This window comes from Moschus berezovskii, chromosome Y (genome assembly GCF_049115385.1).
Source record: "Moschus berezovskii isolate FMDL1 chromosome Y, NW_MosBer_1.0, whole genome shotgun sequence".
Taxonomy (NCBI): Eukaryota; Metazoa; Chordata; class Mammalia; order Artiodactyla; family Moschidae; genus Moschus; species Moschus berezovskii.
Window position 1 is genome coordinate 34,157,280 of NC_142489.1, and position 72,089 is coordinate 34,229,368.

The 72,089-nt window shown below is 39.5% G+C and overlaps 1 pseudogene; it reads left to right on the forward strand.

Annotated features, from left to right (window-relative positions):
• The first annotated feature begins 18,269 nt into the window (after positions 1-18,269).
• Positions 18,270-20,042, forward strand: LOC148773098 (serine/threonine-protein phosphatase 2A 65 kDa regulatory subunit A beta isoform pseudogene; annotated as a pseudogene).
• Positions 20,043-72,089: the final 52,047 nt, after the last annotated feature.

The window sequence follows — 72,089 nt, forward strand, 5'->3', positions numbered from 1 at the left end:
CTGTCCATCACCAACTCCTGGAGTACACTCAAACTCATGTCCATAGAGTAGGTGATGCCATCCAGTCATCTCATTCTCTGTCGTCCCCTTCTCCTCCCGCCCCCAACCTTTCCCAGCATCAGAGTCTTTTCCAGTGAGTCAACTCGTCGCATGAGGTGGCCAAAGTATTGCAGTTTCAGCTTTAGCATCAGTCCTTCCAGTGGCCATAGGACTGTAAAACATCAGTCTTCATTCTAATCCCACAGAAAGCCAATGCCAAAGAATGCTCTAACTACTGCACAATTGCACTCATCTCACACGCTAGTAAAGTCATGCTCAAAATTCTCCAAGCCAGGCTTCAGCAATACGTGAACTGTGAACTCCCAGATGTTCAAGCAGGTTTTAGAAAAGGCAGAGGCACCAGAGATCAAATTGCCAACATCCGCTGCATCATGGAGAAAGCAAGAGAGTTCCAGAAATCATCTATTTCTGCTTCATTGACTATGCCAAAGCCTTTGACTGTGTTGATCACAATAAACTGTGGAACATTCTGAAAGAGATGGGAATCCCAGACCACCTGACCTGCCTCTTGAGAAACCTGTATGCAGGTCAGGAAGCAACTGTTAGAACTGGACATGGAACAACAGACTGGTTCCAAATAGGAAAAGGTGTACGTCAAGGTTGTATATTGTCACCTTGCTTATTTAACTTATATGCAGAGTACATCATGAGGAATGCTGGGCTGGAAGAAGCACAAGCTGGAATCAAGATTGCTGGGAGAAATATCAATAACCTCAGATATGCAGATGACACTACCCTTATGGAAGAAAGTGCAGAGGAACTCAAAAGCCTCTTGATGAAAGTGAAAGAGGAGAGTGAAAAGGTTGGCTTGAAGCTCAACATTCAGAAAACAAAGATCATGGCATCTGGTCCCATCACTTCATGGGAAATAGATGGGGAAACAGTGTCAAACTTTATTTTCTTTATTTTTTTGGGCTCCAAAATCACTGCAGATGCTGATTGCAGCCATGAAATTAAAAGACGCTTGCTCCTTGGAAGGAAAGTTATGACCAACCTAGATAGTATGTTAAAAAGCAGAGACATTACTTTGCCAACCAAGGTCCGTCTAGTCAAGGCAATGGTTTTTCCCGTGGTCATGTATGGATGTGAGAGTTGGACTGTGAAGAAGGCTGATCGCCAAAGAATCGATGCTTTTGAACTGTGGTGCTGGAGAAGACTCTTGAGAGTCCCTTATACTGCAAGGAGATCCAACCAGTCCATTCTAAAGGAGATCAATCCTAGATGTTCATTGGAGGGACTGATGCTAAAGCTGAAACTGCAATATTTTGGCCACCTCATGCGACGAGTTGACTCACTGGAAAAGACTCTGATGCTGGGAAAGGTTGGGGGCGGGAGGAGAAGGGGACGACAGAGAATGAGATGGCTGGATGTCATCGCCGACTCTGTGGACATGAGTTTGAGTGTACTCCGGGAGTTGGTGATGGACAGGGAGGCCTGGCGTGCTGTGATTCATGGGGTTGCGGAGAGTCGGACACGACTGAGCGACTGATCTGATCTGATCTGAATACTCCATTGTGTATATGTACCAAGGCTTTCTTATCCATTCATCTGCAGATGGACATCTAGGTTGCTTCCATGTCAAGCCTGCTTTGGTATTTCAAATTACAAGACAAATGGATGAGTCTCAAAAATTGAAAGTATTTCGCCAGTAACCAAGTGACTCCACCCTAAGATACTTAAAATATATGGCACTGTCAAAATCAACCCACCAAAAGTTGAGAGGGGCCTTTGAAGTCTGCGATGCCTGGAAATAACAAAAACACCCACCTACTAATTGGGCAATACCAGTGAAGCTAAGTAGATGCTTGGAGTTTCAACCAGGCCTTCGTATAATAGGATACTATCTTCCTATAGGAGGTGGCACACTCACGAATATGAATAACATTCTTAGGGATCAAAGAAACTAATGATGAAGTCTGTAATTCCATTCCTACATGGTAGAAGTGGCCTTCCCCCTTCAAAAGGGTATCAGTTAAAGTAGACAATTAAATAGAAGGAAGTGATAACATGGTCCACATACTTCTTAGATAAAATCTTCAATATCCAAGCCCTACCACACTGATAAGATGATGACTATACAGGAATTCTGGTTTCAGCTCTTTGTGGCAATCATCATATAATGGTATTGAAACTGGCAAGGAATCGCCAATCCATGTTTGATGCATGATATAAGATGCTCAGGCTGGTGTACTGAGATGAATCAGAGATATGGAATGGGGAGGGAGGTGGGAACTGGGTTCAAAATAGGGAACCCATGTATACCCGGGGCAGATTCAGGTCAATGTATGACAAAATGTATACAATAGTGCAAAGTAATTAGCCTCCAATTAAAATAAATTTTAAAAAAATATGTATACTTAAGAGGCACTGATAGTGCAAATCTATTAAGGCAAAAGTCTTGAGATCTGATTCAAAGAGGAAGACTGTGTATTCCCTGTCTTCACTTTTATGGGACTTCACATGCATTCACACAGTTCCACAATCCTTAAATTCATCTGAAGACAAAAAATGTGACATTAAGAAAAGAAGAATGGTCTATTTACAGAGAAGGCAAGTAGCAAAGTTTAAATAGATAAATTCTCCTACCTACATCCATGCTTCTTAATGTAACCCCATGTAAACCTTCCTAAGGGCAACTAGGATACACAAGTCAAAGATGCTTCTCCCAGGATTACAGAGTTTGGTTGAGAAGATATAAGTTTACTTAACTCTCACCTCATCCTTAAAATCAAATATCAGTATTTTAACACATCAGAAGATGGGAAGCTCTAGCAGATACTTTTACAGACAATACCTCCTTCTGCCTAAGACCCAGGTTGTAGATACAAGTGGCAGGTGGAATGAGGTTTCCATCTTAGGATACCACATGACTCCACAGGAGTTCTCCTTTCCTGGGAAGCTATCCAAAAACATTGTGAGAAGTACAATGTGAGGGAGGAATAGAAGGAAACTGACAAGAGCTTTGTTCTTTCTAAATGTCCTGAATATCACTTATCATCACAGGTAAAATGACAGGCATAATATGCTATCTAAACTATCTCCCAGCACTGCCAAGACTCATTTTTTGATGTAGTTCAGTCACTCAGTCTTGTCTGACTCTTTCTGACTACATGTACAGCAAGAACCCTGGGCTCACCTACCCTTCAAACCTCCTAGAGCTTTCTGAAATTCTTGAGCTTTGAGTCAGTGATGCTTTGAGGCCATCTGGCCCTCTGCCGTTCCCTTCTTGTCCTGTGCCCACTCTTTCCCAGCATCGGTTTCTTCCCAGTGATTTTGCTCTAGGACTCATGTGGCCAATATATTGGCTCTTCATGTTCAACATTGGTCCTTCTGAGACAGTCAGAGATGGTTTCCTTCACGCTTTTCCAGTTTGAACTCCACGCTCACCACGGAACTCTCACACATCTTCTCCAGGCGTTGTTGAAAAGCATCAATGTTATGGCACTCAGTTCTTGTGGTTTTGTTCATTACTCCACTCGTTCCCCCTGAAAATCAACGTTGACTAGTCAGGTCTTTTTCAGTAATCTCTCAGCTTTTTAACATGGTGTCTAGATTGGTCACAGCTTTTCATCAAAGTGCAAGTTCCTTTAAATTTCATGGCTGCAGTCAATTCAACAGTGATATCGGAGGTCAAGAAAGGGAAACCTGTCACTAATTCAATCGAATCCCATCAATATATCTCAAAATGATGGGACCAAATTCCATGAGCTTATTTTTTGTGAGTGTTTGTTTTTTATATTGAGTTTTAATCCAGCTTTTCCACTCTCCCCTTTCACCTTCATCAGAAGACTCTTTACTTCATGGCGTATTTCAGCCATTTATGTGTTGTCATCTTATAAATCAGGTTATTCATTCTTCTCACAGTAATTTTGTTTCCAGCTTCAGATTCTTTCAGCAAATTACTTTCCATGATGCACTCTGCACAGAAGTCAAATGAGCTGGGTGACAATATATAGCCTTGATGTTTTTCTTTCCCTATTATGTACCAGTTCATGGTTCCTTTTGCAATTTCCACTGCTGTGTCTTCACCTGCATGCACTTTCCCAGGAAACCGGTAAGGTGGTCCTGTATTCTTCTCTCTTTAAGAATGTTCCACAATTTGTTATGACCCACACAGTCGAAGGGCTTCCCTGGTGGCTGAGATGCTAAAGTATCTGCCTGCAATGGGGCAGACCCAGTTTTAATCTCTGGGTCTAGAAGATCCCCAGGAAAAGAAAATGGTAGGTTTCAGTCCATGAGGTCACATAGAGTCAGACAGTACTGAATGACCTCATTTTCACATGCAGTCTATGCCAGTAAAAGAGATAATAAAGTAAATGTAGATAACTTTATGAAATCCCCTTGCTTCTAAGATTCAAACTCCAATTAAGGTTTACCTTTAGATTAAATGACTAACTTCACCTGCCTGTTTTGCTTTGTTTTGTTTTACACCATTTTTTTTCTCTGTGTCTCCATTTCAAGCTATCATCTACCAGTTGTTACATTCCTGGGCCCTTGCATCTACCTATACAAGAATTAAATTATGCCCATGCCACTCTCTGACCTTTGACACCCACTTAAAATAGTTAAGTTTCCAGAGCTGAAATAAGGAATCTCTGTTCTGTGAAAATGTCATGACAGTTTGACAAATAGCTAGATATTTTCAAGGAGTGAATTTTTGAGCTGAATTAATGTAGCACCTCTTATCTGGGAAAGAACTATAGTTCCTCAAGCTGATGAAAATTCTTAATTAGCAGAAATTTGAGGAAACATAAATGTGCTTATTTGCATGTCCACAATCAATGAATTACGTATGTATGTATGTAACCTATCCCATCAAACTGATTAATTCATGTCAACTAAAGTTTGTTCCTTAACCGGCATGCTTAAAGGAATTATAGAGCTAGCCTAGAAATAAGAACAGAAGTTTGATTTCGCAAAAATAAGAGGACATTGAGTGAAAATCTCTTCATGGAGGCATTACAAATAATCCTTCTATAAAGACATACTTCCTCCAGAGCATCAAATGAATATTAACAGAAAACCTTGCTCAACAGTGAGGTTTATATGGAAACTAGACATAACTGGGAAGAATGGAGGGAAGATGGGAAGAGGATGAGAGGAATAAAACCAAGTCTGTGTTTTGGGGTGTGAGATGGAGAAGCAGGGAATAGATTGAGGATTCAGGCAAGTCACCTGACTAAACTTAATTTAATTTTGACTGAAAGGAAGCAAGGTGAAGAAGCTGATGAAATATAGTTTGCCTAGAGTGAAAATCGAACAGAGAATGTGTGATGTGGTCCTGCATGCCCCATATGGCAGTGCAGGTCAACTAGTGTAAAAGGGCCTGGAAGATCAAACATGGGGTTAGAAAGACAACCTGGGAAGGAAGTGCTTTTGACTGTGGAGATGGAGGTATGCATCTGGGATGATAAATTGTGTAGAAAGGAATGCATTTTGAAAAATCCCAAACTGACAAAGAAGTGGGAACTTAGGGCTCAGTCAAACAGAGGAGGTGGTGACAGCATTAAATTTCCCCCTCATACCACATGCTAAGACTTACTATCAGGCAAGAGAAAAAGACTAGCTAGAACTATCATGCATGCTTCTGCCACCACAGGCTAGAAACCTATCCCATTAGGGTCATGATTTTATTGCCCATGGTCGCTGGCTTCTCTGAAAAACTGATACCACCAGGGTTTCTAAAGTCCCAGCAGCTGTACCTCTTGCTCCTGTGCTCATCAAGGCAGGCCCAAGTGTTCCACAAGGGTCTTGAGGGTAGCCTTCTCTGGTGACCACACAAAGAGGTTGTTATCAAACTACATCTGAGACTCAGGATCAGGGAAATGAAGGAAAAGGATTGAAAACTTTCCCACCAGCTGAGCAAGCCGCAGATTAAATACATGCAATCAACTCTGCAGATGCTTTCTCTATGGGATAAAAAAGGACAATAGATTTCCAACGAATGAAAATACCCAGGCTCTTGCAGCTCTCAGAACCAATAGGAGTTATCCCAGTTTAGAGTCTGACCTGTCCTTACTGAAGATCCAGAGTTAAGTTCTGCCCACATTTGGGTGAGTTTTCTAGAGAGGTGGATTTGTGCTGTGGCTCATGTTCAGGACCAGAACCCTGACAGCAGGGACCCGAGGTATCATTCATTGTACTTACTGTTTTGCTATGTCGTGTGGTGGTTCACTCTTTGTCTCACTTGAAAGCTTTCTTATTATTCTTGCTTAATTGGTGTTTTAAAATGGGAGGCCTGGCGTGCTGTGATTCATGGGGTCGTGGAGAGTCGGACACGACTGAGCGACTGAACTGAACTGAACTGAATATCCTGTATATTTTTTGGTATGTATCTATTTGGCACTTTCTTTTCGTGCTTTCTGTGCCTTTTGTTGATGTTGTTTCTTCTCAATTTTGTGTTAACAAATATATATTTCCATATTAACTGTGATTTTCTCTTGTTCTGTGGGAAAGCTCTTATCATTTTGTCAGAGTTTTTTTTTTTTTTCTCCTTTATTCTTCAGGTGTCACTCAGCTCTGGTGTTGATTTATGTCTTACAAGTTATTTATTTAGTTCTATTGTTGATTCTGTGTTCTTCCCTATTGTCATTACTGCTTCTGTTATATTACCTGTGGTTTGATTTTTATTTCTTACCATTTGCCTGTCTTCAGTTGTTCCCTCTGTCTAATCTTTTACTATGTGATCTTGGTTCTCTGACCGGAAGTTGGGCCTGATCATCGAGGGCTTCAGCATTGTATCATAGACCACTAAAATATTTCCAGCTCAAATTAATATTAATTAGTGAGAGTCTCTAAGAAGACCTCCATCTGAAACGAAGAACCATTCCACCCAAAAGCCTATACTATCCAGAGCTGCTGACTCACACCACACAAAATGCAAGACAGAAACACAATCCAAATCGTTCCCAGATGGACTGTCTAAAGTACACTAAATCCATACACACCTGCAAAAGACCCCTCTGACACGGTCCCACCATGAAAGAGAGAGAAACATCATCAGTGGCAAATGTAATTGCCAGTCCCTCCTCCTCCAAGGACACACAAACCACTTGACCAAGCTATCCACTCATGGTACAGACTGGAAGCAAATACTACCATCCTGCACCCTGGGAAGAAAAGACCAGTTACATAGTAAGCTAAACAAATCTGAAAACAGTAAAGTATTTTGCAGGCAATGAAACAAGGTAAAAACACATAAGACATAATTAAAGAGGAAATAGAAATTGTTGCAGAAAAATAATTCAGAGTAACGATATTGAAGATGATCAAACCTCTCAGGAAATAAATGGAGATCATGCAAGAAATATTTAAGAAGGGCATGGAACAACTAAACAACAAGAAATGTATGATAGCACAATAACCGCCATATGTCTACTGTAGGCTGTTCCATTCCTTTGGAAAGCAGAAGCCAGAACAACATTGGAAAATAATTATCTTCCAACTTTTAAATGAAGTATTAAAAGAAAACAAACCTTAAATAGCAAGCAGATCTGATAATTCAACTGATACTAAAATAGATTTCACCCAAAACCAGAAGAATGCAGTATCTTCGCAAGGTTAAATGAAATATTTCTGAATAAATCAAAAACTGCATCACTAATCAGGACTTGGTAAATTTAAGATAATCAAAATTGTGTCAAACATTTTTCTTTTTAACCACAGTGTTATGATTTATATGTCATTCATAGGTGCGGGAGAAAAACAAAAACAAATAAACATGACATAAATAACAAAATAAAAACTGAAAAGCATGAATACATTGAGGTTCATATATACACCTCTTCATTACCAAGAAATTAATGAAGAAATCAAAGAGGAAAATATGTGTGTGTGTGTGTGTGTGTATAAGTACAGTTCAGTTCACTCGCTCAGCCGTGTCCGAATAATTGCGACCTATGAATCGCAGCACACCAGGCCTCCCTGTCCATCACCAGCTCCCAGAGATCACTCAAACCCACCTCCATCGAGTCAGTGATGCCATCCAGCCATCGCATTCTCTGCCGTCCCCCTCTCCTCCTGTTCCCAATTCCCAGCATCAGAGTCTTTTCAGTGAGTCAACTCTTTGCATGAGGTGGCCAAAGTATTGGAGTTTCAGCTTTAGCACCACTCCTTCCAATGGACACCCAGGACTGACCACCTTTAGAGTGGACTGGTTGGATCTCCTTGCAGTCCAAAGGACTCTCAAGAATCTTCTCCAACACCACAGTTCTAAAGCATCAATTCTTTGGCGATCAGGTTTCCTCACAGTCCAACACTCACATCTGTACATGATCACTGGAAAACCATATTCTTGACTAGATGGACCTTTGTTGGCAAAGTAATGTCTCAGCTTTTTATTATGCTCTCTAGTTTGGTCATAACTTTCCTTCCAAGGAGTAAGCGCCTTTTAATTTCAAGGCTGCAATCAGCATCTGCAGTGATTCTGGAGCCCCAAAAAATAAAGTGTGGCACTGTTTCCACATCTGTTTTCCATGAAGTATATATTCATACAAACTAATGACAATGAAAATGTGATTGCATAAAACTCATGAAACAGGGTAAAGGACTAACTAAACTTACAACTAAAGCAATTAGAGAAAGAATAAACAAAATGCCAAAATTAGGTTTTGGAAAAAAAATAAAAACATAGAGAACAGAACAGGAAAAATAAAAGATGAAAATAATAGCAAAGATCAATAATACTAATAGTGGGCTCTTTGAGAGAATAAAGAAAATACATAAATCATGAGGCAGACTCATCAACAAAAAAGGGAGAACACTCAAATCAATACAGTTATACATGAGAAAGGAGACAGTATAACCAAAAGCACAGAAATATCAAAGGATCATGATAGACTACAACAACCAAGTTTAACCCAATAAAATGCAGAATTTGAAAGTCACAGACTAATTCTTAGAAACGCAACTAAAAGGAAACAGAAAATATGAACACAACATTACAACCACTAATATTAACACTGCTATGAAAAATTTGCCAACTGACGACATTAAAGGTCCAGATGTTGTCACAGGTGTTTTATGAACTATTAAGTTAAATGTTAACATATGCACTTCTAAAACTTTTCCAAAATACTACAACAGTAGGAAAACCCACAAACTCATCCTACGAGTACAGCATCACCTGATAGCAAAGACAAAGTTTATACCGAAAAGTTAACTAGTATCACATAGACAAACATAGAGGCAAATATACTCAACAAAATAATCCCAAGAAAAATCCAAAAACACATTAAAAGTATCGAACAGATTTAATATGTGTGGTTTTCCCCAGATATACATACATTCTCTGGTAGCTGTGTATCAATCCATGAGATACATCATAACAATTTTCAGGATTAAAACCATATGATCACTTCAGTTCAGTTGAGTTCAGTTGAGTTCAGTCTCTCAGTCTGTCTGACTATTTGCAACCCCATGAATCACAGCATGCCAGGCCTCCCTGTCCATCACCAACTCCCAGAGTTCACTCAACTCATATTCATCCAGTCGGTGATGCCATCCAGCCATCTCATCCTCTGTCATCCCCTTCTCCTACTGCCTCAAATGCCTCCCAGCATCAAAGTCTTTTCCAGTGAGTCAACTCTTCTCATGAGATGGCCAAAGTATTGGAGTTTCAGCTTTAGCATCTGTCCTTCCAGTGAACACCCAGGACTGATCTCTTTTAGAATAGACTGGTTGGATCACCTTGCAGTCCAAGGGACTCTCATGAGTCTTCTCCAACATCACAGTTCAAACGCATCAATTCCTCAGCCCTCAGCTTTCTTCACAGTCCAACTCTCATATCTGTACATGACCACTGGAAAAACCATAGCCTTGATTAGATGGACCTTGTTGGCACAGTAATGTCTCTACCCTTTTAATATGCTATCTAATTTGGTGGTAACTTTCATCCCAAGGAGTCACTTCAGTTCAGTTCAGTCGCTCAGTCATGTCCGACTCTACGACCCCATGATTCACAGCACATCAGGCCTCCCTGTCCATCACCAACTCCCGGATTTCACTCAAACTCATGTCCATCAAGTTGGTGGTGCCATCCAGCCATCTCATTATCTTTCGTCCCCTTCTCCTCCTGTCCCCAATCCCTCCCATCATCAGAGTATTTTCCAGTAAGTCAACTCGTCACATGAGGTGGCCAAAATATTGGAGTTTCAGCTTTAGCATCTGTCCTTCCAATGAACACCCAGGATTGATCTCCTTTAGAATGGACTCGTTGAGTAAGTGTCCTTTAATTTCATGGCTGCAATCAGCATCCACAGTGATTCGGTAGCCCAAAAAAATAAAGTCTGACAATGTTTCCACTGTTTCCCCATCAATTTGCCATGCAGTGTTGGGAACAGTGTCCATGATCTTAGTTTTCTGAATGTTTAGCTTTAAGACAACTTTTTCACTATCCTATTACACGTTCATCAAGGGGCTTTATAGTTCTTCTTCTGACACTTATGTCAGAAAGTGTCATATGAGTATCTGAGGTTATTAATACTTCTCCGAGCAATCTTGATTCTCATTTGTGCTTCTACAGCCCAACGTCCCACATGATTTATTTTGCAGGTATGTTAAATAAGCAAGGTGACAATATACAGCCTTGATGTACTCCTTTTCCTATTTAGAACCAGTCTGTTTTTCCATGTCCAGTTCTCACTGCTGCTTCCTGACCTGCATACAGGTTTCTCGAGAGGAAAATCAGGTGGTCTGGGGTTCCCATCTCTTTCAGAATTTTCCACAGTTTATTGTGATCCACACAGTCAAAGACTGTCATAGTCAATAAAGCAGAAATAGATGTTTTTCTGGAACTCTCTTACTTTTTCCATGATCCAGAGGATTTTGGCAATTTGACCTCTGGTCCCTCTGCTTTCTAAAACCAGCTTGAATATCTGGAAATTCAGGGTTCACGGATGCTGGAACCTGGCTTGGAGAATTTTGAGCATGTCTTTATTAGCGTGTGAGATGAATGCAATTGTGTGGTAGTTTGAGCATTCCTTGGCGTTGTTTTTCTTTGAGATTGGAGTGAAAACTGATCTTTTCCAGTCCTGTGGCCACTGCTGAGTTTTCCAAATTTGCTGGTATATTGAGTGCAGCACTTTCACAGCACGATCTTTCAGGATTTGAAATAGCTTCACTGGAATGTCATCACCTCCACTAGCTTTGTTCATGCTATGCTTCACTTCACATTCGAAGAAATCTGCCTCTATGTGATTGATCACACCATCGTGATTATCTTGGTATTGAAGATAGATTTTGTACAGTTCTTCTGTGTATTCTTGCCACCCCTTTTAATCATCACCTCAATAGATGCAAAAAAAAAAAAAAACTTTGATAAAATTCAACAAGCATGTGTGATAAACAATCTTTCCAGAAACTGAGCCCAGCAAACATTACCTCAACATAGTAAAGGCATGCAAATCCAAACTACAATGATGTATAATTTCACACTATTCTGTGTGGTGATCATCATAGAAATCGACAGTAGGGCTCTTCCTTGGTGATCCAGTGTCTAAGACACCATGATTCCAAATCAGGGGTTCCATGTTTGATTCTTGGTCAGGGAATTAAACTCCATATGCAGCATTTAAGGCTTAATGTAGCCAAATAATGAAGCAAATGTGTGTGTGTATGTGTGTACATATATATAATACAATTTTAAAATATAATACAAATACAATTAAAATATATAAATAAAATAAAATATATAAAATATGATTAAAATAAAATACAAATTTATAGTATAAATATAATATATCAACATTTATATTATAAATAACAAATATTATATATATGTATATATATTATATATATATACACTCACACACATATAAACCTTAAAGCAATGAATGAAGGAGATGATGTGGAGGAAAGGGAACATTCTCTAGTGTTTTGCAGTTCAGTTCAGTTCAGTTGTTCAGCCGTGTCCTACTCTTTGAGACCCAATGAATTACAGCACGCCACGCCACCCTGTACATCACCAACTCCCACCGAGATAGAGCAGAGTATGAATGTTCTTTAGAAAAGTATTAATAAAACTACCATATGTCCAAATTCCACTATTTGACATATACACAGATGAAACCACCATTAGGACAAAAAAAGAAAAAGCATGTGTATCCCAGCATCCACTGCAATACCATTTACATTAAATAAGTTATGTAACAATCTAGGTGTCCTCTACTGATGAATGGATAAAGAAGCTGTGGTACATCCATAGGATGGAAAATTTCTCATCCAGAAAAAGGAAAACCTTGGATTATTTCTTGAGACATGAATGTATCTAGAGCCTATTATATAGAATGAAGTAATTTAGAGAGAAACTCCAATATTGTAGATTAATGCATATATGTGGAATCTAGAATCCTGGTTCTGAAGAATCTGTCTGAAAGGTGGGAAAAGAAATGCAGAGGTAAAGAACAGACTTGGACACAGAAGGGTAAGTAGAGAGTGGCACGATTTGAGCAAGATACTCTGACATATGTACAATACCAAGTATGAAGTAGTTAGCTGGTGAGAAGCTCCTCCTCAGGGCTCTGGTGTGCCCTAGACGAGTGGACTGTGGGGTAACAGAGGAGGCTCAAGAGCAGGTGAGAGGGCTGCTCAAAAGGGAATCTCATGTATATATACTGATAGCCGATTTACATTGTGGTACAGCAGAAAGTAACAAACATTGTAAAGCTATTATTCTCCAATTTCAAATTGTTTCTTAAATTGAAAAATGATAGCCACTCCTTGGCCAATTTGGGGAAATAACAAGAAATGCATCACAGTGCATATGTCAAGTAAAATATATACTGGTGCCTTTGTCAAGTAAAAGCTGCACCAAGGACTGCTTTAGTATGTATAGACAAACCATAAAGCAAAAACTTCAAATTCAGAGCTAAAATAGCCAGAATCAATTCAGACTCTAGACATAAGTATTCCTCACTTCGTTTGATTGCCATTTTTTTTCTTTTTTGTTATTTAATATTTTAAAAATTTATTCATTTTAATTGGAGGCTAATTACTTTACATTATTTTATTGGTTTTGTCATACATTGACATGAATCTGCCCCGGGTGCACATGTGTTCCCCATCTTGAACCCCCTCCCACATCCCTCCCAATGCCATCCCTCTGGTTCATCCCAATACACTAGCCCCGAATATACTACATCATGCATTGAACGTGGACTGGGAATTCATTTCACATATGATAATATATATGTTTAAATTCCATTCTCGGAAATCATTCCACCCTCACCCTCTCTCACAGAGGCGCTGGGATGGATGCACATCCCTGGTCTGAGCCACTCGGGTTCAGGTACTCAGGTACTCCACAAAGACACAGACTTGTTTGGGCCTTCGTTTTGTGCCCTTCCTCTGTCTAAGCAGCTCAGGTGACCAGGTGTTTGGCCAGCAGAGTCGCTGTGACTCATCGCCTCCCCAGTCCCTGCTGCTTGGTTTTCAGGGCATACAAACAGAACACCTTCTCAGGCAGATGTCAACTGGCCAGAAACATAAGAAGTCCTGGCCAGCAAAGAAGTCTGCCTGCATTTTGGTATCGGATGACTTTCTGGGGCCGTGATTGCCCCCTACTGGCCCTGCCTGACCTCCCCTGTCTGTCTCTGTGGGGGATGGGCCTTTGCAGCTGGCTAGTTCTGCTCAGTCCTTTTTTCTGTGAGCCGGTCTCGCAAAGTCTTAGGTTAGGGCTTTTTGCCTTTTGGCGGGATAGCTATGCCACGGTCTGCTTTGCTATCTTCAGTTAGCTCTTTCAGATTGCCCTCGAGGAATTCAGGCTGGGTCCTCAATGAAGCCTGCACCTCCCTGCCCAGCCCCAACTTGCTAATGGTGGATGCGGGTGTCTGCGCTGCTTTTCTGCTGGGAGTTACCATTGGGAGAGTAATCTGTGGGTTTTGATTATTTCTCTCATTTTCTTCCCACTTATGTTGCCCTCTGAGGTCGAAACTCGCCATGAACTCACAAGTGAGAGTGTTTCCTGGTGTTCAGAACTTTTTAAACTTCTCCCTTTTTTATGCCTCCCTTCCCAGGACAGAGTTCCATCCCTACCTCTTTTGTCTCTCTTTGTATCTTTTATGTTTTTTCCTACCTCCTTTTGAAGCCAATGGGCTGCTTTTCTGGGTGCCTGATGTCCTCAGCTGGCATTCAGTTGTTTCGTGGAATTTACTCAGTGTTCAAAGGTTCTTTTAATGAATTTGAGGGAGAGAAAGTGGTCTCCCCATCATTTTCCTGCACCATCTCCTTCCCTCCCTCCATTTGTTTATTTCTAAAAGTAAAGAAGGATTATCAGTTGATGTCACCGATTTATAGAAACATGAATTCTTTCATATTTTAGTACCTAATAGTAAGCCTCTGATATTCAGAAGTATCCTAAGTAGGAAATTATAAATGTAGTTTGAAAGTTGAGGTCTGTACAAGGATCATTTATTTTAAAATCCTGGAATTTGTGCTGCTGCTCCTGCTGCTACTGCTGCTAAGTCACTTCAGTCGTGTCCGACTCTGTGTGACCCCATAGACAGAAGTCCACCAGGCTCCCCCGTCCCTGGGATTCTCCAGGCAAGAACACCGGAGTGGGTTGCCATTTCATTCTCCAATGTGTGAAAGTGAAAATTGAAAGTGAAGTCTCTCAGTCGTGTCCGACCCTTAGCAACCCCACGGACTGCAGCCTATCCGGCTCCTCCATCCATGGGATTTTCTAGGCAAGAGTACTGGAGTGGTTTGCCGTTGCCTTCTCCGGGAAATTGTGCTACTGACTGGGAAAAATGCACAGCAAAAATTTTGAGAATCGTATTTTCTTCAGCCAGACTTTAATCCTGAGGGGAGAGCTGCATGGGGAACACATGTAAACCCATGGCTTATTCATAGCAATGAATGGCAAAAACCACTACAATACTGTAATTATTTAACTGCTCCAGCTAAAATAAATAAATATTAAAAATGTTGTACAATCATAATGAATGTGATTTGTCTCAAAACATTTTTGATTAAAAGACTTGTCTACTATTAGTATAGAAAAAAGGGTTCCTTTATTGTTTATTGCTTGGATGAAATTTTACTTGCACACTAATTCTATTTTTTAATTTTTAATTATTATTTTTTATTGGTGGCTAATTATTTTACAATATTATATTGGTTTTGCAATACATTGACATTAATCCTCCCCAGGTGCACACGTGCTCCCCTTCTTGAACCCCCCTCCCACATCCCTCCTCCCTTTATCCTACTCCCAGGTCGTCCATGTGCACCAGCCCCAAACGTCCTGCATCATTTGTCGAACCTGGACTGGTGATTCGCTTCACATGTGATAATATACATGTTTCAGTGCCATTCTCCTAAATCATCCCTCTCCCACAGAGTCCAAAAGACTGTTCTATACACCTGTGTCTCTTTTGCTGTCTCATATACAGGGTCATCGTTACCATCTTTCAAAATTGTTTGCGTTAGTATACTGTATTGTTCTTTTTCTTCCTGGCTTACTTCACTCTGTATAATAGGCTCCAGTTTCATTCACCTCATTAGAAATGATTCAAATGCATTCTTTTTAATGGCTGAGTAAAACTCCATTATGTATGGGTACCAAAGCTTCCTTATCAATTCTTCTGCAGATGGACATATAGGTTGCTTCAATGTTCTTGCTATTACAAACAGTGCTGCAATGAACAATCGAATATACGTGTTTCTTTCAAATCTGGTTTCTTCAGTGTTTATGCCCAGGAGTGCGACTGCTGGATTGTATGGCAGTTCTATTTCCAGTTTTTTAAAGGAATTTCCACACTGTTCTCCATAGTGGCTGTAGTAGTTTTCATTCCCACCAACAGTGTATCAGGGTTCCCTTTTCTCCAAACCCTCTCCAGCATTTATTGCTTGTAGACTTTTGGATAGCAGCCATTCTGACTTGTGTGAAATGGTACATCTTTGTCATCTTGATTTGCATTTCTCTGATTATGAGGGATGTTGAGCAGTTTTTCTTGTGCTTGTTAGCCATCTGTATGTCTTCTTTGGATAAATATCTGTTTAGATCTTTGGCCCAATTTTTTATTGGGTCGTTTATTTTTCTGGAATTGAGCTGTAGGAGCTGCTTGTATATTTTGGAGAATAATTCTTTGTCAGTTGTTTCAGTGGCTATTATTTTCTCCCATTCTGAAAGCTGTCTTTTCACCTTGTTTATAGTTTCCTTTGCTGTGCAGAAGCTTTTAATTTTCATTAGGTCCCATTTGTTTATTTTGCTTTTAGTTCCAATATTCTGAGAGGTGGCTCATGGAGGATCCTGCTGTGATTTACGTCAGAGAGTGTTTTGCCTATGTTCTCCTCTAGGAGTTTTATAGTTTCTGGTCTTACATTTAGATCTTTAACCCATTTAGAGATTGTTTTTGGGTATGATGTTAGGCAGTGTTCTAGTTTCATTCATTTACCAGTTTCCCCAACACCACTTGTTAAAGACTCTATCTTTTCTCCATTTTATATTCTTGCCTCCTTTGTGAAAGTGAAGGTGTCCATAGGTGCATGGATATATCTCTGGAGTTTCTATTTTGTTTCATTGATCTATATTTCTGTCTTTATGCCAGTACCATACTGTCTTGATGATTGTGGCTTTGTAGTAGAGCCTGAAGTTCAGCAGGTTGATTCCCTCAGTTCCATTCTTCTTCAAGATTGCTTTGGCTATTCACAGTTTTTTGTATTTCCATACAAACTGTGAGATTACTTGTTGTAGCTCTGTGAAAAATACTGTTGGTAGCTTGATAGGGATTGCACTGAATGTATGTTACTTTAGGTAGTATACGCATTTTCACAATTATCGGGGACCAGCCTCGATATGGCCCAGGATATCCTCGGGATGAAAGGCGTCGGCGTCAGTGAGAGAGAGAGAGAGAGAAGAAAAAAAAACCCAAGCACGGGGTTTGCTCTGTTTACATAGGCCGCAGACGCCCTCTTGAATCACCGCAGGCAGCCCACCAGGGCACCACCTCGAGTGGGTCTTAGAAGCCCAGGCAGATAAATAAAAGCAGAGGGCCAAGCACTCCAAGGATCTCAACCAGAAAAAGGAGAATAGAGAAAAGGACGGAAAAAGAGAAAGAACGACATGGGGAGACCAAGCTTCAGTGAGCAAGGCCCAAAACTTTATTTTCCAGTGCTGCTTTTATACCCTAAGTTGTGCACATAAAAACTAGAGAAAAGGAGGTATAGAGTCACTCCAAAATCACGCGGGGTCTGCAGTCTTCACCCTTATCAGGATCAGGGTTTATTTTTGTATATCTCATGATACACAAAAGTTTTAGGTGATTTACATCATTTTCTGGCCAGGAGGCCTGCTGACAGTTTATGGCCCTCTCTCCTAACAAAGGTTAGTTAGCTAGAAAAAGTCTTATATTCTTTTAAAGTGATTTTCATAAAGTCAGGTGCTAGACACATGACAAAGTTACATTCCTATAAGGCAAAAGTGTAGTGAGCTACAAGAAAGGAACTTATTAACTTAAGATCTGATGTGGTTAAATCAAAGGCTATTACTTATATTCTCTACATGTGATTAATATATTTCCAAGGATATAATAGATAAACTTTGCAGCAAGCATTGATTCAACAATGAAATCTTTTTTTAGTAGTATTCTAATGATTTTTACTTCTTCAACAAATTCCTGTATTTTAGAATATTAGGCTTTCTGTCCTTGCATGGCTGGGAGGCTGTAAACAGTCACATTCATAGTTGTAAAAGCCCGGACAAAGTTGTCATGCAAGTTAGAAAGCTATCAGAGGGGCTTGGATTGGAACACTCCTATTAAGCCGAGGAGAACTTTTAACTACAGCTCTGAATTAATGTTTTCGGAGATAGGTGGTTGGGGGGAAGCCCCCGTAAGTATTAGAGGACTTGATAAGAGGTGTAAGATAGTAAGACAGTCAGACTCCGGTTTTCTTTGGGGTAGATGCTCGGGTAAGTCCAGGGGGTTCCTCGAGTCCTGATTAGCCTTTGCCCATCAGGCCTCTTCCCCAATTGACCATTGCCACGGGTAGGATTTCCCTCGCTGGCTCCCGGCACACAATATTTATTCTTCTAATCCATGAACATGGTATATTTCTCCATCTATTAGTGTTCTATTTGATTTCTTTCACCAGTGTCTTATAGTTTTCTATAGAAGTCTTTTGTCCCTTTCCTCCTCCCAGCCCAACCCCTCCCTATCCCAGTTTTATCATGGCACTGGCCTCAGTCTTGACAGGAAAGGGACGGGCCCAAGATGGCGGCAGCTGACAGCAACCACTCTTTCTACCCCATCACAGTGCTCATATACGAGCTCCGCAACGAGGATGTTCAGCTTTGCCCCAACAGCATCTAGAAGCTGTCCACCATTGCTTTGACCCTTGGGGTCGAAAGGCCCCACAGTAAACTTCTGCCCTTCCTTACAGACACAGTCTACGATGAGGACGAGGTCCTTTTGGACCTGGCAGAGCAGTTGGGCACCTTTACCACTGTGGTGGGTGGCCTCGAGTACATGCACTGCCTGTTGCTGCCCCTGAAGTTGCTGGCCACAGTGGAGGAGACGGTGGTGCTGGATAAGGCAATGGAATCCCTGCGGGACATCTCTCATGAGCACTCCCCCTCCGACCTTGAGGTCCACTTCGTGCCCCTGGTGAAGTGGCTGGCGGGTGGAGCCTGGTTCACCTCCCACCCTTCAGCCTGCGGCCTCTTCTCTGTCTGCTACCCCCATGTGTCCAGTGCCATCAAGGCAGAACTTCAACAGTACTTCCAGAACCTGTGCTCAGATGACACCCCCATTGTGGGGTGACCCACAGCCTCCAAGGTTGGGGAGTTCGCCAAGGTGCTGGAGCTGGACAACATCAAGAGCGAGATCATCCCCATGTTCTCCAACCTGGCCTCTGACGAGCAGGACTCGGTGCGGCTGCTAGAAGTGGAGGCATGCGTGAACATCCCCCAACTCCTGCCACAGGAGGCCCTGGAGGACCTGGTGATGGCCACCCTGTGCCAGGTTGCTGAGGACAAGTCCTGGAGCATCCGTTACATGGTGGCCGACAAGTTCACAGGGCTCCAGAAAGCAGTGGGGCCTGAAATCACCCAGAAGGACCTGGGTCCTTCCTTCCAGAACCTGATGAAAGACTGTGAGGCTGACTGAGGTGAGGGCTACCGCCTCCCACAAGGTCAAAGAATTCTGTGAAAATCTCTCCGCTGACTGTCGGGAGAATGTGATCATGACCCAGATCTTGCCCTGCATCAAGGAGCTGGTGTCTGATGCCAACCATCTCGTCAAGTCAGCCCTGGCCTCCATCATCATGGGCCTCTTTCCCATCCTGGGCAAAGACAGCATGATCAAGCACCTCCTGCACCTCTTCCTGGCCCAATTGAAGGACAAGTGCCCGGAGGTGCGGCTGAACATCATCTCCAACCTGGACTGCATGAACGAGGTGATCGGCATCAGGCAGCTGTTGAAGTCCCTACTCCCTGCCATCGTGGAGCTTGCGGAGGATGCCAAGTGGCGGGTGAGGCTGGCCATCATCGAGTATATCCCTCTGCTGGCGGGACAACTGGAGGTGGAGTTCTTTGATGAGAAATTCAACTCCTTGGGCATGGCTTGGCTTGTGGATCATGTCTATGCCATCCGCAAGGTGGCCACCAGCAACCTCAAGAAGCTGGTGGAGAGGTTCGGGAAGAAGTGGGCCCATGCGACTATCATCCCCAAGGTCTTGGCCATGTCTGGGGACCCCAAGTACCTGCACCGCATGACCACACTCTTCTGTATCAATGTGCTGTCTGAGATCTGCGGGCAGGACATCACCACCAAGCACATGCTGCCCACCGTGCTGCACATGGCCGGGGACCTGTTGCCAACCTCCGTTTCAATGTGGCCAAGTCCCTGTAGAAGATCAGTCCCATCCTGGACAACAGCACGCTGCAGAACGAGGTCAAGCCCGTCCTTGAGAAGCTGACCCAGGACCAGGAAGTGGACGTCAAATATTTGGCCCAGGAGGCTCTGACTGTTCTGTCTTTCGCCTGATGCTGGAAGAGGACCCACCGCCGGCGTACAGTGTCCACCCTCCCCCGCCAGGCCCCTCCCTGGGGGGACAGTAGGGGTCCTTTGGCTGTCACTCCCCGTGCATGGTCTGACCCCAGGTCCCTCCCCCAGCACGGTTCCTCCCTCAGACCGGGACTCCGACTCCTCACGTCCAGCCCTCACTGGGCTGGGGGCACACAGTGTGGGACGGAGCAGAGACCTGGGAGGACGGGGCCACACCCGCCAGGTGGGCAGTGGCGCGAGCACCCCGGTCGCCAGCCAGTGCTGCTGCATGGGGGCCCCTCCCCCATCTCCTCTGCCTCCCTCCCTTCCTCCTGGTGGTTTTACGTGTCAGTTGTGCCGTTTTTATTTTATCCCCTTTCCCTCCTTTTCACAAAAATAAATGTCTAGACATTAAAAAAAGAAGCCTTTTGTTGCTTTAGGTAGTTATATCTCTAAGTATTTTATTATTTTCTTTGCAATAGTGAATGAAATAGTTTCCTTAATTTCTCCTTCTATTTTCTCATTATTAGTATATAGGAATGCAAGGGATTTCTGTGTGTTGATTTTATATCCTACAACTTTACTGTATTCATTGATTAGCTCTAGTAGTTTTCTGGTAGAGTCTTTAGGGTTTTCTGAGTAGAGGATCATGTCATTGGCAAACAGTGAGGGTTTTACCTCTTTTCCAGTTTGGATTCCTTTTATGTCTTTTTCTGCTCTGATTGTTGTGCCCAAAACTTCCAGAACTATGTTGAACAGTAGTGGTAAGAGTGGGCACCATTGTCTTGTTCCTGACTTTAGGGGAAATGCTTTCAATCTTTCACCATTGAGAATAATGTTTGCTGTGGGTTTGCCATATTAGCATAGGCTTAATGAGGGACAAGTCTAATGAAGCCTCCCATAGGAATACTGAAAAGCCCACAAGCATGACAAAATTAGAGCCTCTTTAGCTTACTACTCCATACCAGAAATAATATATAAGAAACTGAGCGATTAGGTACCAAAATCTCACCAAAATACTGGGATATTTTTAGTATCATGTAAATTTAAATCCCTAGGAATTAAGAACAGCATTGTAAACCATATGAGGTTTCTTCCTGTCAGTTCAATTCAGTTCAGTTAAGTTGCTCAGTCATGTCATATCACAAGTAAGACCAGTTAATATGTAATTTTTAATATTTTAAAGGTTAAGATGACATATACTGCCTGTTAACTTGTGGTGTTTTGTCTGATCATACATTGCCCTTGTTTGAGATGTTTTACACAGGTCTTCACGAATGGGATTTTGCAGAGGGAAGTGGAGAAGGAAATGGCAATCCACTCCAGTGTTCTTGCCTGCAGAATCCAAGGGAAGGGGGAGCCTGGTGGGCTTCCGTCTATGGGGTCACACAGAGTCGGACACGACTGAAGTGACTTAGCAGCAGCAACAGCAGTGGGTTTGTTATATATAACTTTTATTATGTTCAGGTATGTTCCTTCTATTACCATCTTCTGGAGGGTTTTTATCATAAATCCATGTTGAATTTTGTCAAAGGCTTTCTCTGAATCTATTGAGGTATTCATTTTGTTCAGTTTGTTAATGTGCTGTATTACATTGATTGATATACTGATATTGAAGAATCATTGCATTCCTGGGATAAAGCCCACTTGGTCATCATGTATGATCTTCTTAATGTGTTGTTGCATTCTGATTGTCAGGATTTTGTGAAGGATTTTTGCATCTATGTTCATCAGTGATATTGGGCTGTAGTTTTCTGTTTTTGTGAGATCTTTGACAGGTTTTGTGATTAGGGTGATGGTGGCCTCAAAGAATGAGTTTGGAAGTTTCCCTTCCTCAGCAATTTTCTGGAATAGTTTGAGTAGAATAGGTGTTACCTTTTCTCTAAATTTTTGGTAGAATTCAGCTGTTATGCTTTCTGGCCCTGGGCTTTTGTTTGCTGGGAGATTTCTGATTACAGATTCTATTTCCGTGCTTGTGATGGGTCTATTAATATTTTGTATGTCTTCCTGGTTCAGTTTTGAAAAGTTGTATTTTTCTAAGAATTTGTCCATTTCTTCCAAGTTGTCAATTTTATGGCCATATAATTTCTGATAGCAGTCTCTTATGATCCTTTATATTTCTGTGTTGTCTATTGTGATCTCTCCTTTTTCTTTTCTGGTTTTATTGATTTGGATTTTCTCCCTTTGTTTCTTGATGAGTCTGGCTCAGTTCAGTTCAGTTCAGTTCAGTCGCTCAGTCGTGTCCGACTCTCCGCGACCCCATGAATCACAGCACGCCAGGCCTCCCTGTCCATCACCAACTCCCGGAGTACACTCAAACTCATGTCCACAGAGTCGGTGATGCCATCCAGCCATCTCATTCTCCGTCGTCCCCTTCTCCTCCCGCCCCCAACCTTTCCCAGCATCAGAGTCTTTGAGTCTGGCTAGTGGTTTGTAAATTTTATTTACTCTCTCAAAGAGCCAGCTTTTGGTTTTGCTGATTTTTGCTATGGTCTCTTTTGTTTCTTTTGCATTTATTTCTGCCTTAGTTTTAAGATTTCTTTCCTTCTGCTAACCCTGGGGTTCTTCATTTCTTCCTTTTCTAATTTCTTTAGATGTAGAGTTAGGTTATTTAGTTGACTATTTTCTTGTTTCTTGAGGTATGCCTATATTTCTATGAACTTTCCCCTTAGCATGGCTTTCACAGTGTTCCATAAGATTTGGTTTGTTGTGTTTCCATTTTCATTCATTTTTATGCACATTTTGATTTCTTTTTTGATTTCTTCTATGATTTGTTGGCTATTCAGCAGCGTGTTGTTCAGCCTCCATATGCTGGAATTTTTAATAGTTTTTCTCCTGTAGTTGAGATCAAATCTTTCTTCACTGTGGGCAGAAAAGATGCTTAAAAAATTTCAATTTTTTTGTATTTACCAAGTCAATATTTATGGCCCAGGATGCGATGTATCCTGGAAAAGGTTTTGTGTGCACTTTAGAAAAAGGAGAAATTCTTTGTTTTGCTGTGAAATGCCCTATAGATATCTATTAGGTCCATCTGGTCTATTGTATTATTTAAAGTTTGTGTTTCGTTGTTAATTTTCTGTTTAGTTGATCTGTCCATAGGTTTGAGTGGGGTGTTAAAGTCTTCCTCTATTATTGCATTGTTGCTAGTTTCACCTTTCATACTTGTTAGAAAATGTCTTACATATTGCGGTGCTCCTATGTTGGGTGCATGTATTTATAATTGTTATATCTTCTTCTTGGATTGATCCTTTGATCATTATGTAATGTCCTTTTTTGTCTCTTTTCACAGCCTTTGTTTTAAAGTCTATTTAATCTGATACGAGTATTGCTCCTCCTGCTTCCTTTTGGTCTCTCTTTGCGTGGAATATATTTTTCCAGCCCTTCATTTTCAGTCTATATATATCCTTTATTTTGAGGTGGGTCTCTTGCAGACAACATATATAGGGGTCTTGTTTTTGTATCCATTCAGCCAGCCTCTGTCTTTTGGTTGGGACATTCAACCCACTTACATTTTAGATAATTATTGATAAGTGTGATCCCGTTGCCATTTTGTTTATTGTTTTGTGTTCGAGTTTATACACCCTTTCTGTGTTTCCTTTCTAAAGAAGATCCTTTAGCATTTGTTGGAGAGCTGGATTGGTGATGCTGAATTCTCTCTGCTTTTCCTTGTCTTTAAATCTTTTGATTTCTCCTTCATACTTGAATGAGATCCTTGATGGGTATAGTAATCTTGGCTGTAGGATATTTTCTTTCATCCCTTTAAATATGTCTTGCCATGGACTCCTGGCCTGAAGAGTTTCTGTTGAATGATGAGCTGTTATCCTTATGGGAATCCCCTTGTGTGTTATTTGTTGGTTTTCCCCTTCTGCTTTTAATATTTGTTCTTTGTGTTTGACCTTTGATAGTTTGATTAATTTTTGTGTTGGAGTATTTCCCCTCGGTTTATCCTGTTGGGGACTCTCTGTATTTCTTGGACTTGGGTGATTATTTCCTTTCCTATTTTAGGGAAGTTTTCAACTATTATCTCCTCAAGTGTTCTCTCATGGTCTTTCTTTTTGTCATTTCTTCTGGGACTTCTATGATTCCAATGTTGGGGCATTTAACACTGTCTCAGAGGTCTCAGAGATGGTCCTCATTTCTTTTAATTAGTTTTTCTTTTTTCCTCTCTAAATCATTTATTTCTACAATTCTATCTTCTATCTCAATTATCAACTGTTTTCTGCCTCTGTTATTCTACTGTTGGTTCCCGCCAGAGTGTATCTGATCTCATCTATTGCATTATTCATTGTATATTGACTCTTTTTTATTTCTTCTAGATCCTTATTAAACCTTTCTTGCATCTTCTCGATCCTTGTCTCCAGGTAATTTATCTGTAACTCCAGTTAGTTTTCAAGATTTTGAATCATTTTCACTATCCATATTCAAAATTCTCTCTCAGGTAGTTTCCCTATATCTTACTCATTTTTTTGTAAGGCATTTATCCTGTTCCTTTACTTGCTGGATATTTCTCTGCCTCTTCGTCTTGCTTATATTGCTCTGTTTGTGGTGGCCTTTCCGTCTTCTGGCAGTTTGTGGAGTTTTCTTTATTGTGTAGTTTCATTGCTCTGTGTGGCCTTCGGCGGGTGGCTTGCCAAGGTTCCCTGGTTAGGGAAGCTTGTGTCGGTGTTTTGGTGGGTGGAGCTGGATTTCTTCTCTCTGGGGTGCAATGAAGTGTCCAGTAATGAATTATGAGATGTCATTCGGTTTGGAGTGGCTTTCGGCAGCCTGTATATTGAAGCTCATGTCTATTTTCCTGTGTTGCTGTAGAATTTGTGTGGTATGTCTTTCTCTGGAACTTGTGGACCCTTGGGTGTTGCCTGGTTTCAGTGTAGGTATGGAGGCATTTGATGAGCTCCTTTCAATTAATGTTCCTTGGAACAGTAGTTCTCTGGTGTTCTCAGGATTTGGACTTAAGCCTCTGCCTCTGGTTTTCAGTCTTATTCTTGCAGTAGGCTGAAGACTTCTCCATCTGTCTCTTCCAAGGCAGTTCCTTCTGTTTAAGCTTCTTCTGTTTGCTGGTCTCTTCAATGTCTAATTCCCGTCCTGACACAAGGGGCGGTGGTAGAACCCTTTTTAGGCTCACCTGTACAGTCATGCTGTGGGGAGGGAGATAAGCTGCAGACAAATATCAGTAGCATCTGTGGAGAGTGCTTGCAGTCTCTCGGCCACCCTGGGATTTCCCCCGCTCACGGCGTGTGTGCTGTCCCAGTGTACACTGTACAGGCTTTAGGTTGCTCTGCTAGGAACCGTCTGAGGCCGGCCCTGGGTTGGATGTACATCCCTGGCCTAAGTCACTCAGGTTCTGGTTCTCGGGTACTACACAAAGGTGCAGACTTGGTTGGACCTTCATTGTGTGCCTTTCCCTGGTCCAAGCAGCTCAGCTGACAGGGTGTTTGGCCAGCACTGTCGCTGCGACTTATTGCCTCCCCCTTCCCTGCTGATCGGTTTTCTGGGTGTACAACCAGCACGCCTTCTCAGGCAGATATCGACCGGCCAGAACCCAAGAAGTCTTGGTTAACAAAGAAGCCTGCTTTCAGCTTGGTATTGGATACCTCTCTGGAGTCGCGATTGCCTACTTCCAGCTCTGGCTGCCCTCCCCTATCTGTCTCGGCGGGGGATGGTGGATGCGCTGACCACAGCTGGCTAGCTCTGTTCAGTCCTTTGTTCTGTGAGTGGGTCTGGCGGTGTCTTCACTTGGGGCTTTTTGTCTTTTCGCGGGTTAGCTATCACACAGTCTGCTTAGCTATCTTAATTTAGCTCTCTCAGATTGCCTTAAGGTCATTCAGGAGGCCTGGTCCTTACTCTAAGGGATGCAGCCCGTGCCTCCCTGCTCAGCCACCACTTGCTAGTGGGGAGTGTGGGCACCTGCACTGCTTCTCCCCTGGGGTTACTGCTAGGCACGTAGTCTGTAGGTTTTAATAATTTTCTATTTTTCCTCCTGGTTCTGTTGCCCTCTGAGGTTCCAAAGGTTGCCACAGATTCACCAGTGAGTGTTTACAGGTGTTTGGAAACTTCTCTCGTTTTTTAAGCATCCCTTCCCGGGATGGACCTCCATCCCTCCCACTTTTGTCTCTCTTTTATCTTTTATATTATTTCCTACCTCTTTCCAAGACAATGGGCTGCTTTTCTGGGTGGCTAATGTCCTATACCGGCATTCAGAGTTGTTTTGTGGGAATTACTCAGCGTTCAAATGTCCTTTTGATGAATTTGTGGGGGAGAAAGTTGTCTCCGCATCCTTTTCCTCCTCCAGTTTCATGTCTCGTCCCTCACACTAATACTTAAAATTTATTCCATTCTAAGATTCTTTTCTTTCAGAGCCCACCGTTCCTATATACATATATATATATATATATATTTAAATGCATTACGCCATCTTCTATTATACAATCTTAGATGCTATTTTTTACTACTTTCATTAAGTATATTTTAGAGTGATTTGAAAAAGTAACTCTAGAGACATCGAGTGTCGTTGTTCAGTCAACAAGTTGTCTTCAACTCTTGTGACGCCATGGACAGTTGCACAACATGCCTCTCTATCTTTCACTATGTCACAGAGTTTGTTCAAATGCATGCCCATTGTATTTCTCATACGGTCCAACCATCTCGTCCTCTGTTTCTCCCTTCTTCTCCTGTCATCAATTTTAAAAGCATCATGGACTTTTCCAGTGAATTGACACTTTGCATCAGCTGGCCAAAACTGAAGTTTCAACTTCATTAGTCCTTTGAATGAATTCTTAGGGGTTGATTTCCTTTAGGATGAATTGGCTTAATCTCAATGCAGTCAAAGAGACCCCTACAAGTCTTTATTTTTGGAGGATTCAAAATCACTACAGATTGTGATTGCAGCCATGAAATTAAAAGACATTTTCTCCTTGGAAGGAAAGTTACAACCAACCTAGATAGCATACTAAAAAGTAGGGATATTCCTTTGCCAACAAAGGTCCATCAAGTCAAGGCTAAGGCTTATTCAGTGGTCATGTATGAATGCGAGAGTTGGACTGTAAGAAAAGCTGAGCACCGAAAAATTGATGCTTTTAACTGTGGTGCTGTAGAAGATTCTTGTGAGCACCTTGCACTGCAAGATCTAACCAGTCCACCCTAAAGGAGATGAGCCCTGGGTATCCATTGGAATGTCTCATGGTGAAGCTGAAACTCCAATAGTTTGGACACCTGATGCGAAGAGCTGACTCATTGGAAAAGACCCTGATGCTGGGTAAGACTGAGCGCAGGAGGAGAAGGGGATGGTAGAGGATGAGATGCTTGGATGGCATTGCTAATCAATGGACATGTGTTGGGGTGCTCTCTGGGAGTTGGTTTTGGAGGGGGAGGCCTGGCGTGCGGCGGTTGATGGGGTCGCAAAGAGCTGAACATGACTGAGCGACTGAACTGAAATGAAGCGTCTTCGGCAGCAGCACAGTTGAAAGCCATCGAATCTCCTTCTCTCAGTCTTGTTGATATTCCATCTCTCACATCTGCACATGACTACTGGTTAAACAACAGGGGCTTGTGAAGTGGAGGCCTTTGTTACCAAGGTGAATGTCTCTTCTAAATACAATGTCTAGGTTTGCAATACAGATTTCTCCAAGAAGAAATTGTCTTTCACTTTGATGACAGACCTTCACCAAAGTGGAAAGAATGTGGTCCACTGGAGAAGGGAATGGCAAACCACTTAGTATTCTAGCCTTGAGAACCCCATGAAAACAAAAAGATAGGACATTGAAAGATGAACCATCGGTAAGTTCCCAATATGCTTCTAGAGATCCGTGGAGAAATAACTCCAGAAATAATGAAGCAATTGAGCCAAAGCAGAATCAAGAGCCTGTTGTGAATGGGACTCGTGATGGAATCAGGGTTTGATGCTGTAAAGGGCAATATTGCATAGGAACCTGGAATGTTAGGTCCATGAATCAAGGCAAATTTGAAGTGGCCAAACAGGAGATGGCCAGATTAAACATTGACATTCTAGGAATGAGTGAACTAAGATGGATTGGGATGGGAGAATTTAACTCACAGGGCCATTATATCTGTAACTGTGGGCAGGAATCCCTTTGAAGAAATTGAGTAGACACCATAGGCCACAAAAGAGTCCAAAATGCAGTACTTGAGAGCAATCTCAAAAACGACAGAATGATCTCTGTTCTTTTCCAAGGCAAACCATTCAATATCATGGTAATCCAAATCTATGCTCTGATCAGTAATGCTGAAGAAGCTGAAACTGAAAGTTCTGTGAAGACCTGCAAGACCTTCTAAAACTAACACCCAAAAAAGATGTCCTTTTCATTATAGGGGAATGGAAAACAGAAGTAGGAAGTCAAGAAACACCTAGAGTACCAGGCAAGTTGCCCTTGGAGTACAGAATGTAGCAGGGTAAAAGGCTAGTAGAGTTCTGCCAAGAGAACGCACTGGTCAAGCAAACACCCTCTTCCAGCAACACAAGTGAAGACTCTACACATGGACATCGCCAGATGGTCGACACTGAAATCAGATTGATCATACTCTTTGTAGCCAAAATAGAGAAGCTCTATACAGTCAGCAAAACCAAAACAGGAAGCTGACTATGGCTCAGATCGTGAATTTCTTATTGCCAAGTTCAGACAAAAGTTAAAGAAATTGGAGGAAACCACTAGACCATTCCTTATGACTATACACTGGAAGTGCAAAATACATGTAAGGGACTAGATTCGATTGACAGAGTGCCTAATGAGCTATGGATGGATGTACCTGCCATTGTACAGGAGACAGGGATCATGATCATCCCCAGGTAAAGAAATGCAAAAAATGAAATGATGTCTGAGGAGGCTTTACAAAAACTTTGAAAACAAGGGAAACAGAAAGCGAGAGAGAAGAGGAAAGATATATCCATCTGAATGCAGATTTCTAAAGAAAGGCAAGGAGAGAAAAGAAAGCCTACCTCAGGGATCAATGCGAAAAAAGAATGGAACAAATAGAATGGGAAAGACTAGAGATCTCCTCAAGAACATTGGTGATCCTAAGAGAGCATCTCATGCAACGATGGTCTCAATAAAGCACAGAAACGGTAGGGATCTAGCTGAAGCAGAAACTATTGAGTAGAGGTGGTAATACACAGAAGAACTGTACAAAACATATCTTTACAACCCAGATAATCACGATGGTGTGATCACTCACCTAGAGCCAGACATCTTAGAATGTGAAGTCAAGCTGGCCTTAGGAAGCATCACTACGAACTGAGCTAGTGTAGCTTTTGGAATTTCAGTTGAGCTATTTTAAACCCTGAAAGATGATGCTTTAAAAATGCTGCACTCAATATGCCAGCTAATTTGGAAAATTCAGCAGTGGCCACAGGACTGGAAAAGGGCAATATTCATTTCAATCCCAAAGAAAGACAATGCCATAGAATATGTAAACTACCGAACAATTGCACTCATCTTCAGTTCAGTTCAGTTCAGTCGCTCAGTCGTGTCCGACTCTCCACGACCCCATGAATCACAGCACGCCAGGCCTCCCTGCCCATCACCAAATCTCATCTTACATGCTAGTAAAGTAATGCTCTATATTCTCCAAGCCAAGCTTCAGCAATACGTGAACTGTGAACTTCCAGATGTTCAAGCTGGTTTTAAAAATGGCAGAGGAACTGGAGATCAAATTGCCAACATCCGATGGATCATCGAAAAAGGAAGAGAGCTCCAGAAAAGCATCTATATCTTCTTTACCGGCTATGGCAAAGCCTTTGAGTGTGTGGATCACTATAAATTGTGGAAAATTTGAAAGAGATTGGAATACCTGACCACCTGAGCTGCCTCTTGAGAAACCTATATGCAGGTCACGAAGCAACAGTTAGAATTGGTCATGGAACAATAGACTGGTTCCAAATAAGAAAAGGAGTACGTCAAGGCTGTATATTGTCACCCTGTTTATTTAACTAATACACAGAGTACATCATGACAAGTGCTGGGCTGGAGGAAACACAAGCTGGTATCAAGGTTTCTGGGAGAAATATCAATAAGGTCAGATATGCCAATGACACCTCCCTTTTGGCAGAAAGTGAAAAATAACTAAAGAACCACTTGATGACAGTGAAAGAGGATAGTGAAAAAGTTCACTTGAAACTCAACATTCAGAAAACTAAGATTATGGTATCCGGTCCCATCGCTTCAAGGCAAATAGGTGGGGAAACAGTTGTAACCGTCACTGACTATTTCTTAGGCGCCAAGATTGCTACAGGTGGTGATTGCAGCCATTAAAATTAAAAGACGCTTACTCTTTGGAAGGAAAGTTATGACCAGCCCGGTCAGAATATTATAAAGCAGAGGCATTACTTTGCCAACAAAGGTCCATCTAGTAAAGACTATGGTTTCCCCAGTGGCCAGGTATGGATGTGAGAGTTGGGCTATAAAGAAATCTGAGCATTGAAGAATTGATGCTTTTGAACTGTTGTGTAGGCCAAGACTCTTGAGAGTCCCTTGGACTGCAGGGAGATCCAACCAGTCCATCCTAATGGAGATCAGTCCTGGGTGTTCATTGGAGTGATTGATCTTGAAGACGAAATTGCAATACTTTGGCCATTAAGGGACTCACTGGGGAATTTCCTGATGCTTCGAAATACTGAGGGCACGAAAAGAAAGGGATGACAGAGGATGAGATGATTGGATAGCATCACCAACTCAATGGAAACGAGTTTGCATAAACCAAAGGAGTTGTTAATGGACAAGGAGGTCTGGCGTGCTGTGGTTAATGGGTCGCAAAGAGTCGGATATGACTGAGCGACTGAAGTGAACATTACATATAATTTAAATAAGCAGAGTGACAAAATTCAACCGTGTCATAATCCTTACCCTAATTGAAAGCAGTATGTTGTTTTCCATCCGGCTCTAACTGATGTTTCTTCATCTGAATACAGATATTTTAGGAGGCAGGTCAGGTGACCTGGTGTTCCTATCAATTTAGGAATTTTCCATCGTTTGTTGTGATCCACACAGTCAAAACATTTGTTATAAACAATGAAGTAGAAGAATATATTTATTTGTTTGTTTGTTCCTGGATCTCTTTTGTTATTTTCATGATCCCACAGATTTTGGATATTTGATTTGTGGCTCCTCTTACGGAGAACAAAAACACTGGACATACTGATTTATACCTGGAGCCCTAAGGAAAATCAGTTCCACTTGCTCGTGGTCATGGTTCCCGCCAACACCAAGGTGACACTAGATCTTCAGCATCACTAACGTTGCTATGAAGTTCTGGGAAATGAGTTCTTTAAAAACAAACAAGCAAACAGGCAAGCAAACAAAGGTGAAACCCTTGAAAACTGACTGGGTCATATACAGAGATTTCTGTCCCACTACTCTGAGCTCTACTCCGTCTATCTACCTATTTCTCCATCTTTAGCTGTTAAAAGGACATAAAGAAGGGAACTTTTGTTATTTGTTTAACGAAAAATGAGCTTCACTGAATTATAAGGTAGGCCAGGTTTCGAGGTTTACCTTTTCCTTCAATTTGTATCTGCCTTGCTGTGATCATGAGAGTCCACAATATTTTAACCGTTTCTCATTCACAACGGCATCTTTGGAATTTCAGAAAGATTCGCTGGAACAAAGAGCCTTTATAATTTATTTTGTATTGAAAGAGATGCAAGAAAATCATGGATAATGTTTTTATTCATTCTACACATCTAACAGTGGAGTAGGAAATGGCCACAGAAAGCAACACTCTTGCCTGGTAAATCCCATGAGCAGAGGACCCTGGTGTTCTACATTCCATTTCGTTGCAGAGTTGGACAAGACTGAACATACAAACATACATGTAACTTAGTGTCAGATGCAATTGTGTTCCATTTATTGTCTCCTAAGACATTGTGTCACTCACACTTAAGGGCTTAACATTTTTCTAAATTATCTCTGTGACTTTATTAAAGTCCACTGGCTGTTTCTGTCCCTTCAAAAAAGAAAAAAAGAAGAAGAAGAAATGAACGAAAGTGTATCCTATGCGGAGGGTCTTATTCTTCTTTTTCTCCATCCAAGATTTGAAACTGCTTTCCTAGTATATGAAATAAAGACACTGTTTTGACTTGATAGAAATTGGTCCACTGGGACGTTTCTTTTCCTATTTGGGAATGATAAACTCTAATTTAAGTTTTCCCTTGTCTAGACCAGTAAGGAGCACAATGGAAAGATCTGGCACTGAGAGGAAATGATAATCTTGATACCCATATATATCTCTTCCTTTCTAGAAACAGGCTGTTTTATGCATTGAACAGGTCTGTTGTAGAAAAAAAAGAACCCCAAGAACTTTCCCCCACATATGTGTGGCTTTGAGTCCTGTCTTTCCTATGCTGTCTCATCATTTTTTATGTCACATATGAAAGGGCTTATTAGTTCCATCGTATTGCCTACTTCTTTCCATGGCAAGAGTGAGCATATTCCTCATATTCTTTCCCACGAGTTACATGACCTTTACCAAGAATTTTTCAGGAAGGCTGAGACTCCCTCTTCTGAAGGCGTTCTCAGTATTAGTGAAGTTTTCCAGGCCTTTTTAGCATATTTGTCTATTTCACACTTTAATGAGATTGATAAGAAGTCATGAGGGTTGTTCAATTGTCTTCATGAGCAACAGATAAGAAGTACTTATGGAGACACCTGATGCTCAGGGGAACATGGAGATGATCTTAGAAAGAAGAAAGGATGGGCTTCACAGTGACATAGCTGAAGGCCTCAGTCACAATGGTTTAGACTACTCATTGCTACAGTAAAAGAAATGTGGATGGCAATGAAGTCACAAACATATATATTTATGGAGCCATAAATATCAGTTCAGTTCAGTTCAGTTCAGTCGCTCAGTCGTGTCCGAATCTCCGCGACCCCATGAATCACAATATATATGTATATATATATTTTCTTTTACTGTAATACAATTGAACTACTTTTGTGACTACTGAATTCTCATCAGAGCTTCCTCCACACTACTATATCAGTCAGCCATCTCATGGACTCATCCTTCTGGGTTTTCCCACAGCACCAGTTTTGCATGCCTTGCTTCATGTAATGAGCTTCAACTGGTTATCTGTTCTCCAGATGTACATGATAATATACATGTTTCAGTGTCTCATGTTTCAATGCTATTCTTTCCTAGCATCCCACCCTCACTTTCTCCCACCTAGTCTCAAATTCTTTTCTTTATATGTGTGTCACTTTCATTGTCTCGCTTATAGCATCGTTGTTACCTCTTTCTAAATTTCATGTATAAGGTTTCATGTATTGTGTTGGTGTTCCTCTTTCTGGCTTGCTTCCCTCTGTATAATAGGCTCCAGTTTAATCCACCTCATAGCACTGACTCAAACGTGTCCCTTTTTTAATAGCTGAATATTCCACCGTGTATATGGATAGCATCATCCTTAACCATTCATCTTCGAACCAGACATCAAGGTTGTTTCATGCAATGAACATTGGAGTACATATTTTTGATTGAATTCTAGTTGTTTTGGTGTGTATACCCAGAAGTGGGGTCGCTGGGTCATATGGTAATTCTATTTTCTTTTCTTTTTTTTTTAAGGAATCTCCACACTGTCCTCCATAGTGCCCATACTAGTGTACCTTCCCACCAACAATGTCAGAGGGTTCCCTTTCTCCGCCCCCTTTCCAGCATTGTTGGCTTGTAGATGTTTTTGATGGTAGATTTTTGACCAGTGTGAGATGGTACCTCACTGTACTATTGATTAGAGTTTCTCTGATAATGAGTGATGTTGAGAAGATTTTCGAGTGTTTGTTAGACATCTTTATGTCTCCTTCTGAGAAATCTCTTTAGTTCTTTGTCCCTCGTTTTGATTGGATTGCTTATTTTTCTGGTATTGAAATGCATGAGCTGCTTGTATATTTCGGAGATTAGTTTGTTGTCAGTTACGTTGTTTACTATTATTTTCTCCCATTTGGAAGGCTGCCTTTTCACCTTGAGTATTGTTTCCTTCATTGTGTAAAACTTTTAAGTTTAATGAGCTCCTATATTTGTTTTAGTTTTTATTTCCATCACTCAAGTGTGTCACAGAGAATCATGCTGTGATTCGTGTTAGAGTCTGTTCTGCCTATGTTTTCCTCTGAGAGTTATATAGTTTCTAGACTTACGTTTATTTCTTTAATCCATTTTAAGTGTATTGTTGTATAGGGTGGTAGAATGTGTTTTAGCGCCATTGTTTTACAGTTGTTGACCATTTTCCCCAGCAGAGCTTTTTAAAGTCGTTGTCTCTCCTCCATTATACATTTTTGCCTCCTTTGTCAAAGATAAAGTGTCCATACGTGTGTGGATATGTTCCTGGGCTTTCTATATTGTTCCATTGATCTATATTTTTGTCTTGTGACGGTACCTTTCTTTCTTTTTTTTTTTATTTCTAAAAAAGTATTTTATTAAAAAAGCACAAATGCAAAGAAATGAACAGAGGAAAATTTATGCGTCGAACCTGGACTGGTCACTTATGATAATATACATGCTACAATTCCATTCTCCCCAATCATTCCACCTTCACCCTCTCCCACAGAGTCCCAAAGACTGTTCTAAATGCCTATGTCTCTTTTGCAGTCTCTTATACAGGGTTCAGGTTACCATTTTTCTAAATTCCATATATATGCGTTAATATACAGTATTGATGTTCTTCTTTCTGGCTTACTTCACTCTGTATAATTGGCTCCAATTTCATCCACCTCATTAAAACTGATTCAAATGCATTCTTTTTGATGGCTGAGAAATACTCCTTTGTGTATATGTACCAAAGCTTTCTTATCCATTCATCTGCAGATGGACATCTAGGTTGCTTCCATGTCCTGGCTATTATAAACAGTGCTGCAATGAACATTGGAGTACATGTGTCTCTTTCAATTCTGGTTTCCTCGGTGTGTATGCCAAGGAGTGCGATCGCTGGATCATATGGCAGTTCTATTTCCAGTTTTCTGAGGAATCTCCACACTGTTCTCCATAGTGGCTGTACTAGTTTGCATTCCCACCAACAGTGTAAGAGGGTTCCCTTCTCTCCACACCCTCTCCAGCACTTATTGCATGTAGACTTTTGGATAGCAGCCATTCTGACTGGTGTGAAATGGTATCTCATTGTGGTTTTGATTTGCATTTCTCTGATGATGAGGGATGTTGAGCATTTTTTCATGTGTTTATTAGCCATCTTTATGTCTTCTTTGGAGAAATATCTGTTTAGTTCTTTGGCCCATTTTTGATTGGGTCACTTAGTTTTCTGGAATTAAGCTGCAGGAGCTGCTTGTATAATTTGGAGATTAATCCTTTATCAGTTGCTTCATTTGCTATTATTTTCTCCCATTCTGAAGGCTGTCTTCTCACCTTGCTTAGAGTTTCCTTTGCTGTGCAGAAGCTTTTGATTTTAATTAGGTCCCATTTGTTTATTTTTGCTTTTATTTCCAATATTCTGGGAGGTGGGTCTTGGGGGATCCTGCTGTGATTTATGTCGGAGAGTGTTTTGCCTACATTCTCCTCTAGGAGTTTTATAGTTTCTGGTCTTACATTTAGATCTTTAATCCATTTTGGGTTTATTTTGGTGTATGGTGTTAGGAAGTGTTCTAGTTTCATTCTTTTACAAGTGGCTGACCAGTTTTCCCAGCACCACTTGTTAAAGAGACTGTCTTTTCTCCATTTTATATTCTTACCTTCTTTGTCGAAGATAAGGTGTCCATAGGAGCGTGGGTTTATCTCTGGGCTTTCTATTTCGTTCCATTGATCTATATTTCTGTCATTATGCCAGTACCATACTGTCTTGATGACTGTGGCTTTGTAATAGAGCCTGAAGTCCGGCAGGTTAATTCCCCCAGTTCCATTCTTCTTCCTCAAGATTGCTTTGGCTATTCGAGGTTTTTTGTATTTCCATACAAATTGTGAGATTATTTGTTCTAGTTCTGTGAAAAATATTGTTGGTAGCTTGATAGGGATTGCATTGAATGTATAAATAACTTTGGGTAGTATACTCATTTTTACAATATTTATTCTTCCAATCCACGAACACGGTATATTTCTCCATCTATTCGTGTCCTCTTTGATTACTTTAACTAGTGTTTTATAGTTTTCTATGTACAAGTCTTTTGTTTCCTTAGGTAGATATATTCCTAAGTATTTAATTGTTTTCATTGCAACAGTGAATGGAATAGTTTCCTTAATTTCTCTTTCTATTTTCTCATTATTAGTGTATAGGAATGCAAGGGATTTCTGTGTGTTGATTTTATATCCTGCAACTTTACTGTAATCATTGATTAGCTGTAGTAGTTTTCTGGTAGAGTCTTTAGGGTTTTCTGTGTAGAGGATCATGTCATCAGCGAACAGTGAAAGCTTTACTTCTTCTTTTCCAATTTGTATTCCTTTTATGTCTTTTTCAGCTCTGATTGCTGTGGCCAAAACTCCCAGAACTATGTTGAATAGTAGTGGTGAGAGTGGGCACCGTTGTCTTGTTCCTGACTTTAGGGGAAATGCTTTCAGTTTTTCACCATTGAGGATAATGTTTGCTGTGGGTTTGTCATATATAGCTTTTATTTTGTTGAGGTATGTCCCTTCAATTCCCACTTTCTGGAGGGTTTTTATCAAAAATGGATGTTGAATTTTGTCGAAGGCTTTCTCTGCATCTATTGAGATAATCATCTATTGAGATAATCATAGATTATCTCACATTATCACACGGCTTTGTCTTCCCATATAAATGGGAAGATTTTTATTTTTCAGTTTGTTAATGTGGTGTATTACGTTGATTGATTTGCGGATATTGAAGAATCCTTGCATTCCTGGGATAAAGCCCACTTGGTTATGATGTATGATCTTCTTAATGTGTTGTTGGATTCTGACTGCTAGAATTTTGTTAAGGATTTTTGCATCTATAGTTTTCTTTTTTTGTGGGGTCTTTACCAGGTTTTGGGATTAGGGTGATGGTGGCCTCATAGAATGAGTTTGGAAGTTTCCCTTCCTCAGCTATTTTCTGGAAGAGTTTGAGTATAATAGGTGTTAGCTCTTCTCTAAATTTTTGGTAGAATTCAGCTGTGAAGCCGTCTGGACCTGGGCTTTTGTTTGCTGGGAGATTTTTGATTACAGTTTCAATTTCCGTGCTTGTAATGGGTTTGTTCAGATTTTCTATTTCTTCCTGGTTCAGTTTTGCAAAGTTGTACTTTTCTAGGAATTTGTCCATTTCTTCCAGGTTATTCATTTTATTGCCATATAATTGCTGATAGTGTTCTCTAATAATCCTTTGTATTTCTGTGTTGTCAGTTGTGATCTCTCCATTTTCATTTCTAATTTTATTGATTTGGTTCTTCTCCCTTTGTTTCTTGATGAGTCTGGCTAGTGGTTTGTCAATTTTATTCACCTTCTCAAAGAACCAGCTTTTGGCTTTGTTGATTTTTGCTATGGTCTCTTTTGTTTCTTTTGCATTTATCTCTGCCCTAATTTTTATGATTTCTTTCCTTCTACTGACCCTGGGGTTCTTCATTTCTTCCTTTTCTAGATGCTTTAGATGTAGTGTTAGGTTATTTAGTTGACTTTTTTCTTGTTTCTTGAGGTGTGCCTGTATTGTTATGAATTTCCCCCTTAGCACTGCTTTTACAGTGTCCCACAGGTTTTGGGTAGTTGTGTTTTCATTTTCATTCATTTCTATGCATATTTTGATGTCTCTTTTGATTTCTTCTATGATTTGTTCATTATTCAGCAGCGTGTTGTTTAGTCTCCATATGTTGGCACTTTTAACAGTTATTCTCCTGTAATTGAGATCTAATCTTACTGCATTGTGGTCAGAAAAGATGCTTGGAATGATTTCAATTTTTTTGAATTTACCAAGGCTAGATTTATGTCCCAGAATGTGATCTATCCTGGAAAAGGTTCCATGTGCGCTTGAAAAAAAGGTGAAATTCATTGTTTTGGGGTGAAATGTCCTGTAGATATCTATTAGGTCTAACTCTTCTATTATATCATTTAAAGATTGTGTTTCCTTGTTAATTTTCTGTTTAGTTGATCTATCCATAGATGTAAGTGGGGTGTTAAAATCTCCCACTATTATTGTGTTATTGTTAATTTCCCCTTTCATACTTGTTAGTAATTGTCTTACATATTGCGGTGCCCTATGTTAGGTGCATAAATATTTATAATTGTTATATCTTCTTCTTGGATTGATCCTTTGATCATTATGTAGTTTCCTTCTTTGTCTCGTTTCACAGCCTTTGTTTTAAAGTCTATTTTATCTGATATGAGTATTGCTACTCCTGCTTTCTTTTGGTCTCTATTTTCATGGACTATCTTTTTCCAACCCTTCACTTTCAGTCTGTATGCGTCCCTCGTTTTGAGGTGGGTCTCTTGTAGACAACATATATGGGGGTTTTGTTTTTGTATCCATTCAGCCAGCCTTTGTCTTTTGGTTGAGGCATTCAACCCATTTACGTTTAAGGTAATTATTGAAAAGTACGATCCCGTAGCCATTTTCTTTATTGCTTTGGGTTCAAGTTTATACACTCTTTCTGTGATTCCTGTCTATAGAAGATCCTTTAGCATTTGTTGGAGAGCTGGTTTGGTGATGCTGAATTCCCTCAGCTTTTGCTTGTCTGTAAAGCTTTTGATTTCTCCTTCATATTTGAATGAGATCCTTGCTGGGTATAGTAATCTGGGCTGTAGGTTATTTTCTTTCATCACTTTAAGTATATCTTGCCACTCCCTTCTGGCCTGAAGAGTTTCTGTTGAAAGATCAGCTGTTATCCTTATGGGAATCCCCTTGAGTGTTATTTGCTGCTTTTCCCTTGCTGCTTTTAATATTTGTTCTTTGTGTTTGATCTTTGTTAATTTGATTAATATGTGTCTTGGAGTATTTCGCCTTGGGTTTATCCTGTTGGGGACTCTCTGGATTTCTTGGACTTGGGTGATTATTTCTTTCCCTATTTTAGGGAAGTTTTCAACTATTATCTCCTCAAGTATTCTCTCATGGTCTTTCTTTTTGTCTTCTTCTTCTGGGACTCCTATGATTCGAATGTTGGAGTGTTTAACATTGTCCCAGAGGTCTCTAATATTGTCCTCATTTCTTTTAATTTGTTTTTCTTTTTTCCTCTCTGTTTCATTTATTTCTACAATTCTATCTTCTAGTTCGCTTATCCTGTCTTCTGCCTCTGTTATTCTACTGTTTGTTCCCTCCAGAGTGTTTCTGATCTCATCTATTGCATTATTCATTGTATATTGACTCTTTTTTATTTCTTCTAAGTCCTTATTAAATCTTTCTTCCATCTTCTCAATCCTTTTCTCCAGGTTATTTATCTGTAACTCCATTTTACTTTCAAGATTTTGAATCATTTTCACCATCAAAATACGAAATTCTTTATCAGGTAGATTCCCTATATCTTCTTCTTTTGTTTGTGTCGGTGGGCAATTATCTTGTTCCTTTACTTGCTGGGTGTTTCTCTGCCTCTTCATCTTGTTTATATTGCTTTGCTTGGGGTGTCCTTTCCCTCTTCTTGTAGTTTGTGGAGTTCTCTTTATTATGTAGTTTCTTCGCTGTGTGTGGGGTTGGACAGGTGACTTGTCCGGGTTCCCTGGTTAGGGAAGCATGTGTCAGTGTTCTGGTGGGTGGAGCTGGATTTCTTCTCTTTCCTTTAGAAGACAATGGGCTACTTTTCTGGGAGCCTGATGTCCTCTGCCAGTATTCAGAAGTTGTTTTGTGGACTTTACTCCACGTTCAAATGTTCTTCTGATGAATTTGTGGGGAAGAAAGTGGTCTCGCCGTCTTGTTCCTTCCTCCCCAGAACACTGGATTCTTATATTCCACTTGGTCGTGGAGTATCTCTTCCCAGCTGCTCCAGCAAGGCACAGCCGCTGCACCTTACCTTGGACGAGGGGTATCTCCTGAAGGCCGCCCCTCCTGCTTTGAATGTGGATCAGCTCCTCTCGGCCCTCCGGTGCCCAAGCAGCCACCGCCTCCTGGAAGTGGTACAGCTCCTCTCGGCCACCGCCCTAACCCTGGGCGCGGTGCAGCTCCTCTCAGCCACGATTCTGCACGTGGTCGGTTGCGCCGGGAGCCGGGCGTCTCTCGCGTCTGCGCCGCCGGGAGCCGGGCGTCTCTCGCGTCTGCGCCGCCGGGAGCCGGGCGTCTCTCGCGTCTGCGCCGCCGGGAGCCGGGCGTCTCTCGCGTCTGCGCCGCCGGGAGCCGGGTGTCTCTCGCGTCTGTGCCGCCGGGAGCCGGGTGTCTCTCTAGGTATCTTTCTTTCTTGATGACTGTAGCAAACCTGAAGTCAGGCAGGTTGATCCCACTATTTCCATTCTTCTTTTTCAAGATTGCTTTGGGTATCAGAGGTTGAAATTGATTGTTCTTGTTCTGTGGAGAAAACAACAACAACAGCAACAACACTGGGAGATAGCAGTGAACCTATGGTGTTTTGGCTGGTGTATTCATTTTCATATATTGATTCTTCTGATCTAAGAACCTGACATATTTCTCTGTCTGTTTCTATTATCTTTATTTCTGCAGTGTTTTAGGTTTCGATATATAGATTCAGGTCTTTGGTTTCTTTAGGTAAATTTATTCCTAAATACTTTGTACTTCTCTTTTCAATGGAGAATGGAATTTTTTCCTTTAAAATTCTGAAGCATTATCAGTTAATGGGTCAGAGAGTTCTTTAACAGTTTCCTTTCTGTGAGAACCTGGGTATGAACTGTAGTCTTCTTTTGAACTTGAAAGCTTATTTTCAAGAGGTAGTGGTGTAAGTCTTTTCAATGTTTGCTGTAAAGGCATGCCATAAAGCAGGTATCTTCAATAAATGTTTTCTCATACTTCCAGGGACCTAGCCAGTAATAAAACGGTTACCAGATTTGCTTTCTTCTGAGGCCTCTTTTGGATGGTGGCACATTATCACACGGCTTTGTCTTCCCATATAAATGTCTCTGTTTTTTGTGTGTCTGCTCTCCTTTCCTTATAAAAACCCAGTTCTGTGTATCAAAATATCTACCTAAAAACCCTATTCGCAAAAAGGTTCAGAAAGAAATTATACATTGCTCACAATTTTGACTCTGTACAAAATAAAGTAAGTTCAGTTCAGTAGCTCAGTCATGTTCGACTCTTTCAGACCCCATGAATCACAGCATGCCAGGCCTCCGTTTCCATCACCAACTCCCGGAGTTCACTCAAACTCATGTCCATCGAGTCGGTGATGCCGTCGGCTTCAAAATACACATTTTGAGAGGACAAAATTATTCTACAATATTAATTTCCCTCTTTTGACTTGTGACTGTTGTATACTAATCTGTCTCTGAGTGTTCACCCCACTAATCAGATCTACCCAATTCAGAATGAAGATTGTTAAGAAAAATGGGTTGTTTGGGACTCATACAACTGTAAACAAGATTCAGAGTTTCTCGCCAACCTTGATATCCTATACATAAAGACATTAGGGAAAGAAGAATATTTATTTTGTATAAGTATTAAACCAAACTGTGATGCACATATACAAACGACAAAAATTTGTAAAGTCAAAATACATATATAGTATATATGTATACTAGCAAATCAGTTCATTACAATATTTCCAAATTTATAAGTATTCTTCAAACAGACCTGATGACATCTGTCACAGTAATTTGGTCCTTAATTAACTTGATAATCGGGATAGCCATAAGTGTTTGCTAATTTGATTTTATTATTATTATTATTTTAAATGTATTTATTTTAATTGGAGACTAATTACTTTACAATATTGTATTTGTTTTGCCATATATTGATATGAATCCATCCCCATCCCCATCTAGACCGCCCACCCACTCCCTCCCCACTCCATCCCTCTGGTTCATCCCAGTGCACCAGCTAATTTGCTTTATACTGGAAAAGGGTAATCTTCTCACGTACACCTGAGAGAATGTGGTTTTGAAATGAGGCACTCTCTGATCCACATAACTGAGACATAAGATGCTACTGCTAAAAATACGCGATATTATTAGGCTACGTTATTTCCAAAGATTGGCGTTTAATACTAGAGGTTTTCATTGCAGAACAATGCAAGATGTGTGGCTTATGCCTTTAATTACACCACACTCCTCAAAGTTTTCAACACAGCACACTTAGAGGAAACGTAAGCGAGGGTTGTGATTAGGTTTTGAAACTATCTTGTTGTCAGACCCTCTGTTATTGAGGTAAACTCACGGTCAGGTAATACTGTTTCTGTAAATCTGTACTGAAGCAAATATCAATCCGTATCCTGAAAAGAAGTATGCTAAAATGACTTTCATCATCCAACATCCTGGTTAAGAGGAGGGTTTCTTTCTGAAGGCTGGTTATCTTGTCTGGGATCAGGCTGGATCTCAATGTCTGGTCTTGGGTCTCCCATCAGTGCCCAGTCCCAGCTGAAGGGGAAGCTGTCTCTTCTCTGTGTCCTTCTCTTTCGAAGGTTCTCATACATTGGCCAGTTATTTTAATGAGGGAGTCAGTTGCCTGAAGGACAGTTGGGCCTCTGTCTTCTCATACTATCCAGAAGAGGGCTGGGTGTCGTAGACTGTTACCCCTACAGTTTGCCACAACCATTAGATCATGGAGGTGAGCATCGGACATGTTGACTACTTTTTCGAAGCGTGGTAATGTCCTCAGTGAATGGCTCCATCAAGGGAACTGTGCCTCTGCAATACATAGACTTTTGCCTATCCCGAAGTTCTGCCTTTCACTACATGGTCCTAGGGTAGCAGGCCTAGAAAGCCCTAATCAATGGGAGCAACATATATTCTAGTACACGCCATTGAACGTGTGACTGTGATAGGAGTTGTATTTCCAACTTCACTAATAATCTTGAGCTAAGATCTGCAGATCTATGTCCGTCATGTCTCTATTAGAACATCTTCCTTGAATAAATATTTGACCTACGATACAAGTTGGTAACTTGAACAATCATGGTCCATTTTGAATAGGCTCAGATAACGACTTTCAACTCACATTTTCTTTTATTTTTGTTATTTTTATTGGAGGCTAATTATTTTACTCACACTCTACTAAAGTCACGCTCAAAATTCTCCAAGCCAGGCTTCATCAATATGTGAACCACGAACTCACAGATGTTCAAGCAGGTTTTAGAAAAGGCAGAAGAACAAGAGATTAAATTGCAAACATCGGCTGGATCATGGAGAAAGGAAGAGAGTTCCATAAAACATCTATTTCTTCTTCATTGACTATGCCAAAGCCTTTGACTGTGTGGATCACAGTAGACTGTGGAACATTCCGAAAAAATTGGGAATACCAGACCACCTGACCTGCCTCTTGAGAAACCTGTATGCTGGTGAGGAAGCAACAGTTAGAGCTGGTCATGCAACAACAGACTGGTTCCAAAAAAGGAAAAGTAGTACAGCAAGGTTGTACATTGTCACCCTGCTTATTTAAGTTCTATCCAGAGTACATCATGAGGAACACTGGGCTGGAAGAAGCACGAGCTGGAATCAAGATTGCCGGGAGAAATATCAATAATCTCAGATATGCAGATGACACCACCCTTGTGGCAGAAAGTGAAGAAGAACTCAAAAGCCTCTTGATGAAAGTGAAAGAAGAGAGTGAAAACTTTGGCTTGAAGCTCAACATTCAGAAAACGAAGATCATGGCATCTGGCCCCATCACTTAATGGGAAATAGATGGGGAAACAGTGGAAACAGTGTCAGACTTTATTATTTAGGGCTCAAAAATCACTGCAGATGCTGATTGCAGCCAGCAATTTAGAAGACGCTTACTCCTTGGAAGGAAAGTTATGACCAACCTAGATAGCATATTAAAAAGCAGAGACATTACTTTGCCAACCAAGGTCCGTCTAGTCAAAACTATGGTTTTTCCCGTTGTCATGTATGGATGTGAAATTTGGACTGTGAAGAAAGCTGATCGCTGAAGAATCGATGCTTTTGAACTGTGGTGCTGGAGAAGACTCTTGAGAGTCCCTTGGACTGCAAGGAGATCCAACCAGTCCATTCTAAAGGAGATCAGTCCTGGGTGTTCATTGAAGGACTGATATTAAAGCTGAAACTGCAATACTTTGGCCACCTCATGCGACGAGTTGACTCACTGGAAAAGAGTCTGACACTGGGAGGGATTGGGGGTGGCAGGAGAAGGGGATGACAGAGAATGAGATGGCTGGATGGCATTACCGACTGGATGGACATGAGTTTGAGTGAACTCCGGGAGTTGGTGATGGACAGGGAGGCCTGGCTTGCTGTGATTCATGGGGTCTGAAAGAGTCGAACATGACTGAGCGACTGAACCGTACTGACCTGAACTGGATTATTTACAATATTATATTGGTTGGTTTTGACATACATTGACATAATCCACCCCGGGTGTACATGAGTTCCCCTTCCTGAACCCCTTTCCCACTTCCCTCCTCCCCTTATCCTCCCTCTGATTCACCCCCGCACAGCACACTCGAGCATCCTGTAGCATTCATTGACCCTGAACTGGCGATTCGTTTCACATATGATAATATACATATTTCAATACCATTCTTCCAAATCATTCAACCCTCACCCTCTCCCACAGAGTCCCAAAGACTATCCATCTGTGTCTCTTTTGCGGTCTCGTGTATAGGTTTATCATTTCCATCTTTCTAAATTCCATATATATGCGTTAGTATACTGCATTGGTGTTTTTCTTTCTGGCTTATTTCACTCTGTATAATAGGCTCTAGTTTCATCCACCTCATTAGAACTGATTCCAATGCATTCTTTTTAATGCCTCAGTAATACTCCATTGTGTATATGTACCAAAGCTTTCTTATCCATTCATCTGCAGATGGACATCTAGGTTGCTTCCGTGTCCTGGCTATTATAAACAGTGCTGCGATGAACATTGGAGGCATGTGTCTCTTTCAATTCTGGTTTCCTCGGTGTGTATGCCCAGGAGTGTGATTGCTGGATCATATGGCGGTTCTATTTCCAGTTTTTTAAGGAAACTTACACTGTTGGTGGGAATGCAAACTAGTTCAACTCACTTTTTCTAAATTCATATATTATTACTTACACCATCACCTGATTAAAGTTTCTGTCACCTTGTAACTGAAATATTTTACTTGTCATCATGTTCTCAAGGACCAAATATTGTAAATTGTGGAACCATTTATTTGCTCACTGCTTGAGGTACAGTTGACTTGTAATATTGCTTTAAGCAATTTTATTTTATAAAAATTATACAATCTTCTCTTATTTTCTTGTAATATATCAAAATGAATGACACTTATGTGTATATAAATCCCTGCATTTTTAGACTTCCTTCACATTTAGGTCAACAGAGAGCACCAAGTATAATTATTTTATCATCTTCGCTCCTTTTTCATGAATTAGTTTTAAAAAATTAAGTGGACGATAAGTAAGCTTAATTGAATATTGGGATGGGTTTTGTAATATATACATATTAATGATCCATAATTATGAAGGAGAAGGTGAGTTTTAGTTCAACCTTAAAGAAAGCCACTGCCAAAGAATGTTCACACAATTGCAATCATCTTACTACTACTACTACTACTAAATCACTTCAGTCGTGTCTGACTCTGTGCGACCCTATAGATGGCAGCCCACCGGGCTTCCCTGTCCCCAGGATTCTCCAGGCAAGAACACTGGAGTAGTTGCCATTTCCTTTTCCAATGCATAAAAGTGAAAAGTGAAAGTAAAGTTACTCAGCCGTGTCCAACTCTTAGCGACCCCATGGACTGCAGCCTACAAGGCTCCTCTGTCCATGAGATTTTCCAGGAAAGAGAACTGGAGTGGGTTGCCATTGCCTTCTTACACACTAGTAAAATAGTGTTCGAAATTCTCCAAAATAGGCTTCAACAGTACATAGACCATGAAATTTCAGGTGTTCAAGTTTGATTTTTAAGAGTCAGAGGAACCAGAGATCAAATTGTCAATAACTTTTGGATCAACAACACAGGAAGAGAGTACCAGAAGAAAAAAGTCTACTTCTGCATCAATGACTACACCAAAGCCATTGACTCTGAATCACAACAAGCTATGGAAAATTCCTCAAGAGATGATAATACCAGACCACCTGATCTGCCTCCTGAAAAAATCTGTATGCAGGTCAAGACGCCACAGTTAGAACTGGAAATGGAACAACAGTCTGAATCCAATGGGAAAGGAGTACGTCAAGGCTGTATACTGACATGCTGATGATATAAATTAAATGCAGATAACATCATGCAAAATGCCTGGTTGCATAAGCACATGCTGGAATCTAGATAGCTATGTGAAATACCAATAATCTCTTATCTGGAGATGGCACCATTTTTATGGCAGAAAGGGAAGACGAACTAAATAGCCCCTGATGAAAGTGAAAGGGGAGAGTGAAATAGATGACATAAAACTCAAAACTCAGAAAACAATGATGATGTCAACCGGTTTCATCACTTCATGGCAAAGAGAAGAGGAAACAATGGGAAGTATGAGAGACCTTTTTTTCTTTTTGGCCAGGAGTGGGGTTTGGTGTGTGGAGATGTATTGAAAATCATAGCAGATTGGAAATGCAGCCATAAAATTAAAAGATGCTTTCTCTTTGATAGAAAAATATGACCAAACTAGACAGCATATCAAACATCAGAGAGATTACTTTCCAAAATATTTCTGTCTAGTCAAAGTTATAGTTTTACCAGTAGTCATGTATGGATGGAAGATTTGGACTATAAAGAAAGCTGAGCTATTTGGACTATAAAGAAAGTCAAAGAATTGATGCTTTTGAAGTGTGATGTTGGAGAAGAGGCTTGAGAGTCTTTTGGATGGCAAGGAGATCCAAGCAGTCCACCCTAAAGGAAATCAGTCTGGAATATTCAATGGAAGGAATGATGCTGAAGCTGAAACTCCAATTCTTTGGCCATGTGGTACGAAGAACTGACTCATTGGAAAAGACTCTGACGCTGGGAAAGGTTCAGAGTAGGAGGATAACAGTGGACAGAAGATGAGATGATTGGAGGGCATCACCGACTTAATGAACATGAGTTTGAGTAAACTCGATGAGTTGGTGATGGACGGGGAGGACTGGCATGCTGCAGTGCATACGGTCACAAAGATTTGTCAATGACTGAGCCACTGAACTGCACTGAACTGAGCATGGCTCTACACATCAGAACAAGAACCAATTTCCCTTAGTCAGTCATTCCCATCAGAAAGCTTCCACAACCTCTTGACCTTATCCATCAGAAGTCAAATCGAATGAAAACCATAATCTAAGAAAACTAACCACACTGATCACATGGGACAGAGCCTTGTCTAACTCACTCAATGAAACTATGTGCCATGCTTGTAGGGCCACCCAAGATGGACGGATCATGGTAATGGGTTCTGACAAATCGTGGTCCTTGGAGAAGGGAATGCAAAACCTTGTCACTATTCCTGCCTGAAGAAATCCATGGGCAGCATGTAAAGGCAAAATATAGCATACTGAAAGACAAACTCCAGGGTTGGTAGCTGCCCCATATCATATGGGAGATCAGTGCAGAAGAAATTCCAAAAAGAATGAAGTGATGGAGCCAAAGCCAAAATAGTACCCAGTTGCATATGTGACTAGTGATGAAAGAACACCCCAATGCTCTAAAGAGCAAGATTGCATAGGAACTTTAAAGGTTAGGTCCATGAATCAAGGTATTTAAATAGGAAGGTGTCAAAACGGTGATGTCAAGAGTGAACATTGAGATTTTAGGCATCAGTGAACTAAAATGGACGGGAATGGATGAATTCATCTCAGATGACCATTATGTCCACTACAGTGGGAAAGAATCCCTCAGAAGAATTGGAGTAGCCATCATAGTCAACAAAAGAGTCTGGAATGTAGTATTTGGTGGCAATCTGAAAAACGACAGAATGATCTCTGTTTCTTTCCAAGGGAACCCATTCAATAACACAGTAATCCAAGTCTGTGCCCTGACGAGACATGCTGAAGTAGCTGAATTAGAACAATTCTATGAAGACCTACAAGACTTTCTAGAACTAACAGACAAGAACGATGAACTTTCCATCATAGGGGAATGGAATGCAAAAGTAGGAAGTCAAGAGATACCCGGGGTAACAGGCAAATTTGGCCTTAGAGTACAAAATGAAGTCTTCCAAAGGCTAACAGAGGTTTGCCAAGAGAACACACTGCTCATAGCAAGCACCCTCTTCTGGGAACATGAGAGAATACTACAAGTGCATGTCATCATATGGTTAATACTGAAATAAGATTAATTTCAAAAAATCTATTTGGAAGTCAGTAGAAGTTTGCAAACCATTCTCAAATTGAGATTTACTAATAGGTACTACAATTTAAGGATTGGGAGCAGGAGGAGAAGGGGACGACAGAGAATGAGATGGCTGGATGGCATCACCACCTTGATGGACATGAGTTTGAGTGAACTCCGGGAGTTGGTGATGGACAGGGAGGCCTTGAAGCTGTGATTCATGGGGTCGCAAAGAGTCGGTCACGCTTGAACGACTGAACTGAACTGAACTACAATTTTATAAGAATCAGAGCCAATTAGATCTCCAGTTCTATTCTCCCATTGAAAATTATTAGAGCAATCAAATCAAGAGAGAGTGTAAGTGCCCTTGTCCCTGTAGAAAAGGGTATATATCCATTATTTCGTGTATTCTTGTTGGACAAGGAGTCCTGTAGGGGACTGAAGAGAGGGAAGGATAAATAACTCTAGAGGTAACTCAAATCTGATAGGAGAAAGAAATTGTTTTTGCAATTTATTTTGCATTAAGCAGATTTCTTCTCGTGCCTCTTGGGAGAGTGAAAGAGGGCTATTTAAATCAGCATCTCCTTTTAAAGTGCTAAATAAGTCAGTTGAAAACCTGCAATACTCAAAGCTGGTCTATTCCAGTTTATATGCCTAAAATTTTTAAAATCAGACAAGGTGGATAAGTCATCAACACGAATCTGTGCAAGTTGGGGAGTGATACATTGTCTCTTAGCATTAAATCACTGCAAGGAGGTCCAAACAGTCCATTCTAGAGGACATCAAGCCTGGGTGTTCATTGGAAGGACTGATGCTGAAACTGAAACTCCAATACTTTGGCCACCTCATGTGACGCATTGACTCACTGGAAAAGACTCTGATGCTGGGAGGGACTGGGGGCAGGAGGAGACGAGGACGACAGAGAATGAGATGGCTGGATGGCATCACTGATTCGATGGACATGAGTTTCAGTGAACTCTGGGAGTTGGTGATGGACAGGGAGGCCTGGCGTTCTGTGATTCATGGGGTCGCAAAGAAACGGGAATTACTGAGTAACTGAACCGAACTGAACGGTAAGGTGCAGTGGTTTGAATCTTTTCAGGGGAAATGATTAATCGCGAATCTTTTAAATATTGTTGCGCTACATCAAACATCTGCTGACTTTCTAAAAGAGAAGGAGCTGAAAATAATATATCATCTGTATAGTGAACAGTAACAAAGTCACGAAATTGCTTTCACACAGGTTCAAAAGCTTTGGCTACACAATATTGAAACTTGGTGCGAGAATTTATCATTTCTTGCAGCAATATAGTCCATTGATACTGTTTCTGAGGCCCGATATGATTACAATAAGGGAGAAAGTAAATCTTTCTCGGTCTAGAAGGTTGGTAAAAGGATAGTAAAAAATCAATCCTCCAAGCCTATGATAATAATATGCTAGTTTTGACGAATAGTGGCAGGTGATGGAATTCATGATTGCAATGCACTGATATGTTTCATGGATGCATTAAACTTTTGAATGTCAGTTAAAATATGCCATCTGTTAGATTTCTTCTTTATCACAAAAATGGGAATATTCCAAGGGGAACATGATTCCTCAATATGTTTTAATTTCAATTGTGTATCCTCCATTGTAGTTCCTTCAGTTCAGTTCAGTTCAGTCGCTCAGTCATGTCTGACTCTTTGCGACCCCATGAATCTCAGCTTCCAGACCTCTCTGTCCATCACCAACTCCCGGAGTTCACTCAAACTCATGTCCATCGAGTCGGTGATGCCATCCAGCCATCTCATTCTTTGTCGTCCCCTTTTCCTTCTGCGCCCAATCCCTCCCAGCATCAGAGTCTTTTCCAGTGAGTCAACTCGTCGCATAAGGGGGCCAAAGTATTGGAGTTTCAGCTTTAGCATTAGCCCTTCCAATGAACACCCAAGACTGATCTCCTTTTTAATAGACTGGTTGGATCTCCTTGCAGTCCAAGGGACTCTCAAGAGTCTTCTCCAGCTCCACAGTTCAAAAGCATCAATTCTTAGGCGATCAGTTTTTTTCACAGTCCAACTTTTGTAAGGGGCCACTGTTCTCTCCAAATAGGCTCATCATATTTCAAAGTTATTTTAATTATTGTTTATTAAAAGAGCAGTGGCCGCTAGGAAAAATGTAGAATATATACTTGAGTTTGTCTTTGCATAAGTAAATCGCTTCTCATTAAATTAAGTGGCGCATCTATCATATAAGGCGGTAAAGTTGCAGGTTGGCATTCTGTTTCCTAACATGGATATATTTGGACTTTTTAATAAACCACCTGTACTTTAATTTGAGGTACTCCTGTAATTTGGCAAGGATATATTTTAAAGACGCAGGTTTGGGCAATAAATGCTCTGTAATAATAGTAATATCGGATCCAGTAGCAAGAAGACCAGAAAACCTTTTGCAATTAATTTTGATACTTATATTTGGTCGTGCATATTCAGATACTGTTGATGTCCACAAGGATTGCTTTTGATCTCTATTACCTAATTCTTCTGTCTGTATATCATTCAGTTCAGTTTAGTTCAGTCGCTCAGTCATGTCCAACTCTTTGAGACCCGATGAACTGAAGCACACCAGGCCTCCCTATCCATCACCAGCTCCCAGAGTAAACCCACCATATCCATCGAGTCAGTGATGCCATCCAACAGTCTCATCCTCTGTCGTCCCCTTCTCCTCCTGCCCTCAATCTTTCCCATCATCAGGGACTTTTCAAATGAGTCAGCCCTTCACATCAGGTAGTTGAAATACTTGAGTTTCAGCATAAACATCAGTCCTTGCAATCAACACCCAGGAGTGATCTCCTTTAGGATTGACTGGTTGGATCTCCTTGCTGTCCAAGTGGTGTTCAAGTCGTCTCCAACACCACAGTTCAAAAGTACCAATTGTTCGACGCTGAACATTGCTTATAGTCCAAATCACATATTCATCCATGACCAGTGGAAAAAGCACAGCCTTGACTAGAGCGACTTGTTGGCAAAGTAGTGTCTCTGCTTTTTAATATGCCTTCTCAGTTCAGTTCAGTTCAGTCGCTCAGTCGTGTCCGACTCTCCGCGACCCATGAATCACAGCACGCCAGGCCTCCCTGTCCATCACCAACTCCCGGAGTTCACTCAAACTCATGTCCACAGAGTCGGTGATGCCATCCAGCCATCTCATTCTCCGTCGTCCCCTTCTCCTCAGGCCCCCAACCTTTCCCAGCATCAGAGTCTTTTCCAGTGAGTCAACTCGTCGCATGAAGTGGCCAAAGTATTGCAGTTTCAGCTTTAGCATCAGTCCTTCCAATGAACATCCAGGATTGATCTCCTATAGAATGGACTGGTTGGATCTCCTTGCAGTATAAGGGTCTCTCAAGAGTCTTCTCCAACACCACAGTTCAAAAACATCAATTCTTCGGCGGTCAGCCTTCTTCACAGTCCAACTCTCACATCCATACATGACCACGGGAAAAACCATTGCCTTGACTAGACGGACCTTGGTTGGCAAAGTAATGTCTCTGCTTTTTAATATACTATCAAGGTTGGTCATAACTTTCCTTCCAAGGAGCAAGCGTCTTTTAATTTCCTGGCTGCAATCAGCATCTGCAGTGATTTTGGAGCCCAAAAAAACAAAGTCTGACACTGTTTCCACTGTTTTTCCATCTATTTCCCATGAAGTGATGGGACCAGATGCCATGATCTTTGTTTTCTGAATGTTGAGCTTCAAGCCAACCTTTTCACTCTCCTCTTTCACTTTCATCAAGAGGCTTTTGAGTTCCTCTTCACTTTCTGCCATAAGGGTAGTGTCATCTGCATATTCTAGGTTGGTCATAATTTTCCCACCAAGGAGGAATCGTCTTTTTATTTTATGGCTGCAATCACCATCTTCAGTGATTATGGAACCCAGAAAAATAAAGTCAGCCACCGTTTCCACTGTTTCCCTATGTATTTGCATTAGGTGATTGAACTGGATGCAGTAACCGAGTTAATAGAAATGTAAGTTAAAATAAGTAATTGGGTAATTTGTTCCCCTTTTTGAATTTCCATAGTTTCTGAGATGATATAATTTTAATTTCTCCCTTATAATCTGAATCAATTCTTCCGGAATGAATAGAATTTCCCTTAGAATTCAGACTATATCAGTCAAATATAAGGCCAAAGATTCGTGGGAGTTATGTGTCCATAAAATGTGGTAGGTATTCTAGAAGGGACTGTTTGAGGAAAAAAGAAGAAAATTATTCAAAGCTTGTCTATCAAAAACAGCCCTGCCACATGTTGAAGGTTTGAGGGAAAGGATGGAATTTGCCCTTGATTTTTGTTGATGGGGACCTGGGGAGTCCCCATCTTTGAGTTTCCCAAAATAGGGTTCCCTTCAACATCATATTTATATCAAGGTTTTAATCCAATGTACCCCTTTAAAACATCGAGGGCAGACTCCTTGAGGCTGTTTAGTAGTTTTATTTTTTTCTGTGTGTTTTTTAGGGCAATCAGTTTGTTTTGTTTTGTTTTTAATAGCTCTTATCCCCACATAAAAAACGCCCTTCATTCCCCTTTTTAAAGGAGGTAGCCATTGCTTCAGCTAACATTTGTGTTTTCTGAGTTTCTGACCCTAAGTTGCAACAAGACTTCAAATAATCAAGAACATTCCTGGTCTCACAAATCAGAGTGATTCGTGACAATCAGTCTCGCTCACATTCCTGATTTTCATTTTCCAAATACAAGCAGTTTTTCAAATTGCATTTTGACCTCATTTTGGACAACTCAACAAGAGATAACAACTCCCATTCTGTCTAAAGAAAAAAATAAAATTTCCAGTAGAAGATGCCATAGTGTTTAGAAGTTCTTTAGTAAAATGTGAAGGAGGGCTGTACATATTTACAGCCTTTTTCACTTGCTGTATGTTAGAAAAATCAACGCCTTTTATTGAGGCATTTGCTACCCTTGAGCATTACCATTTCTTAACACAGAATAGAGAAAAAATCACCGGCTTCAGAGACTCGAAATTGCAAATCCAGTAATTCAGAAAGCCTTTGTCATGAAGGAGAATGAGTGGATCGTCTGCTTTCATAAATATGAGGTCGTGTTAGGGGGTTATCATTGCTATATATACATACACATATACACATTCACATACACATACCCATATACATACATAGACATATATAGTTGGCTTTAGTGTCAAAGACAGCATCAGAAATACCAACATCAGATTCATCTTGTCCTCGAATCGGGGGACCTTCGTTTTTGTGTCCATTAAAAGAGGAAGAGGAGCGCTTGGGACAGCTGGTAAAGAGATGGTGAGAAAGTTTTGAAATATTCTATGTTGCTCTAATTGGGCTTTTTGTAAAATCTCATCATTTAATTTGTATAAGTGTAATGAGCATTAACTTCTTGATAAATATAGGAGTTATGGTTAGAATTGCCTTGGAATGAAAAGATCATGGCTTTAATGTGGGCCTACAAGGCTCAGAAATTTGTTGGACTATTTTCTCCCCATCTTTTGTCTCATTCAACATTTTCTTTAACCAGGTTTCAAATTTCTAAATCCAAGCTGTCTTCATCAGGGAACCAGGGATTCTATTCAACCAATGTTTGGAGATAAGCCTTTATCTGCTGATGCAAAACCAAAAGTCATTGAACCTTAAATAAATGATGAAGCAAAGTAGAAAGGTGGTGGGGATTTCCAGCCGTTTCTCTCATAACCACGCACTTACCAAACTCCATAGGTCCTAACGTCACTCAGTCTGCTTACCAAGGGTGTTCTCCAGGTCCCTGTCCGGGCGCCAATTGTCACAGTCAGCGTAGACCAGGACCTGGGGACAGGAGTTGATGAGAATGATGCAGGGGACCCAAGTGTTGAGTGAAACAAGGGTACTTTATTTGAAGAAACACATGCTTATATACCTTCAGTAAAATGATTACTCAGCCATGAAAAAGAATGAAATTTCACCAGTTGCAACAAAATGGATAGTCGTTTCAGTACAAAGTCACTGAAGGGAGTCACTGAAGTGAGTCACTGAAGGGAATCCAAGCAGGTGTCTTTTCCCATGATCTCAGTCCTGAGAACTGCGTGCAGCTCTGATCTTTCCTGCATTGCAGGAACTGATAAAGAACATAGAGTCCTTGAGAAACAGCACACAGAGAAGACAATATATTGGATTCCTTAAAGTTGAGTACATCTTGACAGACCCAGACATCCTGGAATACAAAATCAAGTAGGCCTTAGGAAACATCAGCAAGAACAAAGCTGTTGGAAGCGATGAATACTTGAGTTATGTATAATTCTAACAGATGATGCTGTGAAAATGCTGCACTCATTATGCAGGCAAATTTGGAAAACTCAGCAGTGGCCAAACAACTGCAAAATATCAGTTCATTCCAATCCCAAAAAAGGCAGTGCCAAAGACTGTTTGAGCTAATGCACAATTGCACTCATCTCATACAGAAAAAAATGTAATGCATGACATTCTCCAAGGAAGGTTTCAACAAACGAACAATTTCCAGAGGTTCAAGCTGGATTAGGAAAGGCAGAGCAACCAGAGACTAAATTGCCAACACCAATTGTGTGATTAAAAAAGCAAGACAGTTCCGGAAAAAACATCTTTTTTTTTGCTTTAATGACTATGCCAAAGTCTTTGACTTGTGGAACATGAAAAACTGGAACATTCTTCAAGAGATGGGAATCCCAGGCCACGTGACCTGCTTCCTGAGAAATCTGTACACAGATCAAGGGTCAACAGTATCATGGACTTGGAAAAATGGACTGGTTCCAGAGTTGGGCAAAGTGGTACCTCAAGTCTCTATATTGTCACCAGTTTATTCAAACGCAGACTACATCATGTGAAATGCCAAGCTGGATGAAGCACAAGCTGGAATCAAGTTTGCTAGGAGAAATGTCAATAGTCACAGATATGCAGATGATACCACTCTCATGGCAGAAAGTGAAGAGGTACTAAAAAGTCTCTTGATGAAAGAGAAAGAGACGAGTTGAAAAGGTGGCTTAAAACTGACTATTCGAAAAATGAAGATCATGGCACCTAGTCCCACCACTTTATGTTAAATAGATGGGGAAACACTGGAAACAGTGTCAGGCTTTGCTTTCTTGGGCTGCAAAATCACTGTAGATGGTGACTGCCCCGGTGAAATGAAAGATGCTTGCTCCTTGGAAGAAAATTTGTGACAAATATAGACATTATTGAAAAACCACAGAAAATATTTTGCTGACAAATGTCCATCTAGTCAAAGCTATGGTGTTTCCAGGAATCATGTATGGCTGTGGATTTTGGACCAGAAAGCTGAACACTGGAAGAACTGACATTTTTGAACTATAGTGTTGAGAAGACTCAGCAGTCCTGCACTGCCTGGAGATTAAACCAGTCAATCCTAAAGGAAATTGGTCATGAGTATTCAATGCAAGGACGGAGGCTGAATCTGAAAATTCAATATTTTGGACACTTGATATGAACAGCTGACACTGTAAAAGACCCTAATCCTGGGAAAGACTGAAGACAGGAGAACTTGATGACAGAGAATCAGATGATTGGATGGCATCACTTGACTCAGTGAACATGAGTCTCAGCAAAAGGTTGGAGACAGTAAAGTACAGGGAGGCCTGGTGTGCTACAGTCCACAGTGTTGCAAAGAGTTAGGCATGATTGAATGACTGAACATCAACGACTTTATTTCACATATATCAATCGCACCTGAAACATGGAATTTTCCGTAGAAAAATTAGATATTCCTGCTTGAAACAAGAAATTTTCTCCGTTTCATTAATGAACATCTACATGCAGAACTTCCCTCTTAAACTAAAAGAGTTTCAACACTTCATGCATCAAAATCTGAATAAAAATATATTGACATGAAAATGGATATGAAAAATGACATGAAACATTTTACATTTCAAATTTGAAAATCTAGGGGTACATTTTCTTATATGAAATATCATATGATTATGGATGCTCTATCGAATTTTATGTTTCATATATTGAAATCTGCTGCTGCTGCTGCTGCTAAGTCGCTTCAGTCATGTCCGACTCTGTGCGAACCCATAGACGGCAGCCTACCAGGCCCCCCCGTCCCTGCGATTCTCCAGGTAAGAACACTGGAGTGGGTTGCCATAGTACTACATAAAAGATGAAATTCTCAGGTTCACATAGGACACTCTACGTGCTGATTTTATTACATGAAATATGAAATTCTACATTTCACATATGAAAATCTGGATATATCTTTATATCATATGAAAGTACGCATACAGAACTTTTGGCGTGAAATATGAAAATACTGACATTGCAATTATCTAAATGTAATTCAGTTCAATTAGTTTCAGTTCAGTCACTCAGTCGTGTCCAACTCTTTGCGACCCACGGATCACAGCAGGCCAGGCCTCCCTGTCCATCACCAACTCCCAGAGTTCAATCACATAATGTAATTATAATGTAATTTTCATATTTCTCATTTGAAAATCTGTGTATTACTTTCTTTCATGAATATAGAATGCTGTCGATTTCATATTTGAAAAACGACATCGATTTTGCTACAAGAAATACAGAATTCTCTGATTTGAGAAAATATGATTTTCATGTTTGAGCTATAAAATTCTCTATATTTCACAGTAAAGGTCTTCCAACATGAAATATGTAATTCAGTATTTTTCACATTTGAAAATCTGAGGATACGTTTGCTCATATGAATTATAGAGCCTCTATTTTTAACATTTGAAAACCTGTGTCAGGATTTTCACACTAAAACTGTAATTGTCCATGATTCAGGAAATAAGATCTGGGACATGCAATCAAATATAGGATCAACTTATTTCCTGTATCACTGTCTGGTCCCTGATTTCCCTATTGAAATTTACAATTCTCTGGATTTCTCTTATGAAAGTCCTTGTGAAGATTTCACAACATGAAATAAGTAACATTTATTTATTTATTAAATTTATTTAGTTTAATTGGAGCCTAATTACATTAATAAAAAGAAATAAAGCAGCAAAAAAGAAATATGTAATCAACTGTATTTCACACATGAAAATCTGGGTGCCATATTTCTACATGAAAATGTGTACATTGCTATAGTAACAATTGGATTTCTAGGTTTTGGATTTCCCACATGCACTATGGAAACCTGTATAATTCACATACGAAAATGTGGATGTCACTTTCCCTGCATGAAATATGGAATCATTCCTATTTCTAATTTGAAAATCTGAGCGAAGATTTCTCACATGAAATATAGAATCTCTATAATTCATTCAGGAAAATATGGGTGTAGATAGTTTCATGTGCATTTTGGAATCCTCTAAATCTCACATATAAAATCAAGACACATACTTTCATACATGAAATATGGTATTCTTTTTATTTCATATTTCACCATTTAGGTGCAGCTCTATCTAGCTGATATATGGAATTTTCTGTATCTGACTATTTAGATCTGTAAGCAGATTTACCTGCGTGCAATATGGAATTCTCTATATTTCAAATATAAAAACCTGTTGAGCAAGTTTTGACACAGAAATATGGATTGTTGTTCATTTCACATAAAAAACCAGGGTGCAGATTTTCTGAAAAGCACAGAAGCTGTGTATCATACAGATATGAAAACTTGAGTGCAGCTTTTGTACATGATATGGAATTTTCTATTTATCAAATATGGAAATATCTCAGATACAATGACATGAAAAATAAAATCTTTATAATTTTATTTATGAAATCTGGACACTGATTTTTCTCCAAAATTTGCTACATGTGACATATGAAACAATGGGTGTAGACTTCCCTTCATGAAATAAGGAATTCTCTGTATGACCCTTATCAAAATATGAGCACAGGTTTACTTTCTGAAATATGTGGTTCTTTAAAGTTCACACTCGAACATATGGGTGATGTTACTTTAAGGAAAATAGAAAATGAGATGGAATTCTCTAAATATCTCTTGAAAATCCAGGCACAGATTTTCCTGCATAAAACATGGAGTTATGGTATGGTATTTAGTGGATATGTTATATACAGGCATTTAACACTGAATTCTTTACATTTATGAATGTCTGTGTGCATATTTCCCTATATGATGTGTGTAATTCTTTGTGCTACCATTGGAAATATGGGGATTCATATTTTTTGCATTCAATATTGAATTCTCTATACTTCACACAATTAAATATTAGCAAGCGTTTTCGAGGCATTCAATTTCAAATGTGAAATATGGAATTCAATATGTTTTACATGTGGAAATCATAGTATAGATTTTCCTAAAGGAAACATGGGATGAGGTCTATTTTACAGATGACAGTTAGAAAATATATATACATATATATATTTCCTTGCCATATGAAATTCTGAATATTTCTTAATAAAAAACCTGTATTATTATTTTCTGACATAAATATGTAATTTTCTATAATTCTTATATGGAAATCTGGAGATAGCCTTTCATACTGAAATATGAAAAGTCTCCCTGTCTCCTATAGAAATGTGTGAACTGATTATCAGGCAAGAAATATGAATTTTTTCATGTATGACATGGAAATCATGGGCCAGTTATTACTGCAAAAACCATGGAAACTATTCTCTATATTTCCTATAGGAAAATGCCCACATGAAATATGGAATTCTCTATATTTCACATTTGAAATATGACCACATAGAATCTACATAAGATATAAATACTCTCTATATCACATACAAAAATATCTGCTAAAATTTTCATAGATGAAGACTGAAATTTATGTACATCACATATGAAAAATCATTTCCATACGAAATCTAGAATTCCGAACATTTCAGACACCAAAATCAGTGCAGTCATAATCCTACATAAAATATGGAATTCTGTATATTTCACATCTGAAAAAATCATGGTGACAATTTTACTCAATTAAATATCAAACTCTGTATATGTTACATGTGAAAATCTTGATGCTGATTTTAGTCCACAATACATTGAATGCTCTGGCATTTCACGTTATAAGCATCTGGATGCTATTTTTTGTACCCAAAATGTGGATTTCTCTGTATAACATATATGAAAATCTGGGTGGTGATATTCTTAAATGAAATATGGAATCCTTTATATTTCACATATGAATACCTTGGCATTGGTTTTCTTCCTTTTTTAATCATGTTTTATCATATTCTCTTTTAAGTTTCTTAAATTTTAATTGGAGGCTAATTACATTATTTTATTGGTTTTGCCATACATTGACATGAATCTGCCCCGGGTCTAAATGTGTTCCCCATCTTGAATCCTTCTCCTACCTCCTTCCCCATGTCATCCCATGTGTCCCCCCAGTGCACCAGCCCTGAGCATCATGTATCATGCTATTTTTTTACCCCAAATGTGGAGTTCTCCATATATCATATACAAAAATCTGGGTGGTGATTTTCTTAAATGAAATATCTATATTTAACATATGAAAGCCTTTGCAGTCGTGTCGGCTTATTTGTGTCCCCATAAACTGCAGCACACCAGGTCTCCCTGTCCGTCGCCAAATCCTGGAGTTTACTTTAACTCATGTCCATTGGGTAGGTGATGTCATACAATCATCTCATCCTCTGACATCCCATTCTCCTCCTGCTTTCCATCTCTCTTTCCCAGCATCAGGGTCTTCTCAAAAGAGTCAGTTCTTCACATCAAGTGCCAAAGTATTGGAATTTGAGCTTCAACATCAGTCCTTTCCATGAACATTCAGTTTTACATATATATATATATATATATATAACAGTTATATATATATGATATAATATGATAAAATATGTTATATATATAATGTATTAACAGTTTATATATATGTTAATAAGTGATATTTGTTTTACTTTTTCTAATTTATTTCATTATACAGGACTCTTTCTCAATCCATCCACCTCTCTACAGATAACCCGATTTCATTCCTTTTTTGATTGTGTAATGTTCTATTTTATATATATACCAAATTATCTTTATCCATTCCTTTGTAAATGGACATTTCTGTTGCTTCAGAGTTCTGCTGTTGTAAATCCTTGAGCCATCAATACTGTTGTTATGCATCTTTTGTAATTATGATGTTCTTGAGGTAATTCCCAACAATCCCAGCAGTGGAATTGCTAGATCATATTGTTTCTTCATTCCTAGATTTTTAAAGACTCTTCATACTGATCTGCATACATAGTGGCTGTATCAATGTATATTGATACAGCAGGACTGGAAAGAAAGTGAAAGTGAACCTCACGTAGCCATGGACAATTATTTGTGACAGACTGGAATTCTCTAGTCCAGAATGCTTCTTCTGAGGAATCTGAGTTCCTGAATTCAGAATCTGAATTAAAATATTCAGGTCAATTCCCTTCTCCAGGGTAATTTTCCTAACCACGAGATTGAATCCAAGTCCCCTGCATTACTGCTGGATTCATTCCATTCAAGCCACTTGGGAGGGTTACCTTTTTCCCACACCCTCTGCAGAATTTATTTATTTGTAGATTTTTGTTGTTGTTGATAAGGGTCACTCAGGAAAGTGTTAGGTGCTACCTCATTGAAGATTTTATGTCCCTTTTTCTAATAGTGATGTTGAGCATCTTCTCTTATGATATTGAAAACCTGTTAGTCTTCTTGGGGGTAACGTCTATTTCATCTGGGTACATTTTTTTCCCAACGGGGTTGTTCGTTTCTCTGCTATTCAGCCACATGTGCTATTTGCTTATTTTGGAGATTAATCTGTTTTCATTTTCTTCATTTGCAAATGTTTTCTTCCACAATGAAAATTGTTTTCTGTCTTGCTTATGGTGTTGCTGTCTGAAAGTTATTAAGTTTAATTAGGTCCTACTTGGTTATTCTTAACTTTATCTTCATTGCTTTAGGAGCTAGATTTAAAAAGAAAAAAAAATTGACATTCTCCATTTTATGTCAAAATGTGTTCTACCTATGATTTCCTCTAATAATATAGATTTAGAGTGACTGACCTTATATTTAGGTATTTAATCCAGTTTGAGTTTATCTTTTTGCATGATGTTAAGGAGTGACTAAAGGTGATCCACTGAAGAAGTGAATGGCAAATCACTCCAATACATCCATGAACTCTATAAAAAGGCAAATATATATTACCCTGAAAGGTGTCTCTCCTTGTACAGAAGCTGTCCAAAATGATACTGGGGAAGGGCAGAGGGCGATTTCTAATGGCTGTAGGATACATAAAGTGGTGAGATGAAAGAGGAAACGAAGCTCAGTTATGGATATATCTGATGATGAAAGTAAAATCTGAAGTGCAAAGAACAATAATGCATAAGAACAAGGAATGATAGGCCCATGAATCAAGGTAAATTGGATGGGCTCAAATGGGAAAAGCAAGAGTAAATATCAACTAGGATTCATGGAACTAAAATGGAGAGGAATGGGTGAATTTAATTCAGATGACTATTTTGTCTATTACAGTGGGCAAGAATCTCATAGTAGTAAAGGAGTAGTCCTCATAATCAACCAAAGAGTCTTAAATGCAGTATTTGGGAGCAGCCTCAAAAGCGACAGAATGATCTCAGTTCGTTTCCAAGGAAAAAGATTCAACATCACTGTAATCCAAGTCTAGGTCTCAAAAGCTGATCTAAAGAAATTGAAATTGATCAGTCCTATGAAGACTGCAAGAACTCCTAGAACTAAGACTGAATGAAAGCTGTCCCCATCACCATAGGGGAGTACAATGCAAACGAATGAAGTCAATAAATACCTGGACCAAACTGGAGCAAATTTGACCTTGAAGTACAAAATGAAGCAGCGCAAAGACAAATAGAATTACACACAGAGAATGCACTGGTCAGAGCAAACATTCTTTAACTATGTCACAAGAACCGACTTTACACATGAATCTCACCAAAAGGTCTGTAAGGACTATCAGCTTGGTTATTCTCGGTAGCAATCAAGATGGAGAAGCTGTATAGAGTCATCAGAGTTGATTGTGGCTCAGATCATCAGCTTCTCATAACAAAGTTCATCTTTAAAATAAAGAAAGAGTTGATTGGGTTGGAACCGCTAGGTTAACCATGTACAACAAAAATCAAACTGCCTCTGCAAAATGCAGTGGAAATCGCAAACAGTTTCAAGGGCTTAAATCTAGTAAACAGTTCCCCAAGAACTACAGAAGGAGCTTCAAAATGTTGTACAGGGAGCAGTGAACAAAACCATCCTAAAAAAAAAAGAAAATCTCAAAGACAAATTGATTTTCTGAGGAGGGTTTATATATAGCTGTGGAAAGATGAGAAGCAAAAAACAACTGAAAAATATAAAGATAGCCCAACTAAATGCAGAATTCCAGAGAAATTGAAGAGACAGGAAGGTATCTTCAATAAACAACGGAGATAAATAGAAGAAAGCAAGCAGATAGGGAAATACCAGTGATCTATTCAAGAAAATTAAAAAGATCAAAAGATCATTTCCTCCAAAGATGGACACAATAAAAGTCAGAAACAGTAAAGGACTAAAGAAGCAGAAGAGATCAAGGCAGGATAGAAAGAATACAAAGAAAAACTGTAGGAAAAAAAAAAAGACCATAATAACCCAGATAACCACAAAGGTGTGAGCATTCACCCACAGACACTCATTCTGGAATGTAAAGTCAAGTCTTATGAAGTATTTCTGACCATCGAGCTAGTGGAGGTGATGGACTTCCAGCAGAACTGTTGAAATCCTAAATGCTCTCAAAGTGCTGCAATCAAAATGGTGGGAAATGTGGAAAACATAGCAGTGATCAGGGGACTGGAAAAGGTTAATCCTTATCCAAATTTCCAAGAAGGACAGTACTAAATGAAGTTCAAACCACCACTCAATTTCACTCATCTCCCATGCTAGTAAAGTTACACTCAAATTCCTTCAAGCTAGTCTTCAGCATTACATGAAGTGAGAACTTCCAGAAGTTTGAGCTGGGATTAGAAACATCAGAGGAACCACAGATCAAATGATAACCGTTTACTGGATCATAGAAATACCAAATGAATTCCAGAAAATCTCTGTTTGTTTTTCATTGACCACTGTAAAATCATAATCTGGGCAACATATAAATTGTGGAAAACTCTTAAAGAGATGGGAATAGCAGAACATTTTACCTGTCTCCTTCATACTTGACCCAGCAATAGGGTCAAGTATGCAATGACTGACTAGCTCGGGGTTGAGAAAGGAATATGATAAGGCTGTTGATTGTCACCTCGTTCATTTAACTTGTACGCATAGCAAAGCATGAGAAATGCCAGGGTGGATGACTTACAAGCTGAATCAAGATTGCTGGGGACAATGTCACCAACCTCAAATATGTGTGTGACTATCACTCTGCTGCTACTGCTACTGCTGCTAAGTCACTTCAGTCCTGTCCTACTTTGTGTGACCCCATAGATGGAAGCCCACCAGGCTCCCCCATCCCTGGGATTCTCCAGGCAAGAACACTGGAGTGTGTTGCCATTTCCTTCTCCAATGTGTGAAAGTGAAAAGTGAAAGTGAAGTCATTCAGTCGTGTCCAACCCTTCGCGACCCCATGGACTGCAGCCCACCCGTCTCCTCCACCCATGGGATTCTCCAAGTAAGGGTGCTGGAGTGGCTTGCCATTGTCTTCTCCTAATGATAGAAAAAGAAGATGAACTAAAGAACCTCTTAATGAAGGTTAAGGAGTTCAAAAGTTTGTTTTTGTTTTTGTTTTTGGCAGTGGTGACAGGGTGGTTTATTTTATTAATCATTTCTTTTTTTATTTTCTTTTCTTAAATTTATTTATTTTAATTGGAAGCTAATTATTTACATTATTGTATTTGTTTTGCCAATTGACATGAATTTGACCCGGGTGTACATGTGTTCTCCATCTTGAAACCCCCTATTGTACAGAGTGAAGTAAGCACAAGTTTTGAAGAGTGCAAAGTGAAAGTGAAGTCATTTAGTCGTGTCCCACTCTTTGAGATTATAGCCTAACAGGCCTATGGATTATAGCCTAACAGGCTCTTCTGTCCCTGTAATTTGTAAGGCAAGAGTACTGGAGTGGGTTGTCATTTTCTTCTCCAGGGAATTTTCGTAACCCACGGTCTAACTCTGCTCCCTCGCCTTGCAAACAGACGCTTTACCATTTGTCCCGCCAGAGCAGGCATAAAACTCAATGGTATAAAAACAGATCAGAATCTCCAGTCCCACCACTTCATCTCAAACAGAAGGGGTAAAAGGAAAAAACAATGGCAGGTTTCCTCTTCATGGGCTCTGACATCAAGGCAGATTGTGTCTGCAGCAATGAAATTAGAAAATAAATGCTTCTTTATGGAAAATGTATGACACAATTAGATAAAGTGTTAAAATGAAAGAAATCACTTTGCTGGCAAAGGTCCGTTACAGTCAAAGCTATGGTCTTTCCCGTAGTCATATACTGTTGTGTGAGGGACCATAAAGGAGGCAGGACAACTGAAGAACTGATGCTTTTCAACCATGGTGCTGGAGAAGACTCTTGAGAGTCTCTTGGACAACAAAGAGATGAAATCAGTCAATCTTAAAAAATCACCCTGAAATACCCATTGGAAGGATTGCTACTGAAGTTGATGCTCTAATACTTTGCCCACCTGATGTGAAGAGACAACACATTGGAAAAGACCTGATGCTGGGAAAGATTGAAAATAAAAGGAGAAGGGGGCACGAAGGATTAGATGATTGGGTTGCATCAGTGATGCAATGGACATGAACTTGGGTAACCTTCAGGAGATGGTGTGGGACAGGGAAGCCTGGCATGCCACACTCCACGGTGTCACAGCAAGCCAGTGTCCTAATTTCATTTTTTTACTTTTAGCTGTCCAGATATTCCAACATCATGTATAAAAGAGATTATGTAGTCTCCATTGTATAGTGTTGTCTCATTTGTCAGAGATTAGGTGACCACTTGGGCAAGTGATGATCTGGGTTTCTACCCATCCCAATGGCTTATATTTCTGCTTTGGGCCCATTCCATGCTGTACTGATTACTGTAGCTTTGTAGTATTGACTTATGTCAGGAAACTTGACTCCTTCAGCTCTGTTTTCTTTCTCAAGCTTGAATGGGTATTCAAGGTCTTTCGCATTTCCTTACTAGTTGCAAAAAGATTTTGTTCTAGTTCTGTTAAAAATGCCATTGGTATCTTGATAGCAACTGCACTGAAACTGTAAACTGCTTTTTGTAGTGTAGCCATTTTCACAATATTGTTCCTTCCAGTGCATGTGAATGGTATATTTCTCCATCTCTTTGTGTTAGCTTTGCTTTGTTTCTTCCATGCTTTATTATTTTCTGCACACCAGTCTTTCCCCTGCCTCGGTAGGTTTATTACCAGGAATTTTACTCTTCTTGTTTCCATGGTGAATGGGATTGTTTCCTTCATTTCTATTTTTGATATTTTGTTGTGAGTGTGTAGGAATGGAAGAGATTTCTGCGTATTAATTTTATATCTAGCAACTCCCCTAAACTCTTCGATCAGCTCTAGTAATTTTCTGGCGACATCTTTGGATCTCCAGGCATAGTAGCATAGCACGCGTAAACAGTGGCAGTTTTACTCCTTTTCCCGTTTGTTTGAAATTGTATTTCTTCTAATCTGATTGATATAATGATGTGTCCAAAGTCTATGCTGAATACCAGTGATGATAGTGGGTATTTTTGTCTTATTCATGAATTAGGGGTCAATTACAGGTTTTCACCATTGAGAATCATGTTTGCAATGAGTTTATCCATATATGGCCTTCATTAGTTTGCAGATGGTTCCGGCTATTCCCACAAGTTATATACAGATTTTATTATGAATGGGTCTTGCATTTCGTCAAAAACTTTTACTACATCTCTATCCTAAACTGTTTCAAGATCTTTCCTCTTAAAAGTTAGTTGTCTTTCAGTGTTCTCTCTTCCTTTGTCCACCTAATGCAAAGAACTGACTCATTTGAAAAGGCTCAGATGGTGGATAATATTGAAGATCAAAGGAGAGGTCGGTAGCAGGTGTTGAGACAGTTAGATAACTTAACCAACTCTATAGACATGAATCTGAAAAAATTCTGGGAGATAGTGAAAGGAAGCCTGACAGGCTCTAGCCCATGGGGTCACAAAGTTGGACATGATTTCCTGGAAGAGCAAAAATTTCTCTCCTCTGTGATTGAGACCATTACTTATTCTCAACTGCTTCATTTTCTATCCACCTCACCCTCTCCATATCTCAGGTATCTTAATTTTACTCATTATAATGTTTAGAATCAGTTACATTTGTTTGACTTTATTATCACCGACCTGGCCCCAAATTTGTGTGATATCTCAACTGCACATGACTTATATGTGATGAGGACATGGCGTTGACAAATAATGATATTGAGAGGTGCAGGCAGAGATGGGGTTTTTCCAAGTCAGCTGAGCACAAAGTCCTATGCTATTTGTCTGTTGTTTCTGGAAAGAAAACACAGAGGATAGAATCATGCCAACGTGAATAGCACTGTGAATCTGTCCAAGGTGATGCGAGAATACAGAACACTGTTTATTTCTCATCTCTCCATAGTTTGCACTTCCAAACCTGCCCACCTCTTTGCAAGGCTGTCCTCCTCAGGAACAAAGCCCCAGGTTAGGATCCTTCCAGGATAATTAGCAGAAGTGGAAGAGGTGCTTGACTTGATTGAAGAGGGAGTGAAAAAGAGAAAAAAAAAATGGGTCAAAATAAAAAGGGGGGATGTTGCTTGCATGAAATATTGAATTTTGTGTGCTTCACATTTGAAAACTGGGGGAACATAGTCTTACAACTAACGTGAAATCTCTGTATTTCACATGTAAAAATGTAGGTGTAGCTTCTCACACATGAGCTATAGAATTTTATGTGTTAACAATATAAAATGAAGTCCTAATATTTTTTCTTAAAATATGGAATTTTCTACATGAAATATAAAATCTCTGAATTTCCCATATGAAAATATATTGGTCTTGATTTTTGTGAATACATTTTGGAAGTTTTTATGTTTCACATAAAATGGAAATCAACCCCAGGATATTTCTATATGAAACATAGATTTCTCTTTCTTGCTGACATGAAGACCTGCACACATGTTTTCCTAAATTAAATTAAATAACTCCTAATTGTCCCTGTGTGAAAATATTGATGGTGAGTTGAAACATTAAAATTCGAAGTGAAACATGGAATTTTCCAATTTTATATTTTAAAATCTGGGTGGGTATGTTTCACAAGATAATCGGAAATTTTGTAAATGTTTAATGAACTTTGCACTGATTTTCCTACATGAAGATGGAAAAATCATCTATGGAAATTTTAGATTTTCCTCCATGAAATAGGTTTTGTCATCTATTTTGCACATGAAAATTTGAACACATCTTTTACTAAGTGATAATTAGAACTCTCTCTATTATTAGTTCATGTATGATTCTGTGTGTGCAATTTTTATATATGAGTCATTTCTTTCTCCAAATTTTTGTATGGAAATCAATGTGCTGGTTTGCTTATATGAAATACAGAGTTCTCTATGAACACATATCTAACACTTGCACTGATTATTCTACAGCAGTATACGAATCTCCATATATCACAAAAATTTGTACATAGATATTCCAACAGGGAATTTTGTGTTCTATGTAATTAACATATGAGAAATGACTTGATTTTCTGACATGAAAAATGACATTACATATAATTAATATATTTATCCTGGGTGTGGTGAAATATGGATTAATCTATATTATTTATATGAAATTCTGCAGATAGAATTCACTACATAAAGTATATAATTGTGTATATTTTACATATGAGCGTATGAGTATAATTTTTCAATTTAATATATGGAATTATCTGTATCATATATGGATATCTGAATAAAGCTTTTTTGACATGACTTTTGAAAGTTGTATATTACACATAAGATTTTCTTACATGAAATATTAGGTGTATATTTCACATATGAAAATTAGGATACAGTTTTGATAGATGAAATATGGATTGCGTTATCATTCATAGGAAAATGTGGGTACATTTTCATAAATATATTTGGAAAGTAAAAGATTTATATGCAGTCCTAAACCCAAATTTTCATGTGTAAGGTAGGAGTATTTGATATTTTAAATATAAAGGAATCACTTAGGCTTTCAGGGATGACATGTGGAATTTCCTATATTGTTAATATGGAAAACTGAGTGCATATTTTCTCATATGAAACAGAATAAGCTCTATTTCACATTTGAAACTCTGGACACAAATTTCTTACACGAAATATCAGATTTTCTGTATATCATATATGAATATATGTGCTCCAGTTTTTACTGGAAAAATGGAATTCTCTCTTTTTCTTTAATGAAAATCCAGATGGCATCCATCTACCTGAAATATAGGATGCTGTGTATTTCACATAGGAAATTTGGGCTCATCTTATCTTACATGAAACATGAAAAGTTTTCTACTCTTCATATGAAAGCCTGGACTCTGATTTCCCTCTAAGAAATATGGAATTCTCTGTGTTTAACACAGGAATCTTGTAAACAAATCATCTTACAGTAGGGTTCTCTATGTTTTGCCGACGGAAATCTGCATACACCTTCTCCTGTATGAAACATGAAATTCCCTACATTCAATATATGTAAATCTGGGCACAGGTTTTTTAGCATGATATATTGAGTAAAATATGTAAATTTCCCTGTTTTGTATATGCAAACTGGGATTCCATGTAAAATATAAACGAATTCCATATAAAATGTTTGTCATTTTACTGAATTTATATGGAATCTACTTACAGTTTTTCATATATGAAATATAATATTTCTAACATTATATATGTTAAAATAGCTTCAGACTTTCAAACATGAACCATGGAGTTTGTACATTTTGTATATGAAAATCTGGGCAACGTTTGTCTAATGTAAAGACATGAAAGCCTCTTTATGTTACATTTGGAGTTTGACATGCAGATGTTCCAAAATGAAATTTGAGATTTGTATATTTCATATCTGAACATCTGGGTGATTTTTTCTACATGAAACGTGGAATCCTCTAAATTTCACATGTGAAAATATCAGTGTCTATCTAAAATATGAAACACTGTCTATTTGCTATTAGCAGATTACGGTGCAGATCATGCAAAATGACATTTGAAATTCTCTATATTTCACATCGGAAAAACCTAAGCACTGTTTTTCTTAAATGAAATGTGGTATTTTTATTCTTTGTATGAAAACATTTTCACAGGAGAATTTTACATATGAATTCTCTATATTTCACATAAGAATGCAGATCCAGACTTTCCTCCATGTAATTGGGAATATTTTATATTTCATAAATTTAAAACATGCCCAGATTTTCTGTATAACATATGGAATGATCTGTTTTACATATGAAATCTTGACTTATTTTCATGTTAAATATTTCCTATCTATATTTCATGCATGAAAATATGGGTCCAGGTTTTCCTCTTGAATTTACTATGCAATTAACTTTGTTTCACCTATCAATTCTACACACCAAAATTTCTCTATGAGTTATGGGATCCTCCTTATTTTACATAGGTTTATCAGATGGTAGATTTTTCTACATGACGTATGGAATTCTCAATATGATATAAGTATGAAAACCAGAGATTTTCTTACATGAAAAATGTCACTTTTCAGATTTTGTATATGAAAACCTGTGTGGAGGTTTTTTAAAATGAATTACTGAATTCCAAAATATTTCATGTGTGAAAGTATGGATAGAATTTAATGCATAAAATATGGAATTTCCTGTATTTAGTGTATAAAACTCTAGACAAAACTCTAGGCAAAAGTTCTATGATTGCAAAGAAATTTTCTCTTCCGCATGTGAAAATCTGTGCCCAGGTAATCATCCAAAACATATGGGATAGTCTATATTTCATATCTAAACATCTAAGGACATATTTCCACTATTAAGTATATATTTTATGCAATATATCACAATAAATAACTTTAGGAAACATGAAAATTTCATCATCAATATCCTTCATGAAATGTGGAATTTTGCATGCTTCACATATTAAACCTTGGGCACTGATTTTCCATGAGGAATTTTGGAATTTTCTATTCTTACATAGAAAAATCGAAGCACAGATTACTCCACATGAAGTATGGAATTTTCTTTCTTTCCCTTATGGGTGTCTATTTTCCCACATATAAACAGAATACTCTATATTTAAAATGTAAACTATGATCACTGATTTTCCTACATGAAATATAGAATTCTCTGTATTGCCCATAGGAAAATCTGGGCCCAGATATTCTTCCATCAGTTCAGTTCAGTTCAGTCGCTCAGTCGTGTCCGACTCTCCGTGACCCCATGAATCCCAGCACGCCAGGCCTCCCTGTCCATCACCAACTCCCGGAGTTCACTCAAACTCATGTCCACAGAGTTGGTGATGCCATCCAGCCATCTCATTCTCCATCGTCTCCTTCTCCTCCCGCTCCCAAACTTTCCCAGCATCAGAGTATTTTCCAGTGAGTCAACTCATCCCATGAGGTGGCCAAAGTATTGCAGTTTCAGCTTTAGTCCTTCCAATGAACATCCAGGATTGATCTCCTTTAGAATGGACTGGTTGGATCTCCTTGCAGTATAAGGGACTCTCAAGAGTCTTCTCCAACACCACAGTTCAAAAGCATCGATTCTTCGGCGATCAGCTTTCTTTACAGTCCAACTCTCACATCCATACATGACCACGGGAGAAACCATTGCCTTGACTAGACGGACCTTGGTTGGCAAAGTAATGTCTCTGCATTTTAATATACTATCAAGGTTGGTCATAACTTTCCTTCCAAGGAGTAAGCGTCTTTTAATTTCATGGCTGCAATCAGTATCTGCAGTGATTTTGGAGCCCAAAAAAATAAAGTCTGACACTGTTTCCACTATTTTTCCATCTATTTCCCATGAAGTGATGGGACCAGATGCCATGATCTTTGTTTTCTGAATGTTGAGCTTCAAGCCAACCTTTTACTCTCCTCTTTCACTTTCATCATAACCCATGAAATTCTGCATACTTCGGGGTCAATTTCAGCTGAATGAGTGTATTGTCCGCATAAAACATCGACTTCTGTATATTTCACATATGTGAAACTTCTAAAAGATTTTCTAAGTATAGTACTGAAGTCCCCATTTTACATATGAAAATCTGCATGTCAATTATCTCCCATGAAATATGGAATTCTGCAATTTATCATTCAAAAATCTGGACCCTGGAATACACATTTAGAGAAAATTTCATTTTCTCTGTATTTCACATGAGCAAATATGGATGTAAATTCTCCAATAAGATATGTGAAAGTGTCTAAATCCAGGTGTGCAATTTCCATGCATGACACTTGAAACCCTCTATTGGTCACTTATAAGCTATAAGGTTTTCCTAGATCATGAACTGAATTAGATATATTTCATTTATGAATATCTGGACACAGATTTTCCTAATTAAATATGGAATTCTCTGAATTTAATATACTAAACTAATTTTTTTGCCTACGCGAATTATTCATGCTCAGTTGCTGCATTCGCGTTAGACTCTTTGTGACCTTGGATTGTAGTTTTCAGGATTCTCTGTCCACTAGATTCCCATAAAACATGGAATTTTCTATTTTCAATTATGAAATGGTAGAGATGATCCTATGTAAAAAAGTGATTTCTCTATACTTTCACATCTGAACATTTTCCCACCTTTTTTCATATATGAAATTTGGAATTTTCCTTATTACATAGATGATTGTATGGGAGCCAGTTAACCTGAATATGAAATGTTTAATTCCCTACATTTCACTTGTGAGCATCTCGACAGAATTTTCTCAGAAGAAATGTTGAATAGGATATATAACTGCAATGTAAAATACTGTATATTTTCCATATAGAAGTTTGTGCAAAGTTTCCACATGCAGTACTGAATTCTCTGTGTT